Raw genomic sequence first — 72,089 nt, 5'->3', positions numbered from 1 at the left:
GCAATTTCCTACAAAACTCAACAAAGACTACGAAAACACTAGAAAACACAAATTTTTAATAAAAGTGGCTCGAAAGAGCCAAAAACACTACTAATTATGACCAAGGGACGGGGGTAAATTACTATATAAAATGGATACATCAAACTCCCCCAAGCCAAACCTTTGCTTGTCCCTAAGCAAAGAGCTCATCAATGAACATATAAAACATACTTCACCCCAATAATCAAATCAAGTACCAACGTATCAAGGCAAATCTAATGAACACGCTTCAACATCAATCAATCTTATTCATCTAATCACCCTTCCTCCCCAACAATCTTCAAGTAGAGCAAACCACAAGAGCATATAGAATTCAAGACTAGTGCTCACACACTCAACTCTCATTTATGTGGCGAGTAAAAGATGTACTCGATCGCTCTCCAACAACCCCTTTAATGTGAATAATGCCCTCCCAACTCACACTCTCGTGTGTATAAAAACAATGAACGCTCATCCTACTAGTCGACTCGAAATATGCCAAGTCATAACTTGCATTGATAAACAACACTTTCACATTAACATAACTTCTATGCACAAGGTCGGAAGGTCTTTAAAGCTTGTAATGTAAGGCTAGGGTGAAGGGTAGAATAAATTTGGGATTATGTGAGAAAAAGCTATGCATTAAGGGAGCTAAATCCTAATAAACCCATGAACAAAATAAATGATGATCATACATCTCCAACACAACCAACTCTAACAAAAATCACCAAATACAACTCTAATCATCATAAACAATCCCAACACTTACAATATCACTCATAAAATTATGATAATGTAGAACTTTGAGTGAAAAACAAACTTTGAACTCATTCTTTTTTTTTCTTTTTTTCAACTTGAAATTTTTTCTTCCTTTTTTTTTTGAACAACCTTCAAATAGCACAATTGAGCATTAAATTTTTTTTCTTTTGCTCTTTTTTTTTCTCTTTAACTCATATTGGAAATTTCAACTTTGAAACACAATATCAATATTTTCCAATCAAAAATCAAAGAACAAATGCTCTTCTTTTATTCCCACATTGTGCAAATAATGTGCACACCACAACTCCCTCACCTCACCAACTAATAGCTCCCCTAAGCCAAGCTTGGGACTAGTAACCAAAGGGGCTCATATAGGCTTGTAATGTGGCTAAATAAACAATAAAAGGGCACAAGCAACAACATCGGTAACAAGAAGGGAACAAATGTATCTAAATACTCTGAAGGCTACCTAAAAGAATGAACGCCTTCGTCCTCCTCATGTGCATAATAATAATTCATGAAACACTACTCATAGTTGCAAATCAATACTCAAATTCATTGACATACCAGGAATTATGGAACTATCACACATTTCCTAACCAAATCAACTAGTCAAGCACTATATTCACAAATAGTTGGCAAAATTGACTCATGTTTAGGAATCCAAGCAATTAAACTTCAAATCATGACCAACAAATCCACAATGCTCATTATCAATAACCAAGAATCAAAACAAATTTTCTCAAGTATGGGGCACAGGGAAGCATGATTTACAATTCATTGGAACGTATTTTTGAATTTTTTTATTTTTTAATTTTTTTTGTATTTTTCATATATAAGAAAGTAATAAAAACTACACTAGGAAAGCAATAAAAACTATACTCGAAAGCAAATAAAAAGAGAAAAGGAAGAGAATTACCAAGCGAAAGAACACCCCCCAAGCCAAATCAAGCAATGCCCTCATTGACTTGGGAGTGTAGCCTACTCCTCATCCTCATCCATCCTCGAATAGCCCCCTCCATGGCTAGAATCGGCTCCTCCATGGCTAGAGCCACCACCTCCATAACCCGAACCACCTGCAAAGTAGTTATGGTCCACATTCCCCCCAAGCCCACCAAAAGGTACATCGGTCCCATAACCATGGACCGATGAGTAGTCGACATAGGTACCGTAGGCACTTGGGTTCGTATATCCACCTTGAGGATATTGGAACCAATCGGGGACAAGTGAATCGGGGGAATAGCCCCACGACGGGCGTAATCATCATACATGGGGTATAAACCATACCCTCAACTCTCCCTTGCCCCCTCTCAATCCTATCTAATTGGCTCCTAAAAGCCGAGAAGTCATAAGAGGCGTTGGGGTCAATGTTGTAGTTGGTTGAGGAAGTGGGAATATCATATGTAAAGGGTGGAGGTGGTGGATAGTGTGGTGAATGGTGATGAGGTGAGTGGTCTATGGGATATTGGTGGGGTTGAGGTGAAGGGTGAGGTGGTTGAACCTCACCTTGACCGTTAATCTCGAAAGTGTAAGAAGGCTTCCCCTTCTCAAATTTGGTCAAGGTGGGGTTGGGTAAAGTGAAAGCATTATCCCTCCTCCCCGATTCCCGTTGAATCACCCACCAAGTCTCCCCTCCCATGACATTAACCCAATTAAGGCCACCTAAATAGGGTAGGTCCATAATAGTTGGGCCGGCTACCTTACCGTCATCGTTAGGGACAAAGCTAAGGTGTTTGACCACTATGTGTGTAACTAGGCCACCGAAATAAATGGGTACCCTAGACCTACCCGCCTCGGCCGCATTGCCCACCCGTTGGAAGTGATTGGCCATTTTGTAGACTATATTGAGCTTTTCACTCCTAGGGATCATGTATGATCCTAGCAATTCAAGCTCATCCCGCCTAACATTGGCGGGTTCATGCCTTCCAAAAATGGTTAGGCCAACAAACCGTTGCCAAATCTTTGGCACGGGATGTTGTATCCAAGTGCCCTTGGCATGTTGGAGGTTCAAATTAGGATCCCCCGTAAGGGATTGATAGACAACGGCAATGTTGTCTTGGGGCGGTTCAAGTGGCCTATCCGATTTTAACTCAAAAATTTACCAAATTCTTTCAATGTCAATCTAACATCATTATTGAATAATCGAAAATGAACATGAGAAATTAAAGCATTAGATTTTATGACATTAAAACTAGAAACGAATTCTAAGGTTAAGTAATCATAAGTATCATAATGCATGTTAAAGAAACCACTCATGCCAACTCCCTTGAACAACTTTTCTACATGCTTATCAATTCCTAATCTAATAAGGGTGGGGTGACGAATAAAACGAGTGGGAATTACCTGCCTCGAGGTGAGGTTGATCATCCTTTGTTTTTGCTCTTGGGTGGTGATGACCACCCTCTCCCATCCCATAACTTGCAAATCTGGGTTAATTCTGGCCTCTTGTTGCCTTGAGCTTTCCCCCCTTACAATTCTTGATCTCTGGAGAGCCATTGTGATTAGAAAATAAAGGAATTAAAGAGTTTCTCTCTCTTAGGGTTTAGAGAAAATTGAGAGAAAGTGGTAGAAATTGGGTGTAGATTGTAGATAAAGATGAAAGGATTAAAAATATGCAAAAAATTTTGAGTTTTGATGGAAGGATTGGAGAAGATCTTGAGAATAAGTGAGTTTGAAGGTGTAAAAATGGAGGTTTTAAAGAGAGAAAGTAATGGTGAAGAAGATGAAAGAAGAAGAAAGTGAGGAAAGAAAAAAGAGAAAAGAATTAAAAGAGGACGGCCATATAGGCGCGCCCGATCGGGCAAGCCTCGCCCAATCGAGCGGATAATGCTGACATCTAGAACCTTAGTTGCGCGCCCGATCGGGCGCGAACACGGACGAAAATTTCGCCCTTTCACTCGCCTGATCGCGAGAGCTTCGCCCGATATTTCTTTTCCTTCACTCGATTTGCGCCCGATCGGGCAAAATTTGCTCGATTTTCTGACTGCACTTGCGCGCCCGATCGGGCAAAATTTGCTCGACTTCCAGCTCTCCTTTCGCGCCCGATTGGGCAGCCACGCCCGATTGGGCGAAATTAAAGCTGAAAAATTCCCTTGGTTGCGCGCCCGGTCGGGCCCGTGCCTAGTCAGATGTCCTAGCTTTTTCTTTGTCTTCAAATTTTTCTAAGTCTTTTGACCTCTTAAACCTATACCTGTACAAAAACTCTTATAAACGGTAAAATTTCACTCTCCTTGCCTCTCTAAAATAAAAAATAAAAATAAAGAAAAAGGAAAACTAGTCTAGAAAGCAAGAAATACGGGTTGCCTCCCGCAAAGCGCTGGTTAATCTAGGTCCCGCATGACCCTCTTACCACAGTGAAATAACTAGGACCCTTGGCCTAACGCTTAATCGGGTGGTTTCTCACCCGGTCTAGCGGTGTTTAGGTTGCGATGCGGCTTCCTGACATACACTGTGGGACGCCAAATCACCTTATCTGGTGGATCCTCCTTAACTTGGACTGGGGGATCTTTAATGGTACGCACCAAAGATCCTTCTTTGATCGAGGATTGCTTCAAATTGTCATTGCATTCAACACTAGCAACTCGATCTGGCGGGATACCTACCGTAGGCTCGATTTGCACAACTTGCTCGGTCGGTTCCACCTTTTCATCTTCGAAACCAAGACCAACGGTGTAAAGTGCTCTTTCTATTGCATCGACTTCCTTCTGCCATTTTTCTATCTCATCTGAAGGGATGCAACACAGGATACCGCCTCCAAGGGATCTTTTTCAAGAGCTTGGGACTTGTTAAAATAATTTTCAACCACATTAACAATAAAACATTTCTCCTCAGTCATGGAGCTTTTAGGGGCATTATTCAGATTAAAAACAAATTTATCATCCCCTACTGATAATGTTAACTTACCACTTCTTACATCTATGACTGCTCCTGCAGTGTTAAGGAATGGTCTACCCAAAATTGTTGGGGTTTGCATATCCTCAGCCATATCAAGAACAACAAAATCTACAGGTATATAAAATTTACCTACTCTAACTGGGACATCCTCTAAAACACCTAAGGGGTATTTGAAAGAACGGTCGGCCATTTGTAGAGTTATATTGGTAGCTTTTAATCTACCCATATTTAACTTAGAGCACACAGATAATGGCATGACGCTAACACTAGCACCTAAATCACATAATGCATTATCAATCAAGAGATTGCCAATATGACAAGGGATAGAGAAACTACCCGGATCTTTTAATTTAGGTGGAGATTTATTTTGAAGTACGGCACTACACTCTGCAGTGAAAGCTATTGTCTCTACCTCACTAATAGACCTTTTCCTCGTCAATATTTCTTTCATAAATTTTGCATACGAGGGGATTTGTGTGATTAATTCAGTGAAGGGAACTGTTACCTTCAAATCTTTTACCACCTCCAGGAGCTTACCAAACTGCTTATCCAAGTTTGTCTTCAATTGACGATTGGGGAATGGAAGTTTGATAATTGGCTTTGGGGCATTAATGCCCTTATCTGGAGTAGCCACCTTCTCTGGAGTCGTGCCCTACAATGTAGAATTAGATATGTTAGTACTATCCTTTAGCCCTGCAGGGCTATCAACTACATTGTTTGGTTTAACGGAATCAAGATTAGCATTATTTAATAAAACAAGTTCATCAACTCTGGGCATATGGGGCCCTTCATAGTTTGAACCACTCCTTAGAGTAATTGCAAATGCTTGATCCGTAGGCCTGGTCGGCTGTGCCGGCAGAGCTCCCTGTTGGCGGGCTTATAGAGTAGCGGAAAGTTGCGCAATTTGATTGTCTACAATTTTATTATGTGCTAGAATTTGATCAATTGTCGCATCTCTACTCTCCATATGCTTTTGCATATTAACCAACATTGCTCTAATTTCCACCAGAGAAGGGTCAGAAGAAGAGGAGGGTTGTTGTGGTTGGTTCTTCTGGCCAGTATTAGGATGATAATATTTCTGTTGCTGTTGCTGTGGCGCCTGTGGTTCTTGTGGTGGTGGATTTTGAACATTAGTACTTCGGTAGGAAAGGTACGGATGATTCCGATACCCAAAATTGTAGGTGTTGGAGTATGGGTTATTTTTCCTATAGGCTTGAAAGGCGTTAACTTGCTCCACGGAACTCCTGCAATCCTGCTCCCAATGACCTACAATACCACAATTTTCACAGAAAGCCTCATTAGAATTATTATTAATCGCAGAAACATTAGCTACATTAGCAGTGCTCAAATTATCTAATTTTTGGCAAATAGAGGTCAGTTGAGCTTGCAAAAAGGATACAGAGTCAATACTATGTTTCCCCTTGTTCGCAAATCCTCTAGATTCCCATATTGGGAATCGTGTATCTCCATATCTTCAATAACCTGCCCTGCATCTTCAACATCAAGATTCATAAATCTCCCACTAGCTGCAGAATCTAAAATTATTCGAGAAGAATTTCCAAGGCCATTATAAAAGGCTTGGATTAACTGCCATTGCGCTAAATTATGGTGAGGGAAATCTCTTTGTAAACCCTTGAACCTCTCCCAAGCCTCATATAAAGATTCATCGGCTTCTTGGGCAAAGTTCTGAATCGCACTCCGTAGTACAGCGGTTCTCTCTGCAGGATAATACTTGTTATAGAAATTCAAAACAAGAGTTTCCCAGTCAGTTATACCAAGTGTAGTTCTATTCAAGCCATTAAACCACAATTTAGCTTTTCCAGTTAAAGAGAAGGGAAAGAGAATCTCCTTGATTTGGCCTTGAGTGACCCGGCTTGCCTGATGGTGTTAAAATATTGACAATAGTCGGCAATGTGAAGATTCGGGTCTTCACCCTTGGCTCCACTGAATTGCTTCCTCTCTATCATCGTTATAAATTGAGGTTTAATTTCAAATTGCACCCCATCAAGAGCCAGAGTGGGGGTGAGATGTGGAAAATCTGTAAGCTTTGGTTGTGAATAATCACTAAGCTTCTTTGGAGCCGTCATCTCTGATTATGCATCTGATGATACCTCAGAATCGCTAGAACCAGTTGGAAGATCTCGGTGATTATTGTTATTATCACCAGAATCCGCCAGGATTTGCTTGTAGAGATTTTTCTGTCTATGAAGGAACGTTCGATCTCAGGATCAAATGGGATGTAACCTGATCTGGAACACATGGGCATAAACAAAAACTAGAAGCAAATATGAGATTTTCCTCAGAGAACTAATGCTCTCTGAGACAAAAGGAAAATAATCTAGACTACAAAAACAATCAAAAATAAAAATAAAACCGTTTCCCCGGCAACGGCGCCAAATTTTGACAGGGTAAAGTCGTATCCCCTAATCAAAAATAATTCCTAAGTCCTCTAACTAAAGCAGATAGGGAAGTAGGGTCGATCTCCACAGGGAAACAAGTCTTTCTATTTCTAATTAACTAAAATAATCTAGATTATGAAATAACCAATATTTATATTTGAATAAGAAACTAAACTACTAAGATTAAGAATAGGGAGAAAACAATATATAAAAGGATCTAGGGCATAGGTTCACCAATAAATAATACTCCAGGGTAAAACATAATAATCAATCATTGACATTCCATAAATAACATGATTAACAGTCTCTCGCAATTTATTAATCAACATAGATCTAACAGGCTCTCGCAATTTACTAGATCTAAGTTCTTATTGAAAATATCCTTTAATATCAAATTGACATCTGCTCGATTCATCAATTCAATATTGCTATACTTTTACAAGCCGTAATTGTAAAACGTTAAAACAATTCAATAAAAAATTATCATGCAATACCAATAATCAATAATAGCCATTCATCAATGCATCAATTAACCAGATTGTAAAGGGCTTTCGCTACGTATTACAATCACACAATTAATTTACCGGGATTAAATCTCATCTCTCGAATCTCGACTTAACCATTTATAAATTAACCTGCCTATTGAAACTAGACCTAAACATCAATTCTCATCTCTCGAATCTCGAATCAATGTTGTCAAACTCATGCATAAAAGATCGGGCCTAATATAGTCACAGAGCATTAAATCAATCAATAGGAAATTAATCTAGCATTGATAATTAACAACAATAAATTACCCCTTCATATTATTTATGGATCCCCATAAACCCTAGAAATAAAACTACTCACACATAATTAAAACTAAACTAATCAAGACAATAAAATAAGTCATGATGGAAGGAGTAAAATAAATAACTAAGATTAAGAGAAGAGAAATCGTTACCAAACTAATCTATATTAATGGAAATAATTAAGAACAAAAGTTGAGAGAAGAGTTAAGAGAGAGAAAAATCCTAAGTAGAGAGAGAAAGTCTAAGAAAGAAGATTAATCAAAATTCCGAACAAAAATCCTACTTAAACGTTTTCTAAAACAAAAATTAAGACTAAACTAATCAGGTCCTATAAAAACGCGCGCCCGATCGGGCAAAGGGCCGCCCGATCGGGACCGCCTTTTTCTTCGCGTTCCTCCTACGCAGCAACGCCTGATCGTGCTATACACTCGCACGGTCGGGCGCGCTATGAGCCACGCACAGCAACAGCAGCGCCGCGCCTGATCGTGCTAGAGGTTGCCCGATCGGGCCCTTGCTTCACTTTGAGGCTCGGACTTCGATTAGGCTTGATTTCTCGGCCTAATCCGGATTTCCTCTTCGGGTCTTGAATACTCGGTCCAAATACCTCGGGATCCCAATTACCGAGCCCTTAATCACCGGCTCGATGACTCTAACCGGCCTTGGGCTTCAAAGATGGTCGTGCACTTCTAATTCCCGTAGTCGCTCCATGAAAAACCCGAGAAAATGCTCCAAAGGCGCAATTTCCTACAAAACTCAACAAAGACTACGAAAACACTAGAAAACACAAATTAGTAATAAAAGTGGCTCGAAAGAGCCAAAAAACCTACTAATTATGACCAAGGGACGGGGGTAAATTACTATATAAAATGGATACATCAGATACCACCAAATTTTAAAATTTTAGCCTACCTCTAACCTTTTTTCCTTATGTTACAACCTTTGGGAAAGTCCTTTTGATCTAGTGGTTGAGTCATATACAGAGGGAGGGCATTATGAGTTAAAGCCTAAGGAAAAGGTATGTAAGGTCAAGATGTCGAGAAACCCTCAAATTTTACTCTTTTCCGGTTCCTTTGAGGAACCATAAAGACGCTTACTAAGGGAAGATTTGAAGCCATAGGGAGAACGCGACTAGATTGGTTGGGATGAAAGTGGATTGCGCCTCATTAGTTCTCTACGCTTAGCATACCTTATGTTTCAATCAACTGTGAATATCTTGAAGCATGCATACCCATTTCATATAGAAAAGTGTTCATTCATTTGCATTTGACTGTTTGTGAAAGTCCTTATCAAGAGCTATTTGTTTGAATTTTTTTTAACCTTCTTTTCTTTTTAAATGATTTTGCCTCGTTATATTTCAAAGAGTTGTGGGTTAAGCTCTTAGGAAACCCTTTCGAGACCTCACTCGTCCTCATAGGCGATTTTGGGGTTTAAAGGGCTTGTTGAGCTAAAAACAACCGTGATTCCTACGTTAGTGAGTCTTAGTGTATATTCTTTTCTCTTTTTCTCTTTTCTAAATAAGCCCTCCTTATTCCTTTTTAGCTTTTGGTTTGCTTAGGACGAGCAAAAGTCTAGCTTGGGGGAATTTGATGAGTGTCATTTATGGCACTCATAGGGTAGTCTTTTAGGAGTTTTCACCCTATTTTTCATGGTTTTCTTTTATCATTTTGGTCTTTTCTCCTTTAGTTTCTCTATTTTTTATTTCTGTGTTTTACTTTCCTTCATGTGGTTTTCTTTGTGTTTCCCTTTTATATTGCTCTTTTTCTCTTCTATTTTCTCTCTTTGGTTACTTTTGTAGGTGCTTAAGGAGTTGGCTTTGCAAAGGAATCAAGAAGAGCAAAAAGAGCTAAGCTAAGAAGAATCAAGCTCCTTGAAGAGGGCTTGGAGAGGACACGAAGAGGGCACTCTACATCTACTCATTGCCGCGGGTGCGGGTCGTGAGGGCCGCGGGCACGGATAAAGTGCATCAAGTTGATGATTTTCGGCAGGAACTCTCCGCGCCCTGGCCGCGGTCTAGCCGCGGGCGTGGAGAATCTGGAGAGATCGCTCCCTTTGGAGAGACCGCGGCCCCCCTGTCTTCGCTTGGAACAGGGTATCTATCGCACCCTTAGCCGCAGGCGCGAGTGTCTTCGCCGCGGGCGCGGGCTACAGTACCCGCGGGCGCAGGTCTTGCCCAGATTGCCCGCAGAGTTAGTTATGGGTTCTGTACCCATTTCTCCGCGCCCACGAGATATTCTTGGAGAGGGCGCGACCGATCAGTTTTTCTTCGTTGTCTATAAATACTCTTTTAAATCCTTTTGAAGGCTAACTTTTAGATTATTTCATTTTCTTAGTTTTTAGAGAGAGAAACTAGAGAGAAGTTAGAGAGAAAGTAAAGATTGTAATTCTTGGATTTGATTTGTATTACAACATTGCTTCAATCAAGTTTGGATTTCTTCTTCATATCAATGAAAGTTTGTGAGATTTCTTTCCTTTGAATTTACTTCAATTGAAATTTTCTTTAATGTTTGAATGTTTGATTTAGTTTTGAGAATTTGTTGATTGATTGATTTTCATTTTGATTTAGCTTGAAATGAATATGTTTGTGATTGAATTTGTTTTGTCTTTCAATTTCATCATGACTAGTGAGTAGATTAGTTGCTAGGGAGAAGGGGAAGCATGCTTGATTGATGATTTTTATTAGTTGATGATCATTGGTTGATTGAATTGTTGCAATTAAATTGGTTGACATAGTTGTGCATGTGATTAATTGGACTAGGACTGATCAACCTATAAGATTAATCTAGATTGCATTGCAAATTTCAATGACATGAACCCTTGATTTGAGAATTTCTTTAATTGATTGAATTTGATTGTGATTCTCCTTGTTAGCCATTCATAGTGAACCCTAGTTTGGTTTATAGGAGATAACCTTTGAATTCCTTTGATTACAACTATTGTTTGTCCCTTGTAATGTTTAAATCAATTGAGTGATATATCAATTAGCATAATCATTGAGCTTGCATGTGGAACCTATATCCCTAGTGTTTAGCATATTGATTGAATTCCTTGATTTGTCTGGATTCTTGATACTTTTGTTACCAACCTCAATCATTGATATTCTTCGATTTATCTTGACAATAAACTATAGCATAGTTCCTACTCATTCCTTTGGGTTCGACCCTTGACTTACCGCATACTTGTATAAGGTTTGTTAAGTGTTTATTAATTTAGTTTGACCAAGGGAGAATTAGATGACGACCTAGTTTTCCTCTTGTCATAAGGATCAACAAGCAGCGGTCTTCGATAATTTTCTTTGGAATATTATCACAAAAGAACTGAAGATCGTTACAAGAAGAATGGTCTTCGATGACGTTCCCTAGGATGTGGAGAGTAGTCACTAAACTGAGGATCGTTACAAGCAGAATGGTCTTCGACGATGTTCCCTAGGATGTGGGGGATTGTTAAAAAACTAAAGATGACTACAAGCAGAGTTATCTTCGACGATGTTCCCTAGGACGTGGAGGATTATCAAAAAACTGGAGATGGCTACAAGCAAAGTTATCTTCGATCGTGTTCCCTAAGATATGGAAGATGGTCACAAACGGCAGAGGATGACTACAAGCAGAGTTATCTTCAATGGTGTTTCCTAGCTTGCAAAAGACTATCACACCATAAATTAGAGGCGGCTACAAGTAGAGCGGTCTTCGGGCAGTATCCTCTAGCTTGAGGAGATCAACACAACAAATGCAGTAAATCGGTTACCCCTAGAGACGTGTACTCAATGGTGCAAGATACGCGTTTCTTAACTCTTTTATCAGTTTAACTAACGCTAGTTTGCAGGTATCGGCGTTACAAGATTGATTTAGGATCGCAGAACGTTCGGAATCATTCTCCGTCCCTATCGCTACTTTGACTTTTCTGTAGACACCCATTTGTGTCTCCCCGAAACCAAACCCAGTGATGAATATCTTTCACGTCAAATCATAATCGAATGAAGTGAAAGTGTGAAAAGTCTAGTGTTGCGGTTAGTTTTTATTAAAAAAAACTTTCTTTTTGTTTTCGAAAACCTGCTCTATTTTATGAAAATATCTAGTCCAGTTCAATTTGGTCCATAATAAGGGTCCAATAATAGTGTAGTTGGATGGAGCTCAAAAAGAGCTTTCCAATGATATATTATAAACCCAATTCTGATGAATAATGAGGAAGTTATGGTCAAAATACTCTGGGCCCGGATTGGTTCTTATATGCGGCCCAATGATCTAGAGAAGGACCTACTATTAATTATCATTCCTAAAGCTATTGGGATTGATGATAGTCTTCTAGATTTATCTAGAAGGTTCTTTTTTATTCTAGTAGGATTAGGATTGATAATTATGTATATGAATTTTACTTAGAATAAAATAAGTGTTTTATTTAAAAATACGATTTTAGCCTTCGTACGGATTTTACGACTCAATTTTATCGAGAAGTGGATTCCGTGTGGAAAAAGCGTTGAAAACCTCTTGCATCGCCTGACGACAGGTTCGTCACTTGGCGCTGCAGTGCAGAGCCTGGCGCCAAATTCGTCACCTGGCGACGAGCTCTGTCGTTGGCGACAGGGTGTAGTTTTATTCATTTTCAAACTCTAACTTTTTTCTATCAATTCCGGACTATTTTCTTATAAATAGGGTCCTTGGACCTCCGTTTTTCAATAACCAGAATTCTCTAATTCTTCTCTCTCTAAGCTAAAGTTTATTCTCTCTCCCTCTTTCTAGCCTAACCTTTTACAAACACAATTCGGCACTCATTAGCACTAGGCACACCTAGCCAAGTTCAAAGTTGTCTTGCCCCAGAAGTGAAAGGTTTGATATTTCTGAGGGTTTGGTCCCAAATCTTTATTTCAATTATTTAATTTAATTCTTTAATTTATTATTTTCCTTAAAGTTACTAACGTGTGTATTTTGTTATTAGAAAGAGATACTAGGCATCGAAGTAAGTAATTTAATTGCTTTATTGATCTTATGATATAGAAATCATGCTTAGATTGTTATTTTTGATTCCTAATATCGTGCTAGGATGTTTTATTGCTTTCTAGTATCATGTTTAGGGTTAATTAAGTTTCTAATATCAATTATGATTTCTATGATGCTTCCTATTTTCTTTCCTAATATCATGTTAGGGATAAAGCTTTGATTCTTTGATGTTTAGTGACATGCTAGGGTTTGTTATTAATCTTGTTAGTATCATGCCAGGATCTTGCTATTAATATTATGCTTTAACATGATTATTTTAATTATGATTGTTATTTCAATTATGATTATTATTGTTATGATTATGATTATTGTTTCGGGGTTTTCTGATGTCCTGCGGGAGAGTTACAATTCCGAGACTGGAACCGGACGCCTGTACCTGCAAAATAACGGAGACTCCTGAGAGCTCCGCCTCCAACGGTCAAGTTAGTACCTGATTAAGGAGTAATTAATACGGAAATTAAAGTAATAAGATCTCTCTAGGTGAGAGTGCTTAATGTTGGTAATCTGCGTCGTTAGCGAGATTAGCCGGTTGTTGGTGTTCCGTAATATTTCTGTTCTTCTCTGCTTGATTTCTTGATTTCTTAATTAATGAGGATTAATTAAGTATTTATAGCCTTGAGAAGCGTGCCACTCTCTAGGTTTAGGGTAAACCTAGAGCTGAGCGGGCCTCTAGACAGGATTGGGCCTTGATGGCCGGTTTTCCCATTTGGCATGGGTGGACACGTGGCGTGTCTCAATTGGTCCGTAGAGGACGTATCTGTGACTGACACGTGGCAGGCTCCTGTTGGCCTTCGTGAATGACACGTGGCGGAACCTGGTTAGTCCACTTGTCAGACGGTGATTGGTGGATAAAAATCCCCTAATCATTTGCCCCTCACAGGTGGCACGTGACTGGTCACGTGTCGCCTGTGACAGGTGTCGCACGGTGACAGGCGACGGCCTGTTACAGGTGTCACCTTGCAAACGGCCGAGAGATTTTCCCGCCCAAATTTTGAATTTGGAAGCGACCTTTCGCCTTCTCACCTTGCCTATATAAGGAAGTGCTGACTTCGGTCATTTTCACATTTGAGAACTTTGCGAGAACATTCGGACCCCTGAACTTGCTCTGACATTTCGGACCTTTTCTGCCTACCGCCTGTTCTGACAAGCCGACTGCACCGGACTTCCAGAACTTCATCAACCGTCACTCGTTCAGGTAACTCAGTTCTCTTACTCTTAACTTTCTTTTTATTTTTTGAAATGGCACCACGGAAGCACACGACACGACCTAAGTTAGTGATCAGCCGGTCACCGGGGACGGCTGAATCTAGGACTAGGAGTGCCGCCTGCCCTTTTCTGGACCCATCTTTGCCCTTTATACAAAGTCCGACTGTATCTGTGTCTATGCAGAACGTGATGGCCAGAACAAAAAAGACTGCTATGATATCAAACTCAGACGGCTCCTCCCAAAGGGTGCTCCTTAGTGAAACATCTGACCAGGCGCCAGATGTAGAATTGAAACGAGGCGACTGCCAAGCCGACAGTTCTGAGAGAGGGGCCAAGGTGGTTCCTTCCCATCTTACCGTTGACATGTCTAATTTTCCTCCTGCTCCTTCTAAGGGAGAGGAGGCGGGCCCCTCTGGGAAAGGGGAGGAGTCGTCCTCTTCGGACTCGTCAGAGGACGAGTCCGAGTCCAGCTCTTCTGGCCACAGTTCTCCAGGCTCAGAAGAAAGACATAGCCGCCTACAAGAGGCGAGACTTTCTCATGCAGTTGAGAAGGGGGACAATTGGGCGGAGCCGTCCGCCTCTTACAGAGAGGAAAACGCCCCCTACTACTGCATGGTACCCCGGGGCCGGATCGCAACCATGCAAGACAACGTGGCGAGCTTTATTGCCAACCACAGAATGGGCCCGGAATTTTTACTGTTCGTGCCGGATCCAGAAGACACTGTCGTCTGGCCAGCTGGTACCAGCTATGATGACGGCTGCTTTGGCTGCTATATGGCGGCCATCAAAGCTGGACTGCGCTTCCCATTACATCCGGCTGTTCAGCGGATTTTAGATGGGTATGATTTGGGGTTATGGCAGTTAGCCCCCAACTCTTGGGTAAACGTACTCGGCTATGTGGCCGGGTGCGAAATGTACGGGGTGGAGCCAAGCTTTGAGGCTTTTGCCCACATGAACTATCTCAGCCGGACCCCTAAGTCGGGAGGTACCGGCTGGTATCAATTAACAAGCCATAGGGGTTACCTCATGACGAGAGGTAAAGCGAACAAATGGAAGGATTGGCGGAACACCTTCCTTATCATTGAGGGTTCAGACACGGAGCTGAACCAACGTTTTAACAAGTGGAATAGGGATCCGCCTCTTCTCGCAGGCGGCCGCAGCATGCCGCCTATTCCCCCAAAGGCTAAAAGAGAGATCCTAGACAAAGGACTCTTCAAAGTAGAGACTAGGGTGAACCCTACGTCAGGGGTACGAGAGCAAGTACCCCTAAACTGCGTCCCGAGCTTCAAGTGGCTCTATGACGAGTACTTTTTGGCCGCCTGTGGCCTCAGCAGTCGGTGCTCTAGAGGTAGCCGGCCTGACAAATACTCTGTTTTTTCACGCCTTGTTTACTTGGGATTTTTACTAACTTTGCTGTTTATTTCTTGCAGCTGACGCCATGAGTAAAATAACAGCATCCAAGACTGCGGCGGCCATGTTGCGGGCCTCGCTCATGCAACAGTCTTATGCCGACTCCCCCAACAAGGGGGCACCCTTGGTAAGCTTCGAAAACTCTTCCTCTTTTAGTTGTCTTATGCATATACTAACTCTTTTTGTTTTCAGTCTGGCACTCCAAGGGCTTCTTCCTCGCAACAGCCGGACCCCAAGGCCCGGAGGACGACTGTTGCAAGCTCTCCTGGGTCTTCCAGGAAAACAGTGGCGGCTGAGAAGCAGCCGGCCACTTCTTCTAAAACCCCGGCGGGGCCGCCTAGAAGTATGGACAATCACTTGTAAAAACTTTCACACTTGCTTCCTTCTTGACTAGGTCTAACTTGTTTTTTCCTTTCGCTTAATGCAGCCGGCCCTCAGGGGCTTGACTTGGTTGAGGTAGCCAAGTCCATGGTTAAAGTAGTTCCTCCATCTGAAAGGGAGGCGGTCAGGAGTGCCGGCACCCTTGACCTTGATGGGATTTCAGGGGTCCTTGCTGAGGTATACTTAGCATATTTTTGAGTTTTTGAGTTCCAGGACGCCTGTTATCTTTTTTGTTTTGAAGCTGACGCCTGTTTTTCTTTGTACTTAGGCCCTGCTCCGAGTCAACAGCCTTCGCAAGCCGATTGATCGGAAAAACAAAGAGGTAAAGGCCGCAAAAGCTATGGCCGCCTCCAGCTGTGATAAGGCAATGTTTCAAATTGCCCAAAATGAAGTACTGACCATTGATCTTCTTTATTATCAGGCGCAGGCTACCGCCGCTGTTCGGGCTCAGTTAGAGGCGGCCCAAAAGAAGGTTGACGAGCTGGAGGCAACCGTCACAAATCTTAAGGCCGAGCTGAAACCTCTTCGCCAAAAAATGCACTCTTACGAAGCCATGGAGAAATCTTTGGCCAACGTAAAAGAACGCCTGGTGAGCCAAGAGAAGAGTCTTACCCAAGAGCTCTCGGAAAAGGCCGAGCAAGAGAAGAAAGAGCTCGTCCGGGAGATGGTGGAAGACTCCGCTCAAATCCAGCGCATGACCTGGGGCCGACTGTTCCCCAGTGCCGACTTTGCCTCATGGGAAAGAACGTACCGCCAGTGTTCGGAAACATATAATCAACATATCCTGGCGGCTGCTGAAGAAGAGGCGTTGGAAGGTGCGTTGGAGGAGGAGGAAGAGCCGGTTGTGGCGCTTGTGCCACTTGGGGGTAAGGCATCAAAAGAGGGTGCAGCTAAAGCCGAGTCCAGCAAGAAGAGTGCTGACCAGGCGGCAGCTGCTGATACTGAACTGCCCCCTTCTTAAGCTTTAAGTATTTTTTTCACGGCCTGCGTGCCGTTTGCTTTGTAATTACCCGGCCAGGGGGCCGGGGTTTTGAATATTCTGCTGGTCTTTAATGACCGGCTTATTTTTAATCAAATTTTTGTTTTGATTCAAAATTGTCTAAGTATTCCATATCTAATATCCCATTGTTCACTAGACCGACTGTTGTGTATGGCCGAACGTTGCAGACAGGTACAAATAGTGAGTACGCCGCCTATGCCCCTGGACGACTGGTTGTCTGTTTCCAGGATAGACGATCAGTCGGCCATTTATTCAATCGGTATTCGAACTCTTTATTCAATCGGTCTGACCAAGTAAATAGTATTACCTAGTCGCCAAGGAATTAAGTAAGTAGGAAAACAAGCGGCGGGTACCGGTTGTTTCCCTTTATTGCCAATGTTGGCTTTTAACTCGTAATTTGTTAACCTAGCAAGAGTATTGGTTGAGAGCCCTTGTTTATTAAAAACAGGTGGACGACTCATACCTTTTAGGCTCCATACTAAGTTTGAGTGACTATTAAGTTAACATAGGAGTTACTTAGTCTTCGTCACAATCTAGATTGAGTAGTAGAGGTACCAGGCGGCGTAGGCCGGCTAGACCCCTTGATTCGCCAATGTTTGTTGGCTATTAACTCAATAGGTTACCTAGTAGGAATAGGGGTTTGAGTGCCCTTGTTTGTTTAAAACAGGCGGACGACTCAAACTCTTTAGGTTTTATACCAAATTTGAAGGAGTGACTATGAGTTAACGTTGGTTACTCAGTCGCCGTCACTTTTGTTTGAGAAGTAGAGGTACCAGGCGGCGTAGGCCGGCTAGACCCCTTGATTCGCCAATGTTTGTTGGCTATTAACTCAATAGGTACCCCCTGCATTTATCCCAAGTAATACAGGCGGTCATCTGACTCAGATGTCAACTGCTACCACTGGTTTGGTTAGTGATAGAGTTATCCTTGTCTCAAAAACGGCTACGTGGTTGCCCTTGGGGACAGTCGTATAGGTGCCGTGTAATTAGTTTATAGAACAATGTTCCACCCAAAAGGGAGCTGCTCTCTGCGACGAATTTCATCCGGAGGGATGCCGTCGGACGCCTGCTATGATGTTGGGACAGGTCGTATTAGTTTTGTAGATTTGATCAGTTGGCTTGGCGCCTGGTCTGATCATTCGGCCGGTGGCCTTGGTAAGTTCTTGGTGAACGTAGGTGCTAAGTAAAAGAAGGGTAGCCGCCTGTTAGGCACAGGGTCGGCCAGGCCCAAATCTTTTTAGCTAAGTGTTGTGAGTAAAATACTCAATGGAGAGTAGCCGACTGTAAAGGAACAGACGGCATGCCCCTCGTAATACAAAATTAAATAGTAAGTGCAAACTTTATTAAGTAGCTCTTTACTTTACATCTCTCAGAAGAAATATTTTTTAAGGTTATCTACATTCCAAGTTCGAGGCAACGGTTGTCCGTCTGGTGTTTCCAGACGGTAGGTACCGTCCCTGACTTCCTCATAGATTCGGTAGGGTCCTTCCCAGTTGGGAGTTAGTTTTCCAGACTCATTAGCCCTACCTACTGCTTCCATTTTTCTAAGTACAAAGTCCCCTACTTTGAGTGGACGCCTGTGTACTTTTTTGTTGTATGATCTAGTCATTCTCAGGCGATAGATCTCATGGCGCAAAACAGCATTGCCCCTCTTTTCAGGAAGTGAGTCTAATGCCAGGCGCATGGCTTCCCAGTTTGCCTCTTCGTTATACAGCATTACTCGAAGAGTCGGCTCGTAGTGTTCTATTGGAAGAACAGCTTCTGCACCATAAGTTAGGAGGAATGGAGTTTCTCCAGTCGCCCCTTTTTCAGTCGTCCTAATGGCCCAGAGAACATGTGGTAGTTCATCCGCCCATAGGCCGCCTGCTCGTTCAATCTTTTTCTTGAGACCGTCTGAGATGATTTTATTAAAGGCTTCTACCTGGCCGTTTGCTTGTGGACGACCGACAGATGCAAAGTAGTGTGCAATTCCTTGGTCTCCCAACCAGCTTTTGAGAACAGGCGTCTCAAATTGGGGACCATTATCAAAAACCATAGACATGGGAACCCCGAACCGAGTGATGACGTTTTTCCAAATGAATGAAATTACATCTTTCGTCTTGATTCCCTTTACAGCCTCCGCCTCTACCCATTTAGTGAAGTAGTCAACGGCAACAAGTATATACCTTCTGCCGCCTGTAGCAGGCGTATATGGACCCAGAATGTCCATGCCCCACTTAGCAAACGGTAGTGGTCTGTGAATGGTAGTGAGGTCAGTAGCCGGACGGTGAATTAATTTGCCAAACCTTTGGCACTTGTCACATTTTTTCACCATCTCCATTGCATCTGCTTCCAAAGTAGGCCAAAAGTAGCCCTGCCGCCTTGCCCTTTGAGCAAGCATCCTACCACCTATATGGGAAGCACAGAAACCAGAGTGAAGATCATCTAGTATCTCTCGTCCCTTTTCAGGAGTAACACACTTTAAGAAGGGTTGAAGGTACCCCCTCTTGTGAAGTTCTCCCTGTATCATTTCAAAACAAGAGGCTCGTTTTTTCAGTGTTGCCGCTTGTTGAGGATCATCCGGCAGTGTACCGTTTGTCAGATATGCCCTGATTGAATCCATCCAGGTTGAGCTTCTGTCTAGGATTCCAATAGGGTTTTCCTCGATGCTTCTCTTCTCCATTACTTCCCAAAAAACAGTTCGAGGAGTATCGGAGGAGGCGGATGATGCTAATTTTGACAGTGCATCTGCCTGGTTGTTTTCTGATCTCGGCACTTGGATCAGATGGAAATCCTCAAGGGAGCCGACTGCTTGTCGGACCGCCTGTAAATACTTGATCATGGCCGGATGGGTTGCTTCGTATTCGCCATTGTACTGACTCACTATCAATTGTGAATCAGAACAGGCGTCTATTTTTCTTGCCCCTGCCGCCTTGCACATGCGGATCCCGGCTAGTAAAGCTTCATATTCTGCCTCATTGTTTGAAGCCTGAAAACTGAAGCGTAGAGCATACTCGAACCTGTCGCCCTCTGGAGATTGACATACGACGCCTGCTCCACAACCATTTGAAGTAGAGCTTCCGTCCACATATACCTTCCAGACTTGGTCTGGAACTTGAGAGTCAGGAGGACGAGTCATCTCTACAATAAAGTCAGCAAAGGCTTGCCCCTTCACTGCTTTTCTAGGCTCGAAAGTAACTTCGAGGCTCTGTATTTCTATGGCCCATTTGATCATTCGTCCTGACGACTCCATGATGGTAAGGGGCCGCTTGATTGGTTGGTCGGTATACACGACGACTGCATGTGCCAAAAAGTAGGGCTTCAATTTTTTAACAGCCATGAAGAGTGCAAGACCAAATTTCTCCACTAGGGGATACCTCAACTCGGCATTTTTCAGTACGTGACTGACAAAGTAGACCGAGAGCTGACAGCCGTCCCATTCAGCAAGGAGCACAGCACTTAACGCATGATCAGAGACGGCCAGGTACATGTAGAGATCTTCTTTGGGCAAAGGGCTGACCAGCCTCGGCAAGGAATGCAAGTGAACCTTTAATTTCTGGAAGGCGGCCTCAGCATCCGGCCCCCATTCAAACCTTGCCTTTTTCTTAATTGCCTGGAAAAAGTATAGGCATTTGTCGCCTGATCGGCTTAGGAATCTCCCCAAGGCCGCCAGACAACCTGTTAACTTCTGAACCTCTCGGACGGTACGAGGCGACTGCATGTCAATGACCGCCTGTACCTTCTCAGGGTTCGCCTCTATTCCTCTCTGATTGATAAGGAATCCGAGAAATTTCCCAGACTCAACTCCAAATACACATTTCTTGGGATTGAGCATGACATGGTGCCGCCTGAGTGTGGCGAAAGTTTCTCGGAGGTCCGTCAGATGATCTTTCTGAAGTTTAGTCTTGACAATCATATCATCAATATATGCCTCGACGTTTCTCCCAATCTGATCAAAGAACACTGTGTTTATCATTCGTTGGAAGGTAGCCGGGGCATTCTTAAGACCAAACGGCATGACCGTGTAACAGTATAATCCCTGATCAGTGACGAAGGCCGTCTTCTCCTGATCTTTCTTCCATAAAGGAATTTGATGGAAACCAGAATAGGCGTCCATAAAACTCATCAAGGCATGGCCGGCTGTTGAGTCGACCAGGTTATCAATTTTAGGCAGAGGGTAACTGTCTTTGGGGCACGCCTTGTTCAAGTCTGTGTAGTCTACACACATTCGCCAGGTGCCATTCGGCTTTTTAACAAGCACCACATTTGCAACCCAATCTGGGAAGTAACATTGCCGAATGAACCCTGCATCAAGTAATTTTTTGACTTCGGCGGCTGCCGCCTGACCTCTTTCTTCACCATGGTTCCGCTTCTTTATTGCTTGATTATGATTATGTTGCTTGATTTATTGTTATTGCTTTATCACACTTTTTATGCATATTTAAAGGGAATTTGTACTTGTAATCACGCTGAATAAAATAATTAATAATCTTGTTTAGGGTTAATTTGATTTTAATTCAAGTGATCGCCAATAATAGATTTATTTGTGCATTAATATTCAACCAACATAGATTAAACAGGTTTAGGGTTAACCTAATGATTGCATGTTAGTCAGAATGCGCACATGAATACGAGAAGAATAAAGTAGAGGCCTATTTTTAGGGTGAGTTCTTTCTCTTTTAGATTGGATTCGTACCCTCATCCCTGAACACCAATCATGGTTCCAGACCTATTGGAGTTCACGATCTCCTGGATCGTTAAGGGGTGTAACCTTCACCCTGTGAACGATTTACAAGTTCCTAAAACTTGTTGGCGACTCTTTTGCTCTAGCCTCCTTCCTTTTGGACGTCACCATGCTTAAGTGTATGATCACAGTGGGGTTCAAGTTAAGAATAATGCTTGAAATATTCCCTACAGTTTTTGGCGACTCCGTTGGGGAGGATTTCTATTTTAATTCCTGAAATTTATTTTGGCAATGATTTAGAATGAGTGGATGAGACTCGAAAATTTCTAAGTATTTCATGTGCGTAATTTTGATTGACATTATTGTTATATGCATAAAAAAGGTTCTCATTGGAAAGACCATCCGTAATGAGTTAAAAACATAGGATTTTACACGTAGAAAATTTGAGAAATATCTTTCACAACTAGAATCGAAATAATACTGCAAAAACTGGAAAATTCTAAGAACATAGAAAGATGATGAGACATGTAGGAACTAGCGTTGAGAAATAGCCTCGTCGCCTGGCGACAACCTTGTCGTCTGGTCACGGAGTTATTTTCCGGCGACAGACTTTGTTGTCTTGCGTCGTGTTCTTCCAATACTGAGCTAGAACTCTGCCTTCTTGTTTTGACTGCACTATTGGCTTGATTCTACTTCTTGATTGAGTTTTTCTCTCTTTTCTGAAACCCATATGTGTTCTATATATGGCCATAACCCTCTGGGGGTTCACGCTCCATCTACCCAATCGAATGCTCCTGGCAACGACGGGTACATCCGAGTTTGTGAATCCACCAAACCGTGGAAGCAAGTTTAACTTGCGAGGTCCCATCCATATGCACCAACCCTTCCAAAGGTAAGGCTTCCGCGTGATGAATGCGGACTCATAAGCATGGACCCTCTTTGACTAACCTATATCCTTGAACTTTAGAGAACTAGAGCCATGGTTAGGGTGCAAACTCATTGCATCATATTGTGCTTACTTGACTACTTGTGCATTCTTTGCTTTTGCATAACCTATGTGTGTTTACACTAACCATTTGTTTGACTTGTGATTAAGTCTAAATAAACTAATTAATGACTAAAGGACTTTGTTTAATTAATTAATTAATTAACCTGACTAATTAAAGGCTAATAAATTAATCAAATTGACTCAGTACGACTCTTTTGCTCTAGCTTCCTTCCCTTTGGACGCCACTATGCTTAAGTGTATGATCACAGTGGGGTTCAAGTTTGGAATAATGCTTGAAATATTCCCTACACATTTATATAGACCAAACAACAATGATTAAGTTCTCTAAAAATATTATCCATTCTTCTCTGAAATATTTGTGGAGCATTTTTTAATCCAAAAGGCATTACTAACCATTCAAAATGCCCTAGAGGAGCACTAAATGCAGTTAATGGAATACTCTCTTCTTCCATTTTGATTTGCCAATAACCACTCTTACAATCCATCTTAGAAAACCATGTGGCTCTTTGTATTCTACTACCTCCATTTCTTTTTAGTTAACACGAATTCCTTTTTAGGAATTTTTTTTAGTTGACACGTTTCCTTTTTGGGTAAATTTTTTACCTTGCATTTACAAGCTACTCCACTTGTTTTTTCATTCCCTCTCACTCTCTCTCATCTCCTTAATATATGTGCCTAAATCAAACGCGTCAACTAAATAGAAACAGAGGAAGTATTAAATAACATAGTTTTATTAGGAATGTAATAGCCATTATTGTCATTTAGTTGTTTATAATTAATGACCATTCTAGCTTTACCTCTTTTTTCTTCTACATGATTTCTTACCATGAATGTTGGACTATTATGAGGACTCTTGCTATTCCTAATTAGCTTTTTATTCAATAGTTCTTTTATTTGTTCATCAAATTCTTGTATATCTTGGTAGGTATAGACCATTTGTCTTACTCTAATAATCTTATTAGGATTTGTTAGAGTTATCTTAGCAAATGCCTTATCCTTTTCCCAATGTTCTAAAGGATTTGTTGAATATAATTTTTCACATAATTTTTCGTGCTGCTTATTTATCTGATATATTAATGATGAATCACACTCAGAAATTATAAGTGCAACCTCTCGTTGTGTAGGAGTAACCCTATCACCATGCTGGCTGCGCGTAAATTCCATAGTTTGATGAGTATAAGCCCTTGTTATTTTCTATATAGGAACAGAATGACCATTAATAGTAAAGATTATTTGATCAATGGTTTGAGTGCATGGAGAGTATAATATTTGAAAATTATTTCCTATTATCATATCATGACTAGGTTGATCAGTTGCCCATAAAATAGGAATAACACATTGAACTCCTCCAATTTCTATACGTAATTCTTCGATTATCTCCATATGCATCATGACACTATTATTAGCAATTCTAACTTGCATAGGATTTTTAGCCTTTTCTACAAGAATTCTGGAAATAATGACCTCTTTTCAAAACATGTAGAACAATCACTATCAATATATGCACATAATTTATATTTATTATAATCCTCAATGCATATATCAATTGGAATATAAATGCTATTATGATTAGTACTAGATATTTCATTACAAGCTTCCATTTGCATATTAACTTCATCTTCATATACTGGTTTACTTACGGTTTTGGTTTTATATCCAATTACCTTTCTTTTATCAATAAGATTATTTGGATCTTCGTATAACTCCAAATTGGAATATGACCCCATATCAATGCTATGCCTTGCCGGTTGTTTTAAGGCTTTTTTACTTTCATATTTTTCATTTAGTTTTTGTAGGGAATATTTCAAGCATCCCACACTTGAGCCCCACTGTGATCATACACTTAAGCATGGTGGCGTCCAAAGGGAAGGAAGCTAGAGTAAAAGAGTCGCCAACAAGTTTTAGGAACTTGTAAACCGTTCACAGGGTGAAGGTTACACCCCTTCACTATCCATGAGATCGCTAACTCCATAGTAGTCTGAAACCATGACTGGATATTCGGGGATGAAGGTACAAATCCAACCTAAAAGAGATTGAATATGCCTTAAAAATAGGCATCTACTTTATTCTTCTCGTATTAATGCGCGCTTTCTTACTAACATACAATCATTAGGTCAATCCTAAACCTGTTTTTTTTTTTTTTTTGGAAAATATGAGAAATTTTATTACCAAAAGGAAAAGTTACAACTTACAAGAGCTAAGTTATAACAAATACCAAACCCCACAAGACCTGAAAAAGAGGCCAACCAACCACCAAACAGTTCAAGCTCAATCTCCTACCACCTTCTAGGAAGGGTTCAGGAGAAAGAGACAAGAACAACCTGAGCTCAAGCTTCCAGCCACCTTCTAGGAAGGGTTCTGGAAACAAGGCCCAGGAACACAAAAACAAGCACAGAGCAGGACAGACCTGCAAACAAGAAACACCACCCCTGCAAACTGTATAAAAGAAAACCTCCACCTAGACTCAGCTGCAAAAGCAACAGGACTAGACAAAAGAAGGTAATACAGCAACTCAGAGAATACAACCAAACTAAGCACCAGAAAGACAAAACAAAGAGCTAATTGCTGCCTAAAAAAACAGCAGTGATAGCAAAACAGAAACAGCAGCAGCAGCCACCCAAACCAAGCTGCAGCAAGCTTGAACCAGCAACTGCAGAAACAGCACCAGCCTGCCAGAACAACAACTGCAGAAACAACAACAAAACTCGGCAACAGCTGACTTGCTGACCAGATTCAGCAACAGCTCAGCATCAGAAAACAGCAACAGCAGAACAGAAGTCAGCAACAGCAGCAGAATTCAACAACAGCAGCAGAATTCAGCAACAGCAACAGAAATCAGCAACAGCAACAGAATTCAGCAGCAGCAACAGAAATCAGCAACAGTAACAGAATTCAGCAACAACAACAGAATTCAACAACAGCAATCAGAATTCAGAAATCAGCAACAGCATTCAGCATTCAGAATTCAGAATTCAGCAACAAAACCAGCAACAGTAGCAGCAAAACAGAACAGCAGAAGCAGCTCCCTGATAAAATCAACTAAGCAATCAAGTATTTGCTTCCCGCTGGGATTCTACAAGCTGAATGAAAGATAATATCCCTAACTATGACATCAACAGGCTTGCAACAACCAGTAAACTATGTTGGTTCAATATTAAAGCACAATCAAACCTATTATTGGCGATCACATTGAATTATAATCATATTAGCCTAAACAAGATTATTAATTATCTTATTAAGCGTGATTACAAGTACAAATTCCCTTTAAGCATGCATAAAAGGTGTGATCAAGCAATAAAAATAATAAATATATATCAAGCAACATAATAACAATCATCATCATAATAATCTCAATATCAAAGCATAATAATATTAGCAAGATCCTATGCATGATACTGATAAGATTAATAACAAGTTCTAGCATGTCACTAAACATCAAAGATCAAAGCTTCATCCCTAACATGATACTAACATGATATTAAAAATAATAAGAAGCATCATATAAACATACATGATATTAGAAATTTTAATTATTACCCTAAACATGATACTAGGAATCATAAAGACATCCTAACATGATACTAGGAACCAACATAATCAAAGCATGATTTCTATATCAAGATAATAATAATTAAATTACTTACTTGAATGCCTCGTATCTCTTTCTAATAACAAAATACACGCATTAGTAACTTCAAGGAAAATAATAAATCAAACAATTAATTTAAATAATTGAAATAGAGATTTGGGACCAAACCCTCAAAATTAATCAACCTTTCACGTCTAGGGCGAAGGCAACTTCAAACTTGTCTAGGTGTGTCTAGAACTTGTGAATTTGGAATTTTGTAAGAGGGGAAGGTTTAGAAAAAGAATAGAGAGAGAAAAAGAGAAAGTAAGCTTCTAGTTTTAGAGAGAGAGAATAAAGATTGTTGATGATCGTGAATGAATAAAAACGGGGGTCTAGGACCCTATTTATAGAAAAATAGTCCGAAAACCGATCGAAAAGAAATCGAGTTTCATTCGGAATAAAAAAACCTCCTATCGCGAACGACAGGAGCCAGCGCCAGGCGACAGGTTTGTCGCCTTGTGCTAAGTCAAAAATAAAACGCGCTTTATACGCGGAATCCTCTTCTTAATATGATTAAGCAGCAAATTTCACGTTTATAAATTAAAACCGAATTTATCATAAAACACTTATTTTATTCCAAATAAAACTCTTTAAAACATAATTATCAATCTTAATTCTATTAGAATTTAAAAGAACCTTCTAAATATTCTAGCCGATTAAAATCAATCCTAATAACTTTAGGAATAATAATTAATAGACCCACCACTAGATCATTGGGCCGCATATAATATTCACTTCGGGCCCAATTTAGTATTTTGGCCATAACTTCCTCATTATTCATCGGAATTGGGCTTATAATACATTGTTGGAAAGCTCTTTCCGAGCCCAATCTAACTATACTATTATTAGTCCCTTATCATGCACCAAACTAAATTAGACAGGATATTTTCATAATTAGAGTATAAAAATAAATATTTTCAAAAACAAAAAGAAAGATATTTTAATAAAAACAACCACATCACTAGACTTTTCACACTTTCACTTCGTTCGATAATCAAGTGACGTGAGAGGTATTCATCACTGGGTTTGGTTTTGGGGAGACACATTTGGGTGTCTACAGTTTCTTTAGTAGAACTAATATTTCTTCTTCATCCTCTTCTAGCTTTTCATCACCTTGTTTTTTCATTCTTATTATTGTTGAATTTTGTCTACTTAGACTTGGTGTTCTAAAACTCATATTTCTTTGTATTTTAGGTTTTGTAGTCATTCCAATATGAAGTAATCCTGATTCATCAATTAACATTTTTCTCGATCTATTGCTAACTGCAGGGTTCATAATCAATTCCTCCCAAGTTTTTTCAATTTCAATTTCATTAGGATTTACTTTTATAGGTGTGATTTTCTTCTTAGGACCTCCTCCATGCTCATATTTCTAGCATCGACTATTTGCTTCTTAAAAGATGAGTCTATAGTGTTTACTAACTTATAAACCGTTTTCCATCTTAATTGTATGGGTCGTGTTCCTTTGTGCATTTTTACTCCTTCTGTTAATAGCTTGATAGCTAAAAACTTTGATGCAAATGAATCCTCTAAGATCACATAATATCTTGGTTCACATATATAACTTATCATTCCTTGACTTAATTTACATGTGATGCCACTAATTATTTGATTTTAAAATTCTTTATGTCTAATATCACAAAATAAAACTCAAGAATTTAACATCCTTGCCAAAATCTTGCAAAGGAGTTATATATACTTGTACTGCGCCAATACAAATATAGCTATAATTTCCTTTTTCTTTATTTTTTAATACTTTTCCTGTTTATGATATTAATTTCGGTTGCCTTTTGTTCACAATCTTCGATTATTATGCTTCCTTCCATTTCTTCGCATACATATGTAGTTCTAGTTTTAAAGAAAGAAGTTTTAAATATTTTATACTTAGTAATCTGGGGAAAATTCCATCTTTCTTTATTTACTTGATCTAGGTCATTATCTTCAAATGAATACTCAACTCTTTTCAGTTGACCTATAGTCATTTTGCTTTTATCTTCCTCATTGTCATCTGATTCTAAATTTTCTAATTCTTCTCCTTCCATCATATTATTTATTTCTTCATAATTTTCATCTTCAAAATCATCATAGGTCTTTAGGAAGTGATACAATAAACTTTTTATTTTTATCTAAATTTGGAAAAGGATACTTATATTTATTTCGGGACAATTTTCTCTTTATTAAGTGATACTTCTTTTCCGAATTGATGCCTAACTTCGTTTGTTAAAGCAAGTTGAACTTGTTTAACTTGTTTTTTTAGATCGGTTACTTTTTTTTTATTAATATCGGTTGTGGTTATTGATATCTTATTTTCGATATTAATACAACGAGCATATATGTTATCAACTTCCGATCTTAATTAACCAATTTGATCTACTATATAATTAAAGACTGGGTCAAAATTACTAGTATTTTCAGGAATATGATAATAATGCTTAAAATCAGGTGTTTTTACACTCAGTAGAAGGTCTAGTATTCTTCCAGTTTTACCTAATTATTAATTAAATTAACAACTTAATTTAACTTTTAACCGTATGGATCTGATACCAGATTTCGCAGCTTAACAATTTCTAATTTACAATAACAGTATTGTCTTCCTTAATAACAGAGTTCACTTATGCGATAACAATATACAAATATAATAATTAATTTATAATACAAACACTTAGCCTTTTAATATATAAATACTACTAAAAAGAGCAAAATAACACATCGAAACAATATTGAATAAACATATAACAACATTAAACTTTAATTTAACAAGCTCAACCTTAAAATAACAATATTAAAATAACAAATGACGTTTTTCCAACATTTAGCGAATTTTTTTTCTTTTCAAAATAGGTATGAACCTTCGTCGTCTCTACCCGATAGTTGGCAATACTTTCTCTTATCGATAGAACAACATGGAGTAAAAAGTGGGGGAATGATGGACCGCTACCCGGTATAGGCTACCTCGCCCAATACCAAGTGACATCAGATTTTTTTTAAGGATAAATAACAGTACTTAATGACTTAATAACAGTATTTGATAAATTAATAACAGTACCTTAATTTAAAATAACATTTTTTAATAATACACTGATTTTTACTATAATTCGATCTGATAATTACTTAAATGACTTTTAACGGTACAAGTTATCCCAACTCTACTACTTATACATCAAAATAAATTATTTTAACAGTTTAAAAGCCCACCATGCTTCGCAATAATAGTTATTTAACTATAGAGTTTTGACCAATAACTGAACTTAGTCGACAATGGAACCTCCGGCGTTCTGAGCTTTCGGCTTTACCAAGGTAGCTAACCCCAACCCTGTCTTCCTTAGATCAGGCTCAGCACAGATCTAATTTGTTTCCTACCTTAGACCGTAATCTCTAATTAGACAATCATTATTGTGTTTATGATGGAACTTTTTAAACAGAAAGATAACTCATTTGATATATAAGGTTCAAGGGGATAACGTTCCCTTCTTGAACGAAACTTTTATTTAATTTTAAAAGATTACAGCACTCATATATTACAACAAACACACAAACTGAAAGTTTAAACAGACATAAGCTGAACTAGAGTTTTCTCTACTTTAAGAGAGATGGAAAACCAATCTGTCTCTTAAGGTGAGTATTTTTCTCTAGAGGACTCTCTTATGCTTTCAGAGAAATTCTCTAGCCAACTCTTCCAACTCTGCCTTCACTTCTTGGCCTAAGTCCCTTTATATAGGAAAGCAAACTTACATAAGATCCTTATCCTGACTCAGCAAGCAATTCTACACCATTGCTTTTTACAAAGATACTTTAAGACAGAAACAATTAATAAAACGTGGCTACAGTAAAGATGCCTTGAATTATTGTTGGCGTGGGCTCAAGCATTCATAATTTCATCCATCATCATCTCTTGTAGACCTCCCTCACTATCTTTACTGTCTTCGTACATAGGATTCTCTCTGCAAAGGTCTGCAACACATTTGGCTGCATACTCTTCATCCCAACTCATGAATTCTTCAAACAGATACTCATAGCCTTCAAATGACATAAACTTTCCACTTTCGATATCTTCTAAATATTTGTAGATTGACTCGATGTTGTTTATGCCATCTACTAAATATTCTTTCATCTCGTTAGGCGCCACAATTGTTGTGTTACCAACATGAAACATGACAAGAGGATTTTCTTTCCTTTTTATAAAATCGTTAAGATATTGTGAAATGTAGAAAAATCCCAGTGCTCTTGCTTCAGTTGGATTTCTAACAGTCTTCTGACGAATTAGTATGGGATCTTTGCAATACCTCACTTCCCCAAATATTATCAAGTAATGCGGGGGACTAACTTTTCCTTCTTTAACTTTGATATTAGCACATTGTACCTTTACTCTTAACTGAAATTCGTCTTTTTTGTCATCACAATATTTTCGAACCTTGTTGAATGCGTACTGCTGGAACTTTGTAAGTTTTGGAAAGAAAGAGTCGTTAGGAGTAGGGAATTCATAGAAATTATGTACCATTCCATAATCCCAAGCCTTGTAATGTATACTAATGAATGGAGCATCTTTATCAAGAGGATATGGGTAGATTCACAATGATGCAACTTTAGAGTTTTTGGGAAACTCTATTCTTTCCCCCCATAGATCTCGAAGATCAAAGAATTTACTAGACCTTGTAACCACCAACTCGTACCATGTCCTAAAATCGTTATCTCTTATTTTGTTTAATATTGTATCTCGTACATCAGGAATGAGCTGAAATAACATAATTGTTATTTCGAACATCAATAACCTTTGGACTGCCCGATGGCAACCCTTAATTAAACCATCTCGCGAACGTTGTTTTGCCGATATAATCAAGCCTTGCATTAAGGCCCAACTGGAGGGTGAAACCCACTCCATTGCTTTTTCGGTCTCACTAATGAGAGTTTTCCTCTCTACATACATCTTTTGAAGTTGATATGCAGGAGGTTTTTGTGTAGTCTTGAGCTTCTTGGACGACATTAGCTAATTCTCTGGTCAAGCTATCTGCCAAAGAATTCTTTGTTCCCTGTATATGTTCAACAGTAAAAGAGAATTGGTTAAGCCATAATTGACAACGCATGAGTCTCCCTTGCGCTTGCATATTAGACAAATTCTTTTTAACAAAACCGAGTATGCCTTTGCAATCTGTTCTTATTAAGAACTGTTTAGGGGCTAAGAAGATTAAAAACTTCTCGACCCCTCTAATAACTGCAAGGATTTCCTTTTGCATTGTAGGATAGTTTAACTCAGCTTTGTTAAAACTTTCACTGCTATATCTGCAAAGTATTTCTCCTTCTTTTATTTTTAACACAGCACTCCAGTGCTCATTACTAGCATCTGTTTCAAGGATTAAATCATCTTCACTAGTAGGTAGTGTTAGTACAGGAAGATCTTTACACATAGCTTTTAAATTTTGAACAATTTTGGAATCACTTTCCTTCCAGTTCCAAGTTATTTCTTTCTTGAGTTTTTTCTGTAATGGTTTTCTTAATAGAGCAATATTTTTTATGAAATCAGAAGCATAGGTTAAACATCCTAGAAATCTTTCTAGTTGCTTTCTATCTTCAATTTTATCAGGAAACTTTTCAATCTTTTCTAAAATATGTTTTTGCAATATTATTTGTCCTGTTTTAATTTCTAACCCAAGAAACTCAATTTATTGTTTAGCATAAACACATTTATCTTTTCCAAGGATTATACCATGCTCTGCACATTTTTGAGTTACTACTTTAAGATCATTCTTATGTTGTTCTAAATCTTTTGAGAATATTAGGATATTATCTATATAGACCAAACAACAATGATTAAGCTCTCTAAAAATATTATCCATTCTTCTCTGAAATATTTGTGGAGCATTTTTTAATCCAAAAGGCATTACTGCCATTCATAATGCCCTTGAAGGGCACTAATTGCCAGTATCCACTTTTGCAATCCATTTTAGAAAACCATGTGGCTCCTTGTATTCTATTAAATAACACAGTTTTATTAGGAATGTAATAGCCATCAAAAACAGTATTGTCATTTAGCTGTTTATAATTAATGACCATTCTAGCTTTACCTCTCTTTTCTTCTACATGATTTCTTACCATGAATGCTGGACTATTATAAGGACTTTTGCTATTCCTAATTAACTTTTTATTAAGCAATTCTTTTATTTGTTCATCAAATTCCTGAATATCTTGGTAGGTATAAACCATTTGTCTTACTCTAATAATCTTATTAGGATTTGTTAGGGTTATCTTAGCAAATGCTTTATCCTTTTCCCAATGTTCTAAAGGATTTGTTGAATATAGTTTTTCGCATAGTTTTTCTTGTTGCTTATTTATCTGATTTATTAATGATGATTCATACTCAGAAATTCTAAGTGCAACCTCTCGTTGTGTAGGAGTAACCCTATCACCACGCTGGCTGGGCGTAAATTCCATTGTCTGATGAGTATAAGCCTTTGTTTTTTCTGTATAGGAACAGAATGACCATTAATAGTAAAGATTATCTGATCAATAGTTTGAGTGCATGGAGAGTATAACATTTGAAAATTATTTCCTATTATCATATCATGACTAGGTTGATCAGTTGCCCATAAAATAGGAATAACACATTGAACTCGTTCAATTTCTATTTTTAAATCTTCAATTATCTCTATATGCATCATGACACTATTATTAGCAATTCTAACTTGCATAGGATTTTTGGCCTTTTTCCACAAGAATTCTGGAAATAATGATCTCTTTCCAAAACATGTAGAACAACCACTATCAATATATGCACATAATCTATATTTATTGTAATCCTCAAGCATATATCAATTGGAATATAAATGCTATTATGATTAGTACTAGATATTTCATTACAAGCTTCCATTTGCATATTAACTTCATCTTCATATACTGGTTTACTTACGGTTTTGGTTTTATATCCAATTACCTTTCTTTTATCAATAAGATTATTTGGATCTTCGTATAACTCCAAATTGGAATATGACCCCATATCAATGCTATGCCTTGCCGGTTATTTTAAGGCTTTTTTACTTTCATATTTTTCATTTAGTTTCTTTAGTAGAACTAATATTTCTTCTTCATCTTCCTCTGGCTTTTCATCACCTTGTTTTTTCATTCTTATTATTGTTGAATTTTGTCTACTTAGACTTGGTGTTCTAAGACTCAAATTTCTCTGTATTTTAGGTTTTATATTCATTCCAATATGAAGTAATCCTGATTCATCAATTAACATCTTACTTGATCTATTACTGACTGCAGGGTTTGTTGGGGTTTAGTGAGTCCGACTCACCGCGGAAACAAACCCCTACCCGAGGAACCACTCGCAATAATTAAAATCATAAAGCATAAATAAATAATCACAAAGAAAAGATTACGAATCTTACCCTCGAAGCGAGCTTCGCCCAAAAACCGGGGCTCTTACTTGAAAGCTACGAGCACGTCAAGCGTCGCGCCTCCGACGATATCCACCCACAAAAAGGCGAACACAACTTTAAGGTCTACTACCTGGGGGTTAGCGAGGTCCGACCAAAACCCGAGTGTTATATGAGTTTAAGAGTTTTCCCAAAATTATGGAATGCTCTTTTTAACTCCCACTCAAGCAAAGAATTCTCAAGTCATTCCATGACTATTTATAAGGAAGTATGCCTTGTGAATTTCACTCATCTTTCAATGTGGGACTTTTCACAAAAAGATCCCACATGGAAAGATTTGGTGAATTCAACCCTTAGTTAAATAAACAAAGGAACAAGTGACAAGTGTCACATGGTTAGGTGTGGACCACTTTCTCACTTGGTCCCCAAGGCATTTCACATGCAATGTGAACTAACCATGTGTCACCCAACCTTGAGCCCCAAGTTGGGTTTGGTTGGCCCATTTTATTTTGGCCCGTGTCCATGACCCATCAACCCGGGTCCACGGCCATAGCCACATGTGTTGCCACCGTGGCGCGCCGCCACCATGGGGCTGCCACGTGGCACGCTGCCACTTGGTGGCTGCCACTAGGTGGCTGCCAATGTGGCTGCTGCCACTTGGCGGCTGCCAACGTGGCGGCCACGTGTGCTGCCATGTGTGCTGCCACATGGCGTTTTGCCATGTGTGCTGCCACGTGGCATGCTCCTATTGGGTATGTATTCTTAGCCTTTTGCGTGGCTAGGATTTTACTTGTTACTTGATGCATTTTCCCGTCTCGCCAAATCCTAAATTTTGGCTCGACATTTGAGATTCTCCGACGCTCGGTTTCGACGCTCAAAGCTCGAAATTTCGACGTCTAAATGTCTAACACTCGGGCGACGAATTAATTTCTTCCGAATTAATTCGTCGAGTTGGTTCGTATATTTTGCTTGGGTGTGACCCGAAGGGTTCAGTCAAGATTAAGCTGTAATATTAATTATATTAATATTACTGATCGGAAGCGGCCTCCACCCAGGCATTCCGATCACTTGACCTTACTGAATATATTAGCTTTCTAATAATTCTGAACCCGCTATCAGAATAATACACTTGTTCGAAGGACACCATTCCTTTCAGGGTTCATAAAGAATTCTTCCCAAGTTTTTTCAATTTCAATTTCATTAGGATTTACCTTTATAGGTGTAATTTTCTTCTTAGGACCTCCTCCTTGCTCATATTTCTGAGCATCGACTATTTGTTTCTTAAAAGATGAGTCTATAGTGTTTACCAACTTATAAACCACCTTCCATCTTAATTGTATGGGTCGTGTTCCTTTATGCATTTTCACTCCTTTTGTTAATAGCTTGATAGCTAAGAACTTTGACACAAAAGAATCCTCTAAGCTTACATAATATCCAGGTTCACATATATATATAGCTTACCGTCCCTTGACTTAAGTTACATGTGATACCACTAATTATTTGATCATAAAATTCTTTATGTCTTATATCACAAATGAAACTCAAGCATTTAACATCCTTGCCAAAATCTTGCAAAGGGTTTATGTATACTTGTACTGCGCCAATGCAAATATAGCTATAATTTCCTTTTTCTTTATGTTTTTTTAATACTTTTCCAGTTAATGATATTAATTTCGGCTGCCTTTTGTTCACATTCTTCGATTACTATGCTTCCTTCCATTTCTTCACATACATATTTAGTTCTAGTTTTAAAGAAAGAAGTTTTAAATATTTTATCTTTAGTAATTTGGGGAAAATTCCAGCTTTCTTTGTTTACTTGATCTATGTCATTATCTTCAAATGAATACTCAAATCTTTTTAGTTGACCTATTTTCATTTTGCTTTTATCTTCCTCATTGTCATCTGATTCTGAATTTTCTAATTCTTCTCCTTCCATCATGTTATTTATTTCTTCATAATTTTCATCTTCAAACTCATCACTAACTTCAGGTTCTTCATTATACTCGTTTTCTTTTTCTATGACCTCTACTATTCCTTTATTGTTACTTAAAGCCAATTCTAAAGCCTCGTCTTATGGTATTTCTATGTAATCCCAACTTCCTAAGGCTTCCATTAGTTTATTACTAGCTTTCTTACATTCATTAGCATAATGTCCTAGTTCTCCACAAGACCAACACTTGCATGTTTTCTTTTTCTCAGGACTATATGTTGCCTTTCTGAAAAACCTACTTGCCTTTCATATCCATGTTTATAATACTTCTTCTTATAGGTTTCTCCTCTTGATCGGTCAAATTTATTTTTCTTATAATTCCTTCTTTTATTATAATTTTTTCTTTAACATCCATAATTATTTGGGAAATCCCAACAAGTGAGAAATTGTCTCTTCATTTGTTGAGTTCCTGCAACCTCTCTACATTTCTTTTCAATCCATTTTCTAAGGAAAGCAATTCTGTTACCTAGGGCAGCCCTAGCTAAAAATCTCTCTCTCCATTCTTGATATTTTTCACTAATTTCTTTGTTAAGAGGACTGGTAATTTGTCATAGAACATTCCAAGATTTGTTTCATTTTCATCAATTTTATAATAGTATGTTTCAAATTCCATAATGTAATCATCAACATATTTCATATTACAGATGGACAAATTACTTAACTTCCTTTGATATTCCATTCGTTTTTCATTAGGATCTGCTCTAGGACCAATGAATTCTATCTCAATGTATTGACATAATTGTCTGAACATTCTAGTAGGTGATTCACTAGCTCTTAATGCAATTTTGACTTCTTCCTCTATTCCATCGTACCAGTCTTCTACATAGCCATAAATACTATGTTCGATATAGTTTAAGAAATTTTCTGAAGTCCAGTCAGCGTTTAAATTAAGTACACTACTCATACTCTTCTTCCATTGATCTAAAACATCTTGTCTATCTCTTACACCGTCTAGCTTAAGTTTATAACCAGTTTGACTTATAGGTTCAAGAGTCACTTCTTCTTGTTTAGGTATATGATTAGGCATAACCTTGACACTAAACCGGGTAGACTTCCCTGGTATGTGTCTTGGTCTTGTGCAACTTCCTTCTCCTTGATACCTAGGTCTTTGGATGACATTGTTTACGTTAATGTTTTCATTAATAATTTCCTCTCCAACATCATTATTATCCATTACTCTTTTTCCTAGTTTGTTTTCAATCTTTTGTTGAACAACTTCTTTGGGCAGAAAGTCTAGATCATTTAACTTCATTAATCCCATTTGTTGATATAAATCTTCCTCTAAAGTAGCATAATTATTTTCCTTTATTTCATTATCAGAAGCAATCCCTTTGTTAGAAATTAAGTTCATGATTTCGTTAAGCTTATTAGGGTCTTCTTCTTCATCAAATAGGACTTGTAATTCTTTAAGTGTTTTCTCCTGAAGATGAGGGTTCATCTTTAGTCTCTTTTTTCTTTTCTTGGTTACTAGTTGGTCTTTTAGGGAGTGTTACAGTAAACTTTTTATTTTTATCTAGATTTTGAAAAGGATATTTATATTTATATGAGACAGTTTTCTCTTTATTAGGCGATACTTCTTTTCCAACTTGATGCCTAACTTTGTTTGTTAAAGCAAGTTGAACTTGTTTAACCTGTTCGTTTAGATCGTTTACCTTTTTATTAATATCGGTTGTGGTTATTGATATTTTATTCTCGATATTAATACAACGAGCATGTATGTTATCAATTTCCGATCTTAACTCACCGATTTGATCTACTATATAATTAAGGACTGGGCCAAAATTACTAGTATTTTCAGGAATATGATAATAATGCTTAAAATCAGGTTTCTTACACTCAGTACAAGGTCTAGTATTCTCCAGTTTTACCTAATTATTAAATCAACTTAATTAATCTTTTAACCGTATGACTCTGATACCAAATCACGTAACTTAACAGTTTCCAATTTATAATAACTGTATTGTCTTTCTTAATAACATATTTCACTTGTATAATAACTGTAGTCAAACATAATACTTAATTTTTAACACAAATACTTATCCTTTTAATATATAAGTACTACTAAAAAGATCAAAATAACACCTCGAAAATAATATTGAAGAAACATATAACAACATTTAATTTTATTTTAATAGGCTATAACTTAAAATAACAGTATTAAAATAGGAAATAATTTTTTTTCCAACCCTTAACGATTTTTTTTTTTTTTCAACGGTAGTATGGACCTTCCTAGTTCCTATCTGGGCAATACTTTCTCCTAAAAAGTGAGACACACAAGATTGTTACTTTCACAACAGGAGGATCACTATTTTCACTGCACAACCCATAGTCCCATACCATACCATACCATACCATACCAAAGCACCAAAACAAAATACCCTTTTTTTTTCTCTCTCCTCTTCTTCTTCTCCTTGTTCTGTAAGATTTTGGGTGTGGGCAGTAGCAGCGGCAACAAGATCAACAGAGGAGAGAGAAAGTAATGCACAACAATTTCTAGTAGTAGTGAACACCAAGGAAAGTGCTACTACTTGTAGTTGTTGTCTTTGCAGTTACTCTCATCAACAACTTCAACTACAACTGATTTCTCTTTCCCTCTTTTCCCCTTTTCCCTTTCCCTTTCCTAAGCATTCCTCTTCAATTTTGTTGCTGCATCCTTTTCCTGATTGCTCCTCATTCCGTTTGCTTCATTTGGGTCATCTCTAATCAAGCCTAATTTCTTTCCTGCTTCCGAATCAAAGCCGATTTCATCCGGTTGATTGATTAATGATGGAAAGCGGCGGAGGCGGTGGAGGAGGAGAAGAATGTTGTGTTAAAGTAGCTGTTCATATTAGACCATTGATTGGTGATGAAAAGCTTCAAGGATGTAAAGATTGTGTTACTGTTGTTCGTGGCAAACCTCAGGTATGATGCATTTTCTTTCTCTTTATTAGAATTTTAGGTGTTATAATTGTAAATCTAGTTATAGATAATTGATTTGCTTACATTTAATGTTGTTTCAAGTCTGAATTATGGTTGGATTTGTGTGATCTAGATCTTATCAATGGTAGCTGTAATTTCAGTGTATTTTTTTAATACCTTTTTCTCACTTTTTCTTAGAGTAATCTAAGAATAATTTATTTTTAAGGGGTGTTTTTGTATTTCATTGAATGTTTTTATTTAATCTATAACTAAATTCGGCACTAATAGTCACGTTGATAGTGAAATTTGACCTAGTAATGTGATGGGTAAATCACTAAATCTGGATGGAGAGAGTATTTTTTCGGAATTGTATAATTGAAAGGTCTGATAAATAAAGTATTTATCGTCAAACCCTTCAATTGTATAATTTTTTTGATTTTGGGGTATAATTCTATTTTGTGTCTAAAGCATCTTTTTCTTCCTCTTTGGGGTTTAATTTGTAACAAATAAATTTCATTGAATTGCTAATTTCTGTCAGTTGTTAAAAAAGGTAACCATGACTAATTTGTATGCTTGATTTGTTGTTTATTGCTTTAATCATGAAGTGTAATGTATGAATTCTAGCATAAGCATAGAAATTAACATTCTTTGCATGTGTTCCATGAATCATAATTTAACAATTGCTTACATCTGCACGTGTTTGCATGTTTAATGGTATGATTTGTTTCCTTATATATCATCCTTCTTTGTATAGCTTCGAAAACTTTAGGTTGTAGCGCAATGTTAGCATAGCGTGTATGTATAGATATACACAAAAGATTAACTCACTGCAATGAGGGCAAAATATGACAACTATTACATCCAGCTTGCTGCATCCTAAGCTAAATAAAGCAGAAAGTAGAATAGTAAAATGCTGGTGAGAAGATCCATACCCAGCGTGTTGCATCCTAAGCGACTCACAGCTTGCATACTCCTATCCTAAATGTTCAGCTATATCTTATCTAGTCCATAGATTCAAGTAACATAAATCTTGGAGAATTTGTCCCCACCAGTCACCAGCCACTTTTTAGTCTAGTCCATCCTCCAGCCCTTGCGTTGTTGTTAGTCTTTCTTACTTGAATGTTTTGTCAACAAATGCTACTCTTGCGCTGAATTGTCATCTTTCTTCCCATTAAACTGACTAATGTTTTCCCTTGTGTTTAACTAGTCATCTTTCCATACATTCTACTAACAAATATCTCCCTGTTTGTGCTCCTATTTATTACCATCTGGTTCCACTATGATTAGTCATTGGGATATGTGATTTTATATCTTTTGTCCCTGTTTCTGTCCTCCTAATGTGATATCTCCATATCAGAGAATAGTCTGCAGCAGTGCAGCTTTGTTATGAACTGTTGTTCAACTAATTTTGTGACCAAGTTGTTAATGACCAAGAAATAGCTTCTTCAATCCATTTAGCGAAGTAAAGTGCTCTAAGACAAAATTTATGATAATCGTTTAGACAGTTACTGCTCTGACGGTCTGACCAAGACCTGCAGCTTACAATATTAAAAATGGGAGGTGTGGTGGATGTATGATTCCTTTAATTTTCTTATTTCCTTTAATACCATTGTTGAAGTTAAGAATATACGACAGCTAAAGATTTTAGAAGTATGTGGAAGATTGCATATGATATGTCTTTCAAATGAAATTGAAATTTACAGTTTTTAGTGCTCAACATTGAATTGCTGAAATCAATTAGTTTACGAGCTTATCAATGTTTGAATGTAACCTATCCAATTTACTCTGACTACAAATCAAAGTTTATGTACCTAATATGATGATAAAATCTATTTTCATCCATGTGTTGGAAAACAGTATTTTTGGCACCATCATATTTGAAAGGCAGTCCTATACAATATATGTATATGAAAAGAACAGACTTTTGTATCTAAAGATGTGCCTTGGGCATGCTTATGAAGGATGATGAGACCTAGAAAATTTACCACTCTCCCTTTTCACCTTAACTCTTGAACGAGTAAACCTTCCCCTTTGAAGATGTGAAAAAGGGCCTAGCCTGCATATGAAAGACGAGGTTGAGGAAGTGAGAATATATCTATGCTCAAATGAGGTTTCATTCCAAAATCTGTTGGTATTGAGCGAAGTAACCCATTGGGCTTTAATATATCATTTTTTCTGTTAGATTTCACATGTTGGCATCTTCAGAGTTCAGAATCTCTGTCAAATACTCTAGATATAGGCCTCGGACTTAGTTCTTTTAGTATTTATTTTTTCTAATTAAAAATGTTGGAAGTGATTGTTGTTGTTTCTTTTCTTCTTTTAATATTTTTAGGTGCAAATCGGGACACATTCCTTTACATTTGATCATGTCTATGGGAGTTCCGCTTCTCCATCCTCCTCTATGTTTGAAGAATGTGCTGCTCCACTTGTTGATGGTTTATTCCAGGGATACAATGCAACAGTCCTTGCCTATGGTCAAGTAAGCTTTGCTTCAATTTGTGGTATTGCTATACATGGCAGTGGTATCAATTTTCCTATTTCTATACAAAATAAGTGAATTTTCCATCACGTTGCAGACAGGGTCAGGGAAAACCTACACCATGGGTACAGCATTTCGCGAAGGTGGACATACAGGAATAATCCCTCAAGTTATGAATGCATTATATAGCAAAATTGAAAAGTTGAAAAATGAAACTGAATTCCAGTTGCACGTTTCTTTCATCGAGGTGGGCCCTTTTCTTAGAATCTCTTTTTTCTTTCATGGACATTTAGGTACTTCTATTTAAACTATATAAACTATTATGATCTGTATAGCTACCTGTTTATAGATCTGTGTTGGAACTTTCATGTTGCTAACTCCTGATACATCTGATTTGGTAGAGTTTCTCATGACTTATTTCCGTCAGATATATGTTTGTTCTGATTAAATGTCTGAAGCTATTATATTGTTTTGATTTCGTTATTCTAACCCACAATAGGTGAGCTTTATTGACTAGACTTAGTAATTTCTGCAGATTCATAAAGAGGAAGTGCGAGATTTACTGGATTCCTCCCTATCAACGAAATCAGAAACTGCTAATGCCGGGAAAGTAAATGTACCCGGAAAACCACCAATACAGATTCGTGAATCATCTAATGGTGTTATTACTCTAGCGGGATCTACAGAAGTAGAGGTCAGGTCTTTGAAGGAAATGGCAGCATGCCTTGAACAAGGATCACTTTGCCGGGCTACCGGGAGTACAAACATGAACAATCAATCTAGGTGAGGTTGTCGAAGTAACCTTTATATCTTCATGAGTTATTTATTTATTTTTATTTATTTATTTATTTATATTTATTTTATTTATATTTATTTTATTTATATTTATTTTTATATTTATTTATTTATTTTATTCAAGTCAATCATACACCACATGATTTTCTGCTCATTATTAAGAAAGATAGGTTCATTATGGAGTATACAAAATTCTATTATGGATTAATCATAAAATGTGGTTATAAACAAACAGAAAGATACTGTATTGAAATCTAGTTACTTATTGTACCATAATATATCAATGATCTTTGTGGATTGACTTCATGCTGTATGGAGAAGCCTCATGGGACTATATTGTTGTTTCTGGGATGATTGAAAGAATTACTGATAAGCTGAATTGTTGAATGTTGGGAGAATTATTCATTTTCAGATTGCAATTCATCAAAGGTGTCACTAAGTTCACTTCTGCTTCTTGTTTATGGCGAAGTAGTAGCATCAAGGGCCTAATGCAAACACCAACTGTCCACTTTTCCTGTTAACTGATTATTTTGTGCTGTTGTCTGTATTCATTGCTAAAGTAATGTTTGTCATGGTTGGCTTTGGTGTATATTTTTATATTATTTAATTTGGGGTTAGGTATAATTAATAATGAATAATTTTATAATGGGTTTTTATTAATTTTTAGAATTCGCCTAAATGATTAGCATGGAGAAGAGAACACTTGGACTCTTAGTTGAATAAAGTACTATTGGTTATTCTGAAAATGATCGTGATGCCAGCTGCTAAAGGGATAATAACTGCAATAGAAGTTGCTTGTGAAGTAAGAGGGCTGATTTTAGGAGGAGCAGCAGAATAACACAGTACATTTTGCCCCCCTATGCAGAGATCATTGACATAAAAAAGCACATACATCAAATTCATCATTCGACGGATACAATGCTGTCAGTGGTGATAGGCAGGCAAAGTTTAGGTGAGTTTTCGATTATTTGAGTGACTAGCTAGACAATTTTTGGAGAGAGGGAAGAGTGGTGTTTCTAAAACCTGTAATCGGAAAAGTCAAATCATTACCTCTCGACCATTGTGCCAGTTTAAACTAGAGGAAAGTCAGTACGGACTACTAGTTCTAACTTGTTCAAATCGGAAAAGTCAAATCTGATACCGTTGGCTAGGTGCAAAGTAGCTCTGGTGTCTAAGTACTATTCCTAACAAGTTAAAAAAAGTTCCAATAAATTCAGATAGGTTACAATAAGTACAATATACAGCTACATTGAGTTCCATCTTCCAATAAGTTCAGACAATTTGGTTGTATAGAATACATGTTAAAGCTTGGCTGTAGGGGCATATGTAATGACTAATGAGTCTTCAGTAGTTGAAAAAGAACAAGAAGGCTTAAAAAAAAATTGTGGCGGTGAGCTTGTAGGTAGCAGTGGCTTGTGACTTGTGAAGGCTGGAGTGGCAGCAGCATTTGGTGGCAGTGCCGACAACTTGGATGCTGTGGAAAATGAAAGGCATAAAAAGTGGAGAAAGAGAAGAAAAACTAGGTCAAAAGCATTTGTTCTCATTAGATTGCATTTAAGTACCACGAGTTTAAGTTACTCAAGATTCTGGATTTACATTCTAATTATGTGCATGAAATAATATTTATATGCTTCATCTATCTGGAATACAAGGTGTTTATCTATGTGCAAAAAAGTTGACCATATTAATTTCACATTTTATAACACAATTTTGTTTGTAGTCGTTCACATGCTATCTTCACCATAACGCTAGAGCAAATGCGCAAGCTAAGTCACACTGATCCTGAAGATGCCAATGTCAATGAAAGCATGAACGAAGAATACCTATCAGCTAAATTACACTTGGTAGATCTGGCTGGGTCTGAGCGTGCAAAAAGAACAGGTTCAGATGGCATGCGTTTTAAAGAAGGTTAGTTAGCATATTATTCGCTTATTGCTTATTTTATTTTCCTTTTGTTCATAGCATGAAAAAAAATTACCTAACGCTGCTTTTGAACAGGAGTTCATATTAACAAGGGTCTTCTAGCCCTTGGAAATGTCATCAGCGCGCTTGGTGATGAAAAAAAGAGGAAAGAAGGTGTACATGTACCCTATCGAGACAGTAAACTGACTCGATTATTGCAGGTTTGACATAACTTCAGTCATTAGTAGTTGGGTTTCACTTGGATTATGCTAATATGGGACCTGAGTATTAATTTATAACCTCAATTAATGTAATGAGTGGTTCCATAATCCATGCCTATAATCTTGATAGTAACATTTACTAAATTTGATTTGTTCAAAGTACAAGAAGATTTTATGTTGCTGAAATGCACTTACCAGCTGTGAAACTTTCTTGATCCTAGCTGGAAATTTATTCAGGTTGTTGTTTGTTGAGTGATAGCTAATATAAGACTATACCTGAGTTTAATCAACGGATAAAATTTTTGGTGAATAAACTAATCTGGTGAGCCTTCTCATTTGATGTAGGACATAAAGTCTTCTTGTTATGAGTTGAGGCCAAATTGATTTGGATTGCACTCTATATTGCTCATATTTGAAGTTGGATTTTTCTACTCTTAAGGCTGTCTTAATTATTGTTGCTTGAGCTTAGTAATCTTTTCTGGTGTTTCCATGCCATGGTTTGGAAATCATTGTGTTGTAATTATTTTGTGTGCAAGGAATAATATTATTGTTGACATGTGATGATAGGCTGGAAGAAAGTTCTAGTAAACAGCCAAATTTAATGAACATATTGCTACTATATTTTGCAGCATTTATCTAATGTCATGTTATATCTTCAGGATTCTCTTGGTGGCAACAGCAGGACTGTGATGATTGGTAATTATTTGTTTCTCTATATCAATCTTATTATTTGAGAACTTTTCTGACTTTGTAATGTTAAAGTAGCTGCATTTATTATCAAGTCTTTGCTGTGCCCCTGTGCTAATCTTGAACTGCTGCCTACCAATATATGAAGTATGATGGTTTTGTCACATGATAGTTGAAAGCTTATACTTGGTGTATGTTGTATATTATATTATTCATTCTAATTTATGTCAACTCTTCAGCTTTAGTTTCACCCATTATCTGTATGGCCTTTCATATTGTGGTTTTTTGTTTTTCGTAATAATTTGGTACCTCCAGACAGTTAGCTCAAGCATCTTAGGGAATTGGAATGTTTTTTGGTCAGTTGGTTGTATATAGTAACCTCAGTACACTGAATTGTCATATTTTTATTGGCTAGATACTTTGCCTGTTGCTGCAATGTATTTCACTAATCACTTATTTGCCATTGCAAGCTGTTCAATATTTGCATGTAACTTTTGTGAAGCATTTTCTTGTTGGAATTCTTGACTTGCTTTTGCCATTTTTCAGCAACCTTTTAGAGAATATTTATTTTTCTAAACTTCCTCCAGAAATTACATTTAGATAATGACTTGTTAGCTTCTTTAAACATTACTCCCTGATGTACAGCATCAACATAAAATTTATGAGCACTTACTTTGCTTTCAATCATATAGATTTTCCCTGCTCCCTTTCTTTTATTCGATATCCTATGAATCCCAATTTATGAGCACTTGCTTTGCTTTCAATCATATAGCTTGCATCAGTCCGGCTGATATTAATGCTGAAGAGACGCTTAACACACTCAAGTATGCAAACCGTGCCCGTAACATTCAAAATAAGCCAGTGGTAAGCTTAAAATGTCCCTTCTACATGACTACAATTTTTTATTTTATTTTTTTTTCCTTCCCTTCCCCTTTGTTATGCATTGTATTAACTTTTGGCTTTGTGGCCTAATGGAGTACACCTTATCGTTATGTTAAAGTTTTAGTTTTTGCTTGAAATAGATCAATAGAGATCCAATATCCAGTGAGATGATTAAAATGCGGCAACAGCTTGAGTATTTACAAGCAGAACTTTGTGCAAGAGGTGGAGGGGCATCTTCGGATGATGTACAGGTATTGTAATTGTGTAGGTCTTTATGTTTTCTCTGCTTGGCAGCAATACTATTTCCTATCAAATAACACAAATTTGCAGGCCTTGAAAGAGAGGATTTCTTGGCTGGAGTCAACTAATGAAGATCTGCGGCGAGAGCTTAATAAGTACCGCAGTGGATATAATGTTGATGATCAGGGTGATACTATGTGCCAGGTAGGTGACATGGTATTAATTTAGCTCTTCTGGGCTCTGAATTCTTTCCATGACATTGGTTCTTAGCATGGAATTCATTAACATATTATTTTCTAGCATTAGTATTTCATTTTCTAAAAGTAGAGGGAATGTTTTCCTTGTATGGCATTGTATTGATAAGCTGGGGCATTATGACTGTCAGAGTGGAGAAATCGGTTCAGTGAAGAATGAGGGGCATAAGAGGCGCCAGAGTATGGATACATCTGATTATGCAATGGGTGAAATTGTTATGGGTATGGTTTCTTCTAGTCTTGAATTCAGAAATTTGGTTGTTGCTTTCAGGGTTTGTATTGCCACAAGAACTGCCCTTTGATATCTAAAGAGCTCGAAAGCTGACAAAATAGGCTGTGCCCTTAGTTTCAAGATTAGTTCATCAATGTGAATTGGGTGGATTACTTTATAGTCTCTAAGCTTCTTCTGAATGAAGATTATTGAGGTTAATGTATGATATACTGTGAAATCTTAACAGGTGATTCCAAGGATATGGACGAAGAATCTGCAAAGGAATGGGAGCATAAGGTTCTTCAGACCACTATGGACAAAGAATTAAGTGAGTTGAATAAACGTCTGCAGCAAAAAGAGGTATGACAATTTTATGATAAATCTATTGTGTTGTACTACATACTGATTGTATTGATCTTATATAACTTTGCATAAATCATAGATGTTGCCTCCAAGATTTAATTTTTGTCATTTATTATGAGCAAGCTCATGTTTTTGGCTGGGAGAGTTTTACATGTCATTCATTCCTCGGAAATCAAAATTGAATTCCATTATTACGTCCTCTGTGTTTATACCCGTGGAATGTATAATACTTGGTTGGACTGTTGTGAAAATTGACATAAATTGAGTGCTGTTGTAAGTTTTGTCTCGCATTTCATGATGTATTACATATAAATTATTTGTTCTATGTTATTATACTCTCCAAAAGTCTCCATACTAACCTTTTGTTGTTGAAGGCACCATAATAGCCTTATAACTAATTTTAACTTTCAGAAACACAGAGTTAAGTTTTTAGGTTCCTTTAATTTATTCTGTGTTTTTTTAGTGTTGGATCATACATCTTCATATCCCCTCTGGAAGACCTGTTGGAATAAGAGCATTCTTTAGTTGGATAAATTGTGCTACATTGTGGTCCTATTTTTCCATTTTAACTCAACTTCACCTATTCGCTCTGAATTTCGTCTGCTTTCCTACTTATTCAATTTGGTAAATGCCCCCTATTACCTTTTGTTACGAAATCAAATATCATACTCTAGAAATTCCGTTGAAAAACTCCTGGTTCATGAGAACCAAATTCTCATCCGATCTGCATGGGTCTTTTTCCCATTACTTTGTGGGTTTAATGTCTGTCTCTTGTTGGATTTCTCCGACCTCCTGATAAGCCTTCTTTATGATTTCACAGCATGGGGCGCAGCTGCACAAGCTCTTGGCAGGGGTTAGGTTTTTACCCCCTTTTCCTCATCCCCATATGTCTGTACAAGTGTTGTATTCTTTATTTGCTTTGGTAACAAAGCTTCATAGTCCATCTAGGAAGTGTCATAGTTGATAATTAGGTCTTTGTATATTCTACTCGTTGAAATTTGTTGAGGAGTGCCCAACCATAGGTTGTGGTTTGTGTGGATGGGGAAGGGAGACTAGCAAATTAGGTAACACTATTTTAGAGTACTAAATGAAAAGCGTTGTGGAGATGCAAGGTTTCTAGAACCTAATACTAAAGCCTATGAAATCTGATATGGATTAGCAAGCTTTATCTCCTCAACTGTGTGATTGCGTATGTGCGGAGTTGGTTCACGGTTATGTAGTTCTTGCTGGAGTAAAGCAGTAACTTCTTCCGACTTATCCAACCGAGCATTAATCTTCTTGAGCTCATCCAACAATGCCGCAAATTCAGCTTGATTCACCATGTTTAAGTTAATGATTAAACACAGAAAACCTGTCCAGAAATTGATCGTAAGTACGAGGATCAAAACCCAAGAAAAACACCTCGAAAAATTCTGAAATTTTGTATACTGCTACCTCCATCTGTCTCAAAGACTCGACCAAAAATTCAGCAAAAAATTCCCAGCCAAGTGGTTGCAGTTTATTTTTTCCTCAACACTGCCAGATTAGGTCGATTTTTGACCAGTTGCAAAAAACGAACCCAGTTTAATAGATATGCTACTCGAAAAATTCTCAAATTTTGCAGGTGAAAACTAGACAAAAAAGTAACCAATTTGAAAAAAAGAATCATCTCAAAATCTTTAGAAATGAAGGAGAACAAAGTCGATCAATATGACCTTCTAAACTGAGTTTTTTTGACACAAATTGTCAAACTTGTCCCTCGTCAAACAGCAGCCACACCAATTTGATATGGATTTTAATGATATAACCTTCAATCGCAGTTGAAAGGTTTGGAATTTTGAGTCTCGGTCTAGAAACGCTAAGCAACACAAGCTTTAAACCTAAACCAGGCCAAGAATACACAAGCACAAGCTTACGTAAAACTTTATAAATTTCAAATTGACAAAAACTGATTTTTATTAAGAGCCTAAATGCCATTATATAGGCTACAAATAAGTACTAAGATTTCTAATTACATTTGAAGTCCTAGATAAATCAACTAGCCAAATTCCTAAACACACTTCTAATAAAGATAGAACTATTTAAAAGATAAAATTTCCTAAACTTAATCCTAACTCAAAAACTAATCACAATAAAAGATTAAAATAAGGAAATAAATCCTAACCGCTTAAAACAAGAAAAATTCTTTCAAGTGAAAGGTAAAAACTTGTAAGCAAAATCTAAAATAACAATTAAGCTACTAAATATTGAAGGTTCCAAGAGAGGTAAGATTTTCCATTATTATTCCATATCAAAATCAATGTCAAATTGGATATTCTCTGGCTTATTATTATCTTTCTTTCTAACACTCCATGAAATAGTACTTGGAGATATTAAGGATCTAAAACTATGCTATATTGCTATGTATCACTTCAAAGTTCATCTTGTTAAATGCAATTAATTAACTACTTTCTAATTCTTGGAAACACAAAAGCACTTAGTTTTGAAGTTGTCATTATTCATATAACTGTGTTATTATGTATTTAGTTGATCATTTTCTTCAAGCAAATGGTTTAAGTTATTTCTTCTAATCTGATACACCCGTTATATAACTGGTGTAGTGACAGGGTGACAAATTCTGCAACTTACTGAGTAATATTTATCTTCTTTGCAGTCTGAAATGAAGCTTTTTGGAGAAGCAGATACTGAGACTCTTAAGCAGCATTTTGGAAAAAAATTAATGGAACTTGAGGATGAGAAAAGAGCTGTCCAGGTTCAATTTGAATTATAGACTTTATTTTTTCCCAGTTGAAAAAGAAAGCTAATGCATGGTAACATTTTGTTAACTTGGGTTGTTTGCTATAATTGCAGCAAGAACGAGACCGGCTTTCAGCTGAAATAGAAAACCTTGCTGCTTCTTCTGATGGTCAAACACAGAAATTGCAAGATGTTCATTCTCAGAAATTGAAGGCACTTGAGGCTCAGGTAGAATGGACTGATGTACTTCAACTCTTCTATGTTATTGCTCACAGATAATGGGAAATGTTTTCTGATTGTTTCTTCAATGTACATCTACAGATCTTGGATCTTAAAAAGAAACAAGAGAACCAAGTTCAGCTGTTGAAACAAAAACAAAAAAGTGAGGAAGCAGCAAAACGTTTGCAAGAAGAAATACAGTTCATAAAGGCGCAGAAGGTTGAATTTTTTGTCACATTCTGTTTGTCCAATCACCAATGATTACTTTCTACTGACTTGCCCTCTAAAACTAGGTTCAATTGCAACATAAAATTAAGCAAGAGGCAGAACAATTTCGATTATGGAAAGCTTCTAGGGAGAAGGAGCTTTTACAGGTATTGTGCACTTTGATCTTTCTTGTTGTGAGCCAGCCTTTTTCCAACCTTCTGCTCCTTTGCCTCGGCCTCCTATTCCTCCTCATCGAGCTACTTTTTCCTATTTTTCTTTCTTTTCTTTCCAACAGATTGGCTTTAAAATATTACCATTATTTAGTGTTTGAAACATTTTTCTATTGTCTATTCATGGAATTTACTTTTTCAAAGCAGCTACGTAAGGAGGGTAGGAGGAATGAATACGAGAGGCACAAGCTACAAGCTCTAAATCAACGTCAGAAACAGGTAAACTTCTGGCATTTATTTCATCTGTCGTCCATGCTCATCTAGAATGAAAGATATTTTCATCCTTGATTGTACTGCCATATCTTCATTCATTCATTTGCTAATATATGTGTGGGATGTTGGTTGCATGTTTCTAGTTTCCAGGTTAAAGTTTGTGTTGTTGTTAATGATATCAATGTCAATGAGTATCCTAATAAGGCCAATCACACTATCTACCCATTTTATGACTGCTGATTCACTTGGAAGTTGTAACCTGTACCACCGACTCTTATAATGAGTCTTGGTGTAGGATTTTCCTGATCTCAACAAAGATTATGATGCTGAGGCATCTGTTCAGTAGACTAAGAAGTTTATCCTGAGTGCAAGTAAATCTATTGAAGCCTGTCTCTCTTCCACCAATTGTACTTAAATTTATTCTTATTTTGTATCAGACTTTGTTTTGTTAATTGTTTGATAGAGTGATGTGTGGATACTGTCCCTCCTAAAAAGTAATGGTATTCATCCATTACTGACAGAATCTATTGCATACATAATTAACAATAGCTATCGAGCTTATAACACTTTAAGTTGTGCGCATGAAATTCGTGAACTGTTGATGCTTGTGACCACCTTCCAGTAAGATGCCATAAGTGCTTTCTCTGACTCTCAGGTTCTCCAAAGAAAAACGGAAGAGGCTGCCATGGCTACCAAGAGACTGAAGGAGTTGCTTGAAGCTCGTAAATCTACAGCACGTGATAGCTCTGGTATCACTTTGTTGACCAATATTTAGTGGCTTTAATGTTTTTTTAATACAGGCTGCCTGGGTTTTCATTAATATTCAAGTGCACTAAATGCAGAAATTTTGTTGAAGTATCCCATGATATTGTGATTTGTTTTATTCCAGTATCTACCATACACATATCTGACTGTAGGGAAACCTGAATATTATAGGGATTATTACACCCCTGTATTAGAAAAGCTCTGAAGTTTCACCCAACATTTCTTCTTTTTTATTTTTTGTTATTATACTAGAGCTCTTTCCATATCTTTGACAGGAAGATACTATATATAGTATTTAATTTTGCTTCATGAATTCTGGTATTCTTATCTGATCTCTGTAATTTTCCAGTTCTTGCTAATGGCAATGGAACAAATGGACAGGTAGTCACCCTTACTCATATCTACTTTCTATATTTTTGAATCTTTCCATCATGATATATATTTCTCTAGAATGTTTTGTTAATGGAGGCTTTTGTATGTTAGACCAACGAGAAAACATTGCAACGCTGGCTTGATCACGAGCTAGAAGTCATGGTAAACGTCCATGAAGTGCGTTATGAGTACGAGAAACAAACTCAAGTGTAAGTATACTGTTTATATTGGTGTTTGCATAAGTTGGCATGCATGAAATGATCCACAATTGTTCTTAATGATTATTTCTACCTTCTCCAGGCGTACTGCACTTGCTGAAGAGCTGTCTGTGTTGAAACAACTAGAAGAGCTTTCTTCAAAGGGATTAAGCACTCCTAAAGGAAAGAATGGTTTCTCAAGGTGCAATTCATGCAAATTTTTATTTAGGAGTCTGCTGTTCCTGTTACCGCAAAAGTGACTGTCTTAGCAATATAGAAAGGAGTTTCATTTCTTTTGCAATTTTTCCCAATGCAATTCTTGATTGTGGTCATATGTAGGTTATCCTCATTGTCACCAAATGCAAGAATGGCGAGAATTTCATCCCTGGAAAATATGCTGAGCATATCGTCAAATTCACTAGTGGCCATGGCTTCACAACTTTCAGAAGCAGAAGAGAGAGAACGTGGCTTTAGTAGTCGTGGTCGTTGGAATCAGTTGCGCTCAATGGGAGATGCCAAGTGTTTGCTACAATATATGTTCAATTCTCTTGCTGATACAAGGTTCATTTGCTCTGAAAGTTGATCCATCCTTGTATTTCCTATTTCAAACTCAGTTTATTTGTGTCACATCTCACATGTGCAAAATGTACTGGAAATAACTTTAATATGACTCCAGTCAACAGTCATTTCTCCATATTATGTGAATAAACATACGTTATTTGCTCTTACTTATGCTTCTCTGCTTTCTTTCGGTTCCTTTAATTATCCCTCTGATGTCAATAAAGTAAATTTTGCTTCAGATTGGCACTGACATAATTAGATGATTTAAGGTTTTGAAGACTCTTTACAAAGTTTCAGAGATAAAGTAAATAAAAATAAAACCACCATTATTTTCTGGAGTTCCAGTGTTATCTATGAAATTATGCTGTTGACTTTGAAATGATTCTGATGCATATTACAATATCCTTCAATTTTCATGAAGTATCAAAAGTTGGTTTTTGTAGTGATATGCATGAACTTCCTGTTAGTGGTACCAATTTAGTAGATATCTGACTGAAGATTATGTTCTGTGCTGGAACTCGTATTAACTTTGTTTTTATTTTTACAGATGTCATTTATATGACAAGGAAACTGAAATGAAGGAAATGAAGGAGCAGCTGAAAGAACTGGTTGGTCTCTTGAGGCAGAGTGAAACTCGGAGAAAAGAGGTGGAGAAGGAGCTCAAATTGAGAGAGCAATCAGCTGCCGTTGCGCTTGCCACATCTGCATCGGTGAGATGAACATGTATTTTTGTTTTTGTAGGATTTTGTGTAAGATGAATATTCAGGCAACCATTTAAAGTTTGTCTGATACTAAAGGTATCTGATAAATCACTCTGTTCTCTGTGAGGAATGCAAAAAGGCCTGAAGAACTTCAGGCCTGGCAAAATATTTGATCCTGACTCCTTTTAAATCATATGAAGTATATTATAAAAACTATCCTGTCTGGAGTAAAGTAAGTTGATTTGAGTAACCCCAATGTTCTAATTAAAAGTTTTCTCTGAATGCATCTTGAAAAACTGTAGGTGGCATACTGTTTAAATGTTGTTATTTGGAATGACAATGCTTTGGATTCTTCAACAATTGTGCAATTATCTTTGCTCTAATCCCTATCGTTTTTTATGATTGTTGACCCCCCCCCCCCCAATTTTAGAATCTATCTCTCTGAAATCTGATTTAATGTTATTGTCACTGAGCAGAATTCACCCGGATCACTAAAAAACACACTTGACGACATGAGTGGCCCATTGTCTCCAGTAGCTGCACCTGCTCAAAAGCAGCTGAAATATTCTCCTGGTATTGCTAATGGACAAGTCAGGGAAGCAACATCATATATTGATCCGAAAAAGGTTAATTTTCAGTTTCTTAGTTAGTCTTTAAGTGAGAGTTCTCCTATCTGTTCCTTTGATGAAAAAGGATGTTTAACTGTATGCAGATGGTGCCGCTTGGACAGTTGTCAATGAAGAAATTAGCAGTTGCGGGACAGTCTAGTAAGCTATGGAGATGGAAGAGGAGTCATCACCAGTGGATTTTACAGTTCAAATGGAAATGGCAAAAACCATGGAGATTGTCAGAATGGATTAAGCATTGCGATGAAACAATTGTGAAGACAAGGCCTCGGCCTCAGGCGTTGAAAGATATGATTTAACTTTCTTCATGAGGTGCTTTTGTATAATTTGACCTCCACGTACATCCACGCATACGTCAGAGTTAGACTAGCAATACCCTATGTAGGTGAGTGTCTTCTCATCAATTCTGTTACGAAGCATTATGTTAACATGCCTGGAATAGTAAGTACTATGCTTATCATGTTCTTTAAACGTTTTATCACCATTTGCATGACACTTTTATCTATTCTGCTGGTTAGCTATAACATGCCAGTACTGTTAACTGTAAAGTACTAATACTTGTCATGCCATTTGTAACAATCAACAACAATTACATGACACTTATTCATCTAAGCCTTTAAAATACGTGTGTAATGCAGTCCTCTCCATATATATTGGGGGGGGGGTCTTCGAAATTTTTCCATTAAGCTTTACATTGTCTGTAAGTAATGTCTTATATAGTACTGCACTTATTGTAAGGAGCTACTGAATTAGACCAGAAACCTCGTAATATAATTTTTGGTTAAATTTTTTATCAAAGATTATCATAAGGGGTGCTTGGCTAACGATAATCAAGGGAAGAAAGCAAATTGATACACTTATTACCCTGGGTTAATCTTTGGTTGGTATTTCAAGCAATTTCCTTTCTCTTTTTCCTAGTTTAAGGATACCTCAGTTCCAGGTCTGACGCATTATCCATGACCTTGGTGGGATTGGGGAATCAAGAAAAAGAAAAAAAATGCTTCCTTTGTTCCCCTAGTATTGCAACAATCACTATTTTAGGATGTTTGACAAATATCGCAACATTTCCTTTTTTGCACATGCTTTTTCTTTATCTCATCACATGGGTCTTTGTATTTATTTCCCTCTACCTCTCTCCTCATCTTAAATTCCGTGCATACCCCCCCCCCTCTCCTTGCAATATTAGGGGAACATAGGAAGTGTTTGAAATAAATTTCAACCATCACCCATCTCACCTGCACCCAAGTGGAAGGCTTTCACAATCTTTTTTGATTGGACTTGGGTATTGGTGTCAAACACTGCTATGTGTATAAGAGTTAAACTTGCTATGCTATGAAACATTTCCATTTTGGTCCAAAATGAAGTGTTCTGCGTCCATATTCGTTTTAGAGTGTTAAATCCAACATGGATATTTGTGGTAAGATGAGGAGCCTGAGTAATATGGGGTAGTCACTAGATTCACAACAACTCAATCCAGTTGCTTTCATTGCTTTTGTTGATTAAGCCAAGTGATACTTGGATGGAATCGAGATCTGTCAACTCTATTGTTCGAAGCAGAACCACCAGAAAGTAGAAATTATTTTTTACTCTTGTATTAACTATCAAACAATGTAAAACAGGTATCCCATTGGTTCTCATCTGAACCAATCAAATAAAAAAGTTATTTCCCCTTTCTTTTACTCCAATTCCCTCTCCTTTTGATTTCTTTTGCTTTTCCTCATTTGAATTAAATAGCACCTTGTATTTCTGTAGCCTCATCTTTGATGAATTTGTTTAGTATGGAAGAATTTGGCTTCAAATTGTACTTGGGATGGATTTTTTGACAAGAAGGGAGCTGGTTTAGTTGGGTCAGGTTGAGTCATCTGTGAAGCTGATATGCTCTTTGAAGTGCATCTGGTAACTGGCTCTTCATATGGTGTTTATCATAATCTTCATGATCTAGAAGTTTCCTTCACCATTATCGTTACTTTTAGCTGTAAAGAGGCTTCTCCCAGGGTGGGATGATGTATGCAAACCTAACTAACGTGTTATGTTCGCTGCAAACAAATGGAGAATGAGTTTGTGAAAAATGATGTCCAATTTGACTCAAAGCTACGATATTTCTAATGTTCTTGTTTTTTGCATTTGAACCAATGAAATGGTGAAACTGAGTGATCTAACTCTCATATCTTTTAGATACAAGCTGGTTCAACATGTCCTGAATCATAGTGATGGGTGGTTTATGTATAAATAAATTAAATTAGTCTTGTTTTCAGCTGGTTTACAGCTTGCACTGGTTCCAATGTCACCATTATGTCTCATGTCCTTTCTTTTATTTAAGGAAAACTCCATTTTTGTACAATGGCAATTACTGTTAATTGTATGAGTTAAAATCATTGTGACCTGCAATTGTTATAAAAGATGCCCTTCCAGCACCGTGCCACTGTTTATAATTGTCCTTTCTTTTGTTTCAGATTAGAAGAATGCTATATACAGTGGCCCGTTATGTATTTTAATGTATATCATGGAGAAAATTGGTATGCTGGTGAATTGGATGCATTGGTCTTCAATTCTGTAGAAGTGATTTGTTTGGCTCAAGGGAGCATCTTGTAAAGCTGTGATGATGCTACCAGTTGTATGCCAGAGCAGTCAAGGAAGAGCACAGAACTCAGAAATCTGATACTAAGTTGTCTTGTTCCATCTGACAGCTTCTAACGCTCGTTTCTTAAGGTTTTCCTTTGTGAATAAGAAGGATTTCTTTGACAATTGATAGGACATATGTAATGGGGATGAAGGGTGGTTTTTATTTCCCTTTATTGTTGTGGTTTTGGTCTTTAGGCAGTCTGTTATAGTCTGCAGTGTGTGTAATCACAGTATTAATTTTGTTAATATATTGAAAAGTTAATCCTTTGTATTAGTGTTTGATTTTTCATGTTTGATGTATGTACCACATTAATGATTGATTATATTAGAAGTGATTGATTACATGGCAGATTTTCTACTTGATGTAACGCTTATCAAGATCTCGTGTTACTTTACAACATAACTCAAATATATTATACAAACTGTTGTAACAGATACTAGAATGATTAACCAAAAGATCACACCAATGCATGTACAGTATAGCGCTATCTCAATATAAGACTATAAAAGGCAAAACTTGTTACTATAAGATCATCCCCATTATAATCACAAGAACTCCGACATACATTTCTCAGCATAATCTACAAATGCATGTGTATGGCCTTGCCTAAGCCTGGAGTTCGAATGTTTTTCCCTTTCAAAGCAGGTATATCATTGTTAACAGGGAAACAAAGCATTTGTAACAGTAGTATATATTCAAGATGACAATTTTTAATCTCATGCTTTACAAAGCACCTGCATCTGTGAACACTCTTAGGTGCATTTAAAACTGACACCAGTAAGCATAATGTTCATCTTTACGATGGTTGCTAACAAGACCACCACACTTCAAACAGATGAAACTACTGCCGTCGGAGAAGGCATCCAACACAATCTGCTTTCTTCCGGTCTCTGCCAAAATTGAGGTTCCACAAGCGTCAGTCTCCATTTCGCGGCTAGGAACAGTTGGTGTTGCAGATGATGAGAAAAATGGTGATGGAGATGATGAGGGTTCACTTCCTGGGGGCTGAGCTTCAGCAATTACACACTCAGCAAATAAAGAGGCAAGCTGATCAGCTTCAGCACTAGTCTGTAGTTTTGATCTGTATAGCTCACGTGCACGTTGCAAGATGTAGAAAACAGCCTCCTCTCCTCCTTTTGTTCTCATAGCCATAACTATCTGTTTGGGACAAGATATTCACCATATTAGTGTACATAAAAAGAAAAATAATAATAATAAAAAAAAAAAACTTTAACCACCTCTAATCTTAAAGCTCTATGCAAACTGGTTAAGTGGATACCCATGATACATATCGTTATTAAGATACATAATGGGTTAAGTCCTATTATTTTATTTAGAACATTGCACAATTTACTCCTGCTTCACGACACAGAATCCGAGTCATGTCAAGATTACTTCCAAATTAGGCCATTGGCCTCAATGTACAAATTACTGCTGTCCACACAGAATCTAAACATGTCAAGATAACTTCCAAATATTAACAGAGAAATATTCATTCACAAATCACAATAGGATTATGCATGCAGTCAGGCATATGAGTGAATCAAATTCTGTCATTCTAAGGAAATTTAGAACACACTACAATAAGCACCAAAGCTTTTACAGTCCAAAGCAAAATAAATAGCAGCAGTTTTTTTTAATTTTTTATTTATTTATTTGTTTGCGATTTACAAGTTGGTAGAGCATCTGAGGGATGAAAAGATTGCAGAGTGCAACCATGTAATTTGACCATCATTCTCAGAACCTATTCCATATCCTGTTTCCTAAACTCAACTGAAGATTATGAGTGACAAGAGTAAGAGTGTTAGGCAGTGGCCACTTATTAGTTTCCCTCCACACCTCTATGGCTAGCCCTTCCTCACATGCACGCGTGCATGCAGACTACACACATGCACCAAACTTGAGATCACTCACACATAACCAACAAGTACAAATATAAATTCTCCAGCCTATGTACTGTTGAAACATGAAAAATCCACCCATCTTCCTCTTAACACTTAATATTCCACTACTTATTTATTACTAAGAGTTAATGCATTAACACTCTTAGTATAGTATAACTATTAATTTCGACCTAAAAAAGTGATGATATTGTGAGATATGCAAACAAATAATATTTCCTATTCAATTTTGATGTTTACTAGCATGCCAGCACAATATCGTAACATGTAATAAGTGAGATTTGAGTAAACAATAACTAAATTCCCTACATTCACCACGGTTCTCGAATAAATCAAGGTTATAAGTATCAACAGAGTAAAGCCATGACATTATCTATAGGCTATTTGTAAAATTATATAATATGGACACACCAAAATCAAATGCAAAATTGATACCAAAACGAGCATAGCAATACTGCAGGTTTTTCTTTGCAGAGAGTAAGAACATTATTTCCAAGCAGAGTGCAATGAGACTCGTTCACCTCTTGCTATTTATAAAGGTTTTTCCCATATTAATATTCATTCTTCAACTTTCTTCAAACTAACCCCTAGTACTTCCCATATCCTATATCTTGATATCGGAGCTGATCAGAATGCCAGTAATTCAATTTAGTAACTTCAAATGTCAAAAGAAAGACATAAGAGATGCATGCTGGCTGAAGCAACAGATTAAAAAACTTTCCTTCTCCAATATAAGAGACCAAATGTTCCCCTTCATTAGCTTCATATCAAATATCTTAACCTAAGCTCTAAGTTCTCCCTTTCTCACACTATTGCATCAAAAAGTAGTTCCCCAAATAATAGCATAAACTTAGCCTAACCTTTTTTTTTTAACATCCAAATATCCATCAAGTGTGCCGCTAAAAACTGTGAAAAATTATCCACATACCATTTTTATTGTTTTGGGCAGGGGCATAGAGCCACTCTAAATAGGCCCTTACTGAAGTTTTACCATAGCTTTGGATAACATATTTGCACACCAACCCCTGGTACATTATTGTGCCCCCAATCAAGGCTCGAGCGCAACCCTTACAAATTTAGGTTAAAAGCTAATCACAGCAGACCATCATTGCAAAAGAAGACAAAAAAAATATTTGAGTCCTAACTTTTCCAACTTAAGAAGATTAAGGAAAATGGTGTTACCAGATATGCATATGGGAGTAAGCTAGTAAACTAGATACTCAAGAATAATTTTGTAAGTAGTCTTTTTAATTTTTGGGCTTGGATTATTTTACAGATTAAGATAAAAATGGATATTTTCATAAGGTATGGTTTGTCAAAAATCTCGGATCTAGGCATGCATATGGAAGCTCTGCTACATACATTGATAGTTACATTAATTTGTTAGTTAGATTCTTAAAACTAGATAAAAGAGACTTGATTTTAGTCGAATGAAAGTCCAGCAAGAGTTTAAGATATCTTATAGCTAGCTTTAAATTATTTCAAGATATAATTTTATGTTAGTGTATTATTTGTGATCTTTGTTTCACGAGTAAGATATGAATAATTAGTTTCTTTATCCTAATTTTATAGTTTTAGGAATATTCTAAATTTAATAATTACGTCTATCTATAGTGACCTTAGGTTATAACTTTATTTTAGAGAGTTGAATGAATTGAATTTCTTTTGTTGAGCTCTTGCTATCATGGGTTAGGGAGTTAAAAGTTAAACAAAACACAAAACCATGACTTTTGTGTATCTTGTTGACTGCGATGGATCCTAGGATCTGTCCTAGCTAGCCTTTTATATTAAGCATATAATGATAAAACTATTCCTATATCATAATGAAAGCCAGCCAGTTATCATCCCAAAAATACAAGCAAATTAATGCACCCTAGGTCAGAAATAACTAACACCATGTATCATCCCAAATTACACAAAGGATAGTTCTTCTATGATATTTTTTAAAGATATTTTGTAAGGACACCTTAACCTATTGTATTACTCTAAAAGTTTTAATAAAGTGTTTTTTATTTTCTAATTATTATTAATGTTTGTATGTAACAAATGTAAGTAGTAGTGTTGGTTCTGGACTTTTTCATCACCGTATCACTTAATTCAAGTAAAACAAAACAGAAAATATAATTTTACTATTTCGGGGTTAGGGGAGCAGGACATAAATGAAATTTCATCAAAGCTCTGGTACATATATTTTGCACACCAACTTCTAGCACATTTATTGCTTTCTTAAAGACTCCAAAGACAGACCTTGAGCTTGAGAGAACTGAATTTAGGCTAACAGATAACCACACAGACTGGTTAGTGTTGCAGAAGACGACAGATAACCGTAAATTGATTCCTAATCTTCCAGCTTAAGAAGATTGAGGATACACCTCCTTATTATAACGACAGCCAGACATACAGTTCATGTAAATTTATTACACCCTCACCCTGGAATACATTATCATATTATCCAAGTACATTGTCAATTATGTCAAATTATCCCAACATCCCATAATCAAAGCCTTCACAATGATTGTGATAGTTCTTAATTCAACCCTTTACCCATTACATAATTTAAGTACGCCATATTAGAAATCATTACTACCATTTTGGAAAAGGTCACAACTTTTTCCGGACATCCTAAAATGACATAAGAGATTTATATTTCCAAACGGAGGAAGTACAACTGTGCAACATTTCAATTTTCTGGCGCTACTTGTAACTCTCTCATTTATCCTCAAGTAGAAATTGGAAATTATATTTGTATAACATGAAGAGAAAATCAAGAGACCCTTCACAAGACTCCACCATGTGTCACTCTCCTCCCAACTGATAGGCTGCCATTCATAGCATCTGACACGGAGGTGTGATAGTTGAAAAGCTACATTCCCTCTCAAAGGAAAAAAAAATCTCTATCCATCCTCAATAAGCATCCCAAGTACCAAATTCTGAATAGCTAATATTCTGTAAGTAGTTTTGCCAAAAAAAAAACGACGAACTAGTTGGTGGAATTATATCTTCCTCAACAATTACATCCCTTAGTTCTTGCCAGTCGCGCCTCGCCTCTTAGTAATCATTTACTAATTTCAATTTAATTTGTAACAATATAATTTCCTATCACTAATTCCTAATATATAGACTAAATTATAGCTTTAACTATAACTTTTCTTACTATTGACAAGACTGTGTAACCGCAAAACAAATGACAATATTGAACTATTAATATCATACGACAACATAATATATTTGCTCACTTAATTCATGTTAAAGATGAAGTAATGATGTCTGATGATTCATATCAGAAATGAGCATCGACTTTGAGTCCATGATTCAGTTCAAACCACACCTTTGCAGTCCTGAAGCAGACAGGTATACAACCATCCAAATTTCAGACACACTGACTCATAGAAACGTCGTAAGCAATGAGTAGACTCAATGAGTAAAAAGTTCAACCAATTCTAATAGCCATTGTATATGTGAAAGGTAACACAAACAAGATGGAATGACAAACTCTCAAATTCTCCACTATAACCATTCCTTAATAAATAATCTACAATCAGCTATTCTTGTACGACATGCAATAACCCCGAGCATCACCCGAACCAATAACTAGTCATCGTCTCTTAAAATGACGGGTTCTATTATTTTAATACGGAGCATGAACCAATAACCATTTCAATTATCTTAAATAAAACAACAATTGAAGGGCATAACCTAAACATATAAACAAAATACAAATCAAATTCAATAAAAGATTGAAAAAATTACCGCCTGAAGGGCTTGGGAAGGTTTGCCCTGATCGATGAGTTGACGGGCCAATGAAAGGAAACCAGCAGCAGCGTCGGATTGAGGAGCGGCGGCACTGGCATTGGTGGTCGGAGGAGGTGGTGGAAGCTGAGAGTCCTCCGTCACCTCGATCATTTCCATGTCCGCTGTTTGATTCATGCTGTATTTTAACACATTTCACAAATGACACAAAACCTGATTCTTTTCATGTAAGTTACTTATTTGTATGAGTAATTGGCTAAAGTTCTCGTCTTTAACCTTTTTTTTGGGGTCACTTTTTTTTTTTTTTAAAACTCACTAGACGTTTCCAGTTTTTTCTGGGATTGTTTAATTGTCTTCTTAGGTTGCGAGAGGCTATTATGTGCTTTCGTACTTTTTTTTTTTTTAATTTTATATCACAAAGTTTCATAAGTATATATTTGCAATAAAGAAATATGCGCGGACTCCTAAGCAAAACTTTTTAAACAAGATTACTGAAAGTTATGGACATGTATTTAACTACTAATTAAATTAAAAAAAAAAACCAAACCCAATTAAACTATAACTCCCCAGAACCACCACCACACGCCACCTAGAACCATAACCCATGTCACCCAAAACCCAAGAACCACCACTCACGCCACCCACAAACACTGAAATCCACCTTTAAACCACCGAAATCCACATTTGAACCACGAAAACCACCCAAAAACCACCAAATCTAAAACCCAAAACCAAACCCACCCACGAAACAGCTACCGGAAAACACCAACACCCACAAAATAGCCACCCACGAACCACCAACACCCACGAATTAACCACCAACACCCATGAAATAACCACCCACGAACCACCAACACCCACAAACGAACCCTAAAACCAAACGAACCCCAACACCCACAAACGAATCACCAACACCCACGAACCACCAACACCCACGAAAAAATTCCAGATCTATCAAACCCACTTACAAACCACCCCCACAAACCACCCCAAACAAAATGAGAGATGAGAAAGATAATCTGAAGTAGAAATGATGGATGAGAAATGAAGAAGGAAGAAGATGATGGAGGAGAGAGATGGATGAATCAGATTTTTTTGGGGGAAAAGTTTAGATTATTACATTAGATTAGAGTTGTAATAATTTGTAATTATGTGAAGTATTAGGGGTTAATAATTTTAAATGAGGGTATTTTGGTCATTTTATTAGAAAAAAGTTATTACATTAGGAAAGAAATAAATTTGTTGCAAATAATATGTAGCACCCTTTTTAATAAATGTTGCAAATAACTGTTAATGGAGGTAGTATTTTTTTAAAATTATTCTCTCTCCTCTTTTCTTTCTCCGTCACATTTTTCTTTTTCCCCTAATTTTATTTCTCTCTCCTCTTTTTTCTTCAAACTTTATTAATGGTGTCATCTTGTTAGCCCAAATTATTTCAAACTTCATTAATGGTTTACTATTGGAAATTTATGTTCTACGAATTTTATGTTGAATTCAAGCTTATTTGCTGAAGATTTTGATTATCTAACTTGTAAGTTGTTAAATTTTATTACTTAATTTTTTGTTTAATTGAAGAACGAAGAACAAATTGTTTTCGTGTATAGTGGTGGTTTCATGGGTGGGTAGTGGTGGTTTCGTGGATGGGTAGTGGTGGTTTCGTGGTTCAGGGTTTTATATTTGGTTTCGTTGGTGGTTTAGGTTGGTAGTGGTTCGTTGGTGGTGGTTATTGGTGGTAGTTTTTTGTTTGTTGTGGGTAAGGGGTTACTAGATCCGGTCAAGGGCTACTAGGTGGTCCGGTCAGGAGTTACTAGGTCCGGTCAGGGGTTACTAGGTTGGCGGTCAGGGGTTACTAGGAGTTACTAGGTCAGTTAGGGGTTACTAGGTCGGTTAGCGGTTACTGGAGGTTACTAGGTCGGTGGTCAGGGGTTATTAGGGGTTACTTGGTCGGGGGTTACTAGGTCGGTTAGGGGTTACTTGGAGTTACTAGGTCGGTTAGAGGTTACTTGGGGTTCTAGAGGTTACTAGGTCGGTTAAGGGTTATTTGGGGTTACTAGGTCGGTTAGGGGTTATTTATTCTTTTTTGATAACTACTCCCTCCATTTTAAAATACTTGCTCTATTTTTCCCTGATCGGAGTTTTAGGAGAAATTGGAGAAAGTAATAAAATATGGAGGTAGTGGAGTAAGTAGAAGAATAAAAAATTGTAAAAAGCAAAAGTAGTGGAGAGAATTGGAGGAAAGAGAACATGAAGTTAATAAAATATGATTAATGATGGGTCCACTAGGTGAGAGAAATTGATTAAATATTGTAAAATTTTTCCAAATAAGGAAATGGAGCAGGTATTTTAAAACGGCCAAAAAAGGAAAGTGAATACGGCCGAAAAAGGAAAGTGGAGCAAGTATTTAAAAATGGAGGAAGTATTTATTATGCGTAGTATTTTTACAAAAGTAACTTTGATATGAATATTAATTATTCTAAACAAATATGTGAAATACACAGAAGTTGGAGTGTTTTACAAGGAAAAAGAAAGAAGATAGCGTATTACATGAGAGATTGAGGATTGAATTAGAGTTATAAGAAACAATGCCCAAACCGTAATTAACTAAATGACCTAGATTTGCTATCTAACTTGTGCTCTATTCTCATTATGATAAATGTGTTAAATGCTCCAACTGTTAGTTAGGGAAAGCAAAACTCAGGTTTCAAAGACGATGCGCTCAATCTCCCGTGAAATGGACTATTTTATCCTTGGACTAAAGTAGAGTTGGCAATCTCTGGCATGCCGCATTAGTACCATTGAAACTAGAACAACATGAACATGAAATCACTCAGAGAAAACACGAAGTCAACACAACGCTAATTATTGGTCAAATTATGCAATTATCTTATATTTTACATAATTTTTGAAAGATTTTGTGAATAACACGAAACGAACACAGGACATAACACGAATGCGACACGATATGACTTTTTGGTAGTTCTAGACTGAATTGATTACGACAAGAATTTCATCCTTAATCTAAATATTGTGTATACCTTAATTATTGGAGCGACAGGTATATGCCTTTATGGAGGGTTGTAGCTTCTACAATGAAAACTTTAGTATTGACGCCAAGATTGAAAGCGGTAGCTGATGAGTGATATGACCTATTGTTGTTTCTAACATTTACTCATGCTTCCACTAATTTGAATTAATCTACTTCCTCTTTCGAAATGAAATTAGTACCAAAACTCGCACAGGTATTGAAAACATCATAAGTGAGAAGTATTGACGACAATTCAAAATGGACTTTGAAGAAGTATGATGGAGGTGCCCTAATTTGAGATCATTGTATCTTAGGGATAATGGTTAAAACAATAAGAGTTTACATTAATTCATGTTTACTCTTTGCTTTAGACACTTCTCTTTTATAAAGTAAGCATTGGTGGAAAAACTTAGAACATGTTCTAGGAACCCTGCAATTTTTAGAAAACTAATTAACATAAGTTCTAGGATTTTTTGACTTATAACACCACAAAATTGTTAGAAAAATTTGTTTATAATACCACAAAATTTAAAACTTTTATTATAACATCACAAAAAAACCCAAAAATTTGATTCTTTTTAGCATTATTAGATATATTTTCCCTTCTTAATGTTATTCTACATGCACTATTTTTACACAAATTCTTCTCAAATTTTGCACATCTCTTAATTTTTCTAAAATTTGAAATTCAAGTGTCATGCATGATTTGGGTATTTTTACCCAACCAGCTGGCCCAATCCGAGCCAGCCATGTGTCACTGGAAGAGGCGCCACCCTGGCCCTTCCAGATGGTGACACGTGGTAGGCAGATTTGGCCCCCTGGGAATGACGGCTTTCAAGGCCTAAATCCCAAGGGGCCCCTGCAAAAACGGAGTGCCCTTTCTTAGGGCACGAAACCCTAGAAAGGGCACACATTCCTAGAGCCCTATAAATAGGGAACATTCCCCTCATTTATGGGGATCATATTCTTTTCGGAGACAACTTTTATGACCTAACCTTGATTGAATACCAATCATTTTCTGAACTGTCACTCTCAAGATACAGTACGCCTGAGCTTGGAAACCAAGCAAATAACTCTATTTACGCACGTTTTACTCCGAATACATTACTAACTTAATCTTCGGAAGCGGACCACCGACCATCCGGCGGTCCGTTTGCTTTGCAGGTACAGGCGCCCCTTGCTGGATCCAGTCTTAGTGTTGTAACTCTCCCGAGGGACAAAAAACCCGAAACATTTGGCGCCGTCTGTGGGGAGAGTACCTCTAAGATGACTTCACAAGAACCTGTATAGAATCCTGAGACCAATCGGCCTCCGGAAGAAATAGTGGTCCAGACGGACCATGACTCAGGGGACGAGCTGATGTCAAAACCTATGTGGATCCTAACGGGTCCCTCATCTCTAGACGCATCCGTAGTAAAGAAAAGCGGGAGTGAAACCATGATCAGACGGGGCCAAGCAAAAATGCTGGTCAGCCAAAGAAGCCCTCAGGGCGGCCGGGTGATCCTTCCCAAGCGGCAGGATCAACCCTCGTCACCCAAGACGAGCTCATGAAACTCCTGAGCAGTCTCAGGGGTGAAATCAAACAACTTGCCACCAAGAGGTGGCCTACTCCTAGAAAGGAGCAGTCGGCCAAGAAGCCAGCTCAAACTGGTAAACAAAAGTCGGTCAGGGACCGCCAGCTGACTCCTCATCCTGCCCCCAAGGAGAAGGCTCCGCCCCAATTTGACCTCACTAGACTCCGTTTCCCATAAACGGGTACAAGAAAAGCCATTCGACACATACAGCCGAATGGTAGCAAGAAAACATTCTCCGATGCTCGACATTACATTGAGCGGAAGAGAACCTAACTATTAGAGTCGGCTTCTACGTTGACCTACCATGATAGCTTTCGGAATACCTCTACAAGGTATTCCCAGTCTGTACATGAGACCCCAGCAAGAAGCCCTCGGGTTCAGTCTGACCCTCATATAATACAGTCGGCCCAGTATATGGCTCCGCCATTGTACTAGTCGCTTGCTTTACCTTACATGCAGCCTGCCCTCTTTGGAGGCTAGGTGGCATACGGCTATCAACCGATGGATTGGCAGCTTAGGCTGCAACACCTTGGAGATCAACCTTCTGCTTTCTCCAGGGAAATAACCGAAGACGAACAACCGGCCAAGGTTAAAAATGTTTTGGTTGGAACCTATGATGGGACCTCCAACTCGGAAGACCACCTGCTAGCATACACCCACCTCATTTATTTACAAGGGTTGGATGATGCCGCATGGTGTCGCTGTTTCCCAGCCACCCTGAAAGGCATATCCCAACAGTGGTTCGGCAATCTGCCGGCTGGTTGCATTAATAGCTTCAAGACGCTTGCGTTCTTGTTTGCTTCAAACTTCTCTATGAACATCCCTGCCAAAAATACAAGCCTCGATTTGGGCAATGTACAACAGGGAGATAGAGAAGGCCTGCGTTCCTATGTCAGGCGGTTCAATCTGGTGCGAATCCAGATTCATGGGGTGTCTGATGAGGTCGCCTTCACAGACTTCTTTAAGGGTCTGAAGGATGGGTCTACTTTCAAGTACGAACTCGTCTGCAAAAAAATTTCACTCTTCAGGGAGCATTACGAGAGGCAGAAGCCTATATACAGGCGACCGAACTCTGCTCCTCCAAAAAGCAGTCGGACACTAAGAAGTCCGACCGACAGAAGGAGAGTCGGCCTACTCAGCCGGCTCCTAAGCCAGAAGAGAGCAAAAAAGAAAAAACAAATCTGGGTCGTTGATAACTCTGATCAACCGACCCTGAAGATGAAAAATGAGTGGAAACCGTACGTTCCCAGGTACTAGTTCCACAAGGACTGCTGCTCAATCCTCTTGGAAATCAAGGATCTGCTGACTCTTGAGAAGCCGACCCCTATGAAAGGTTCCGCTGAAAACCGGAACAAAAGTAAACACTTCCATTTCCATGAGGATGTCGGCCATGACTCGAACGACTGCTTCAGTCTCAAGCGGGAGCTTGACCGTCTGGCTGAAAAGGGACATTTGAAGTCCTATGTGAAGTACAAAGTGACTTCCAAGGCAAATCCGGGGCAGTCCAAGAAGAAGACTCCCCAGCCTGCTATCAGTGCCGAAACAGATGAAGATCCGGTATATACAATAGCAGGCGGATTGGCCGGGGGTGGCCCGACCATTCAGGGAAACAAGGACCATCTGAGAAAGATGGTCAACTCTGTTAAAGAAGGAGAGGCGGCAAGCACATCCGCCTTCCCAAAAGTTATCATCACCGAACAGGACAAAGGCAAAGTCCGTCGACCGCATGATGACCCTGTGGTCATTGAATGCAAAGTGGCCAACCAACTGGTTGGTCGAATTTTAATTGACACATGCAGCTCCTCTGACCTCATCAACCTCAAATGCTTATCTAATCTCAAATACAAACCGAATAGCATGATAGAGGTCTCTTACACCCTTGTTGGGTTTGGGGGAGGACTTGTGCACCCAGTCGGACGAATTGACTTGCCCGTCCGCCTGGGGAATAGGGGAGACGGTCGGCACATGACCATCCGTTTTGCTAGTGGTTGAAGAGCTCACAGCTTACAACCTCATCTTCGGCCGACCCACTCTGAACGAGTGTAAGGCCGTCATCATTCCTGCCCTCATGCTGCTCAAGTATGAGAAGGATGATGGAACAGTCGGTTCCCTCAATGGGGACCAAAAGACGGCTCGAGAGTGTTATCTCTTGGACGTTAAGCCTGCGGCCGCAGCAGCCGGCCGGGGCAAACAGACAATCGACCTTGATGATGTCAAGGAAGAACAGTCGGCCCCACCAGCCGGTAAGAAAAGAAAGACTGATCAGTTGGTGGTGGTCAAAAAAGAAAAGCAATAGCAATCACTGACCGGGGAACGGTCATATGATCTCCGTCCCAGCTTGCTGGCGAACACATTGATATCCCTCTGGACGACAGTGATATGTCCATTTTATATAGTGTTTTACCCCCATCCCTTGGTCGTTATTAGTAGTGTTTTTGGCTCTTTCGGGCCACTTTTATTACTAATTTGTGTTTTCTAGTGTTTTTGTAGTTTTAATTGTATTTTACAGGAAAGTCCACTCTTGGAGCATTTTCCCGGGCTTTATGGATAAACTACGGAAGCTAGAAGGACACGACCACTTTTGAAGCCCAGGATCGGTGAGAGCCGATGATTTAGGGCTCGGTAATTGGGATCCCGAGGCTTTGGACCGAGTATTCAAGACCTGAGGAGGAAATCCGGATTGGGCCGAGAAATCAAGCCCAATCGAAGTCCGAGCCTCAAAGTGGAGCAAGGGCCCAATCGGGCAACCTCTAGCACGATCGGGCGCGGCAAGGCATTGGTGTTGTGCGTGTTATAGCGCGCCCGATCGTGCGAGCGTCTAGCACGATTGGGCGATGCTGCGGAGAAGGAATGCGAAGAAAAAGGCGGGCCCGATCGGGCGGCCCTTCGCCCGATCGGGCGCGCGGTTTTATAAGACCTGATTAGTTTAGTCTTAATTTTTGGTTTTTAGAAAACGTTTAAGTATGATTTTTGTACGGATTTTAGATTACCTTCTTTCTTAGACTTTTTCTCTCTACTTAGAATATTCTCTCTTTCTTAAATTCTCTCTCAACTTTTGTTCTTAATTATTTCTATTAATTCCAGATTTCTTTTTGGTAACAATTTCTTCTCTTTTAATTTCAGCTATTTTACTTACTTCTTTGATTATGCTTTTATTTGTTTATTTGATTAGTTTAGTTATGATGATGCGTGAGTAGTTTAATTTCTAGGGTTTATGGGGTCTAATAAATGATATGAAGGGGTAGTTTTGTGATTGTTAATTATCAATGCTTGGTTGATTTCCTATTGATTGATTTACTGCTATGCAATTAGGTTTGGCCAGATTTAATTGTATGAGTTTAGCAATATTAATTCGAGATTCGACAGATGAGAATTGATGTGTAGGCTTAGTTTCAATAGGCGGATTAATTTATAAATGGTTAAGTCGAGATTCGACAGATGAGATTTAATACCGGTAAATTAACTCTGTGATTATAATACGTAGCGAAAGCCCTTTATAATCTGATTAGCCAATGCTTGATGATTTCTTTTTATGAATTGCCCTGGAATATTGTTTATTAGTGAACCTATGCCCTAGGCCTTTTAATATTTGATTTTCTCCCTACTTTATTCCTTTCGACTTTATTCTCTGTAGTTTGGATTTTATTCACAAAAATATTGGTTACTTAGATAATTTAGACTATAATGATTAATTAGGAATAGAAAGACCTGTTTCCCTGTGGAGTTCGACCCTACTTCCCTATCTACTTTAGTTAGAGGACTTAGGTAATTATTTTTGATTAGGGGATACGACTTTACCCTGTCAGACAGTCGCCCAGAGCGGACGGTTAAGGTGGGGACGGTTGCATTTGCTAAGCTGGGTGAGAGCCTGCACCAGCTGTTGAGAGAATTCAAAGACATCTTTGCCTTTGAAGTGGAAGAGATGCCAGGCATCATCCCGGATCTCGCTGTCCACAAACTCGCCGTGGATCCCAAAAAGAAGCCCATTCGGCAAAAGAAAAGAAACCACGGCGAGGAAAGAAGTCAGGCGGCAGCCGCCGAAGTAAAAAAAACTGTTGGATGCCAAGTTCATTCGGCCATGCAATTTCCCTGAGTGGGTGGCTAACGTTGTGTTAGTAAAGAAGCCGAATGGAACTTGGCGCATGTGTGTTGACTACACATACCTCAACAAGGCATGTCCGAAGGATAGCTATCCACTGCCTTAGATCGACAGTCTGGTCGATTTAACAGTCGGGCATGCCCTGATGAGTTTTATGGACGCCTATTCAGGTTTCCACCAGATCCCCCTGTGGAAAAAAGATCAAGAAAAGACGGCATTCGTCAGTGATCAGGGGTTGTTCTGTTATACGGTGATGCCGTTTGGTTTGAAGAATGCGCTTGCTACTTTCCAACTAATGATTAATACGGTCTTCATTAATCAAATCGGAAGGAATGTAGAGGCGTACATTGATGACATGATAGTCAAATCCAAACAACAGGCGGATCATCTTGCTGATCTCCGAGAAACATTCGCCACACTCAGGCGACACAAGGTCATGCTGAACCCAAAAAAGTGTCTTTGGTGTTGAGTCTGGGAAGTTTCTCGGATTTTTGATTGACCAAAGGGGAATAGAGGCCAACCCTGAAAAAATACAGGCGGTAATCGACATGCAGTCGCCCCGTACTGTGAAGGAAGTGCAAAGGTTAACAGGTTGTCTGGCGGCCTTGGGGAGATTCCTCAGTCGGTCAGGTGACAAGTGTCTCTACTTCTTCCAGGAAATAAAAAAGAAGACCAACTTTGAATGGGGGGATGATGCAGAGACGACCTTTCAAAAACTAAATAATCATCTGCACTCTTTGCCGAGGTTGGTTAGCCCTTTTCCCAAAGAGAAGCTCTTCATGTATTTGGTCGTCTCCGATCATGCCCTCAGTGCCGTTCTCTTAGCTGAAAGAGACGGCATCCAGCTCCCGGTTTATTTCATTAGCCATGTTCTTAGGAACGCAGAGCTTCGGTACCCCATGGTTGAAAAATTTGGCCTTGCCCTTTACATGGCCATCAAGAAGCTAAAACCTTACTTCTTGGCGCATGCGGTAGTAGTCTATACTGACCAACCGATCAAGCGGCCACTCACAACCTTGGAGTCTTCTGGACCAATGCTGAAATGGGCGATTGAAATACAAGGATTGGAAATCACTTACGAACCAAGGAAGGCAATAAAGGGGCAAGAATTTGCCAACTTTATTGTTGAAATGACAAGGCCGGTTGCACCGGACAATACTAGCCAGGTTTAGAAAGTGTATGTGGACGGGAGCTCCACTACGAATGGTTGTGGTGCAGGGATTATCTGTCAATCTCCTGAGGGAGATAAGTACGAATATGCATTACGGTTCAAGTTCCAGGTCTCTAACAATGAGGCCGAATATGAAGCCCTGCTAGCCGGCATTCGGTATTGCAAGGCGGCAGGGGAAAAGAAAATTGACGCCTGCTCTGATTCCCAACTGGTCGTACTCCAAGTCAATGGAACGTACGAGACCACTCATCCGGCCATGATAAAATATCTGCAGGCGGTCAAAAATGAAGTCGGGACACTTGAGGAGTTTCATCTAAATCAAGTGCCCAGGTCTTCAAACAATCAGGCGGATGCCCTGTCAAAACTGGCATCATCCGCCTCCTATGAAACACCCTGGTCAGTTTTCTGGGAGGTCATGGAAAAGAGAAGTATATCTAATGAAGACCCCATTGAAATTCTTGACCGAAGCTCAACCTGGATGGACAGCATCCGGGCCTACCTTGCAGACGGTACGCTCCTTGATTCACCTCAGGAGGCGGCTGTTCTGAAAAAGAAAGCGGCAAACTTCGAGCTGAGACAAGGAGAACTCTTCAAGACTGGTTTTTTGAAACCTCTGTTGAAGTGTGTTACCCCAGAGAAGGGTAAATAAGTTCTCGAAGATTTGCATGCGGGTTTTTGCGCCTCTCATATAGGCGGCAGG

The 72,089-nt window shown here is 38.1% G+C and overlaps 3 protein-coding genes across 4 annotated transcripts; 1 reads left to right on the top strand and 2 right to left on the bottom strand.

The window, feature by feature from the left end:
- Positions 1-35,989: 35,989 nt before the first annotated feature.
- LOC110710017 lies at positions 35,990-36,946 on the bottom strand. The gene has a single exon (XM_021888281.1). The coding sequence runs from the start codon at positions 36,944-36,946 to the stop codon at positions 35,990-35,992; it is 957 nt and encodes a 318-aa protein (XP_021743973.1).
- A 900-nt stretch (positions 36,947-37,846) lies between these two features.
- LOC110709968 (kinesin-like protein KIN-4A) lies at positions 37,847-56,142 on the top strand. 2 transcript variants are annotated; one of them, XM_021888222.1, is made up of 27 exons: positions 37,847-38,409; positions 40,739-40,885; positions 40,983-41,132; positions 41,421-41,668; positions 43,401-43,588; positions 43,679-43,803; positions 44,463-44,499; positions 45,263-45,354; positions 45,513-45,623; positions 45,703-45,816; positions 45,998-46,088; positions 46,325-46,437; positions 47,261-47,293; positions 49,073-49,171; positions 49,270-49,383; positions 49,477-49,593; positions 49,668-49,748; positions 49,959-50,030; positions 50,680-50,773; positions 51,139-51,170; positions 51,273-51,370; positions 51,462-51,560; positions 51,698-51,919; positions 52,467-52,629; positions 53,097-53,246; positions 53,333-53,631; positions 55,700-56,142. In XM_021888222.1, the coding sequence occupies exons 1-26, from the start codon at positions 38,272-38,274 to the stop codon at positions 53,543-53,545; spliced, it is 3,141 nt and encodes a 1,046-aa protein (XP_021743914.1). In that variant the 5' UTR covers positions 37,847-38,271; the 3' UTR covers positions 53,546-53,631; positions 55,700-56,142. The 2 variants fall into 2 exon arrangements, with proteins under 2 accessions (XP_021743914.1, XP_021743915.1); XM_021888223.1 differs by lacking the exon at positions 47,261-47,293 and having other exon boundaries at positions 37,848-38,409.
- A 199-nt stretch (positions 56,143-56,341) lies between these two features.
- On the bottom strand, positions 56,342-62,747 carry LOC110709969. Its single transcript, XM_021888225.1, has 2 exons — positions 61,521-62,747; positions 56,342-57,027 (listed from the first exon to the last, which is right to left on the bottom strand). Exons 1-2 carry the CDS (start codon positions 61,695-61,697, stop codon positions 56,632-56,634), a joined length of 573 nt encoding a protein of 190 aa, XP_021743917.1. The 5' UTR covers positions 61,698-62,747; the 3' UTR covers positions 56,342-56,631.
- Between the last annotated feature and the right edge of the window lie 9,342 nt (positions 62,748-72,089).

Source organism: Chenopodium quinoa, unplaced genomic scaffold, assembly GCF_001683475.1.
Source record: "Chenopodium quinoa cultivar QQ74 unplaced genomic scaffold, ASM168347v1, whole genome shotgun sequence".
NCBI lineage: Eukaryota > Viridiplantae > Streptophyta > Magnoliopsida > Caryophyllales > Amaranthaceae > Chenopodium > Chenopodium quinoa.
This window is presented reverse-complemented; position numbering and strand designations above follow the sequence as displayed.

Bases quoted from the DNA above. Each gene is read 5' to 3' on its own strand.
- LOC110710017 (XM_021888281.1), bottom strand. From the start codon at position 36,946: ATGAACCCTCATCTTCAGGAGAAAACACTTAAAGAATTACAAGTCCTA.
- LOC110709968 (XM_021888222.1), top strand. From the start codon at position 38,272: ATGATGGAAAGCGGCGGAGGCGGTGGAGGAGGAGAAGAATGTTGTGTT. The intron at 44,500-45,262 runs GTAATTATTTGT...TCAATCATATAG, and splicing joins CAGCAGGACTGTGATGATTG to CTTGCATCAGTCCGGCTGAT. The intron at 51,561-51,697 runs GTGCAATTCATG...GGTCATATGTAG, and splicing joins GGAAAGAATGGTTTCTCAAG to GTTATCCTCATTGTCACCAA.
- LOC110709969 (XM_021888225.1), bottom strand. From the start codon at position 61,697: ATGAATCAAACAGCGGACATGGAAATGATCGAGGTGACGGAGGACTCT. The intron at 57,028-61,520 runs GTAATTTTTTCA...TGTCCCAAACAG, and splicing joins CTTCCCAAGCCCTTCAGGCG to ATAGTTATGGCTATGAGAAC.